We start from the raw sequence: 72,089 nt of genomic DNA on the forward strand, positions 1-72,089 counted from the left end.
CCTTCAAGGAATAACATAAGCCACCAGCCATTCACATTTTATGTCAAACTGCTCCAATTAAACAATCATCTCACCACCCAATAATCTACTACAAGAACCTGCTTAAACAAACCTCCCCTTAAAAAGGGGTAAAATATTTTTCCATATACAATAAGTTACAAAACATAATATATAAATATTATAACTTATTATACATTTAAATACACATCTAGATTCATACCTTTACGTTTTAAAGTATTATCCCCACCCCTAGAAATAAAAGGTGTAGCCAACACACTAAAGAAGAAACTAACATCAGAATCCCTATGTGCATTAATAAAATGTTCAGCTACTGGGCTATCCAAATTCTTATTTCTAATATGTCCCAGATGTTAGCTAGTTATTGTATATGGAAATATATTTTACCCATTTTAAGAGTAGGTTTCAACAGGTTCTTGTAGTAGATTATTGGGTGATGAGATGATTGTTTAACTGGAGCAGTTTGACATAAAATGGGAATGGCTGGTGGCTTATGCTATTCCTTGAAGGCTGTTTGCCGAGGTAACAGAAGCACCATTAAAAATCACTGGATAGTTTGTTAAAAACTCCTTGAGGCCATCCAGAATTAATTTCCATAGTCTTAATAAACATCTCACATCCTAATATTCCCCTTGGTGACAGCTGTGGCTGCTGGATTCCTGAATTCCTGGTATCAGTCAGTCAAATCTGGAGACCCTCCTCCACATTGCATGTAAGGCCTCGCACACTACTGTTGTCCACTAGCACATTCCATGGCTACTGTGACAGGAAAGAAATATACACTTTTCAGACATAGCTTCTTGCTACCACTTCAGCTAATGAGGTTTGAATAGAGCTCATTCAGGTTTGACATTCTTGGCAACCCCATATTATATAGAATAAGGTCTTCTGAAGGTGGGCATTGGACTCATCCCTTACAAAAAGTATCAACTAGACTTTCTGTGTATTGTGTGAACTTAGAAAAGGCATATGATTGCATAACTTGAAATGTCTTGTGGAAGGTTATACAATAGGGGGTCCCAGAGTCACAAATGCATGCCATTCAGTACTTCTGTTTATGGTGCAAGAGTTGTTTCTGCATTCTTAGTGTCAGGTGAAATACATTCAATGTGGAAGTAGGACTATGTCAAGAGTGCACCTTCTCTTCTCTTTTCTATTTCATTGTTATGGTGAACACTCAAATCGACCATATGAGGTTTACATCTCTGTTACTTGCTGATGATGTTGTTCAAATAGTCTCAAATGAACATGATCTCCAGCATGCAAAGGAATGATTCAGTGCAGAATGTAAAGTCAATGGCATGAAAATAAACACTTCTGAATTAGCAATCATGATTCTGGAAATGAGTGGATTTCTCTTTGCAGGTGAAGGGGGCTTGTCTCTTTGGTAGAGGAGTTTTAAGTATCCTGGGGAATTTTCATAAGTAAAAGTAGGAAGGATTGGATTGGACGGATGCAGTAGCAAGAGGACTGCTGATGTGGAGATGAAGCAAAAAATTAGTCTTAGGATGAAGCTCTCCATTTATTGCTCAACCTTATCCCCATTCTTAACTGCTTGTGATGAAGATAATAAAGTCATCAACACAATGCAGAAATGTGTTTCCTTTAAGCCACTTCTGTAGCACAGTGAGATACATGCTTGATTATGACTCAGGCATCCTGGGTTTGATTAGCAGTTTGTCACTAGAGGAGCTGGTGAGGGAAGACAGAGCAAGAGAGAAATGATGATGATTGCCTCCTTCCATAACTCAGGGTAAGGTAGAGAGCTTGATTCTAAGACGAAGCCTCCTTCTTAGATCCCAAGTCCAGGAGGAAACTACCTTCTTAGAATCACCAGTGAAAACTGCAGATCAGGCAGATTCACTTTCTGCAAGGGAGCCAGATCCAGCTAAGAAGTTACTTTTCTTGAGGAAGTGGGTGACATGCCCTCAGTAGGGCCTACTAAACACCCAGACCTCAATTATCAATAAATAGAGGGAATCATAGCAAATATAAATAAATAAAGACATCTGGTTCCATTGCAAAATGGCAGTCTCTCTGTTAGACCAAGGAGTTTAAAAAACCAATAGGATCTTGGAGTACCCTCACTGTTCTTTCCGGTTACCAAGTATCTGTTGAAGCAATCTGGCCACTTCTTAAGGCTACTGCCTGAATGTCTCCCATGGGAGGATGCACTCCCAAAGAAAAATAATTCTAATTCTCAGCTTGCCTGGGAATGGCTGGAGATTCTCCATGATGATCCAAACATTGTCACCAAGGATAGGCAAGTCATGTCTGCTCTACTCAGCCTGCTAAGTCAAAGTATGATTAAAGTTTGTGAAATTAGTATTGCTTCAATCTTTGATGTTAGCCAAAAGTGCTCTTTGGAGCACCCACAATGTGCCCAGAAATTACTCCTGCAATTCATGCAGAGCTGTATGTATCAGTAGCACATCTAATTTTTTTATGAGACCCATTGCTCCTACTACTGTTGGAAACTATCTGGGTATCCTTCTTTCACATTGCCCTCATTTCTGCCTGAAAATCCTGGTATTTTATGACTTTGTGTCTGTACGTAAGTCAGTATAATCGCTGGGTGCAGCAAGTTCAATAATCAATGATACTTGTGTCTTCTTTTCCTGGACTACTATATCTGGTTTTCTCACATCTGTTTTTGAACTGTTGGTAATAGGCGATCCCATGTGATATAAACTTCATTATTCTCTATAATGCTTTTGTGGCTAATGTTTCCAATGCTTCTCAGCTACTTCAGTATTGCAATGTTTGCACAGTCCCCAGTGCAAACATCTTGCCATGTTATTATGCCCTTCAGTATACAGGCCCTCTGCCATTAGTGTGTCACACCCAGCAACAAGATGAGTGACTGTTTCCAGTTCTGTTTTACTACTGAATCCCTCACTAGGACAAGTAGTTTAGAAGATGGATGGTTGGATGGACACAGGATTAGGCACTGTGCATTCTGGCAATCACTTAATTTCCATTAACCAGCTAGGAGAAGAAAGGCACAAGGATTATGAATACTATATTTTCAAAATGTATAAAGTCTCCCTTTGCCACAGTATAAAACTTTATGGATGAGACTCTGAAAACATGATGAGCTAATCAGCTTATTTACAAAGCACTGATTAATGTAATTTCATATGAATTTAATGTTTATTGTTATTCCACCTTCATAGCTCATGTATGGAGAAAAATGTTATTCTAGCCAACTAAATGCTATGGTTATCTGTTTTATTGGTTTCCTAAACAAGATTGTGTAATACTAACAGTTTGAGATTAAGCCCCCCCCCCCTTTTTATGATAGGGTGGAATGTCTAAATTTAATTTGAATATACAGGCTAATTGGCAAGTATGTGGACATACTCATGGCATGCTTTATGTATGACCTGGTACCATTTGTTTATTTCTGGCATTTTTTAACAGAACCCCCCCCCCACACACACACACACACACACACACACACACACACACACACACACACACACACACACACACACACACACACACACACACACACACACACACACACACACACACACACACACACACTGTATTGTTGCAGCACTGGGTGTTTCTTGTACTAAATTAGGATGAAGTATTTTATTCATACTCTGCTGCTTCTTTTCCCTTTTATGTTATACAGTGCAGTGCAATGTACAGGGACAGCTCACATCTCGCATTCCAGAAAATTTTCTGAAAAATCAACTTAAAAAGAATAAGATACACAAATGGAAATATTTTGTGAACAATAAAAGCTATCAAAAATGTACAAATAGCAATGTTATCGGTAGGAAGTCTTCTTTACAGTGATAATAGTCAGTTCATTCAGAGTCTTTCCATAAATACTATAATAGATTATAATGCACATAAGCACAAAATTATATTTTTTGCTAACCTTTCATAAAAAAATTGTCATATGTTGGAAACTGTACAACATTGACGTATATTGTTAGAACAATTTAATAACCAGATATTAGCTTTCACAATATGAGAGGAAATGCATGCTTATTGAGTTATTTACAGACAGAAACATGAAATTATATTTATAATGTTAATTAAACAATTAAACATAAGACTAAATATCTCTCAAGATGTGCAACTTACAGTGCAAATAACCAAAATAAAGAGATGTGAAGTGAGTGAACAACACGTCACCAAAAACACAATCAAAGCTCACTCTGGAAACTCCAAATGCAAATATCAAATATAGTTTTCTTCAACATCTAATGTTTCACCTGATGTCATGCAACAGTTTGTAAGTCACTTGCTTTTTTGAAGTATTAAGTACATATGGAAATATTGCTTATTTTCACAATCACTAACAAACAACTAGCAATATCTCGGGTGCAGTGTGATATAAATGGACATTGATAAGTAATTTTTCTGTTACTCCTCACTAACATATAGAACTGTCAGTTATGAAATAATGAACATAAATAAGAAAATATGAATGTTTGTTTGTGTCTTTCGGCTATTCCTGGTTAGGAGTCGCCACAGCGGAACTCTGGTCCGCTAATGATTGGCAGTGGATTTTTACGTGTTGAGTTTCCAGCCCTGATGCACAACCTTCAATGAAGGTATGCCCATTCACGCATGTCTCCATGCAGAAGACACTCTAGCTGAGAATCGAACTGGACAGCGTTTTACTGTGAGGCGACACAGCTACCGCAGCACCACCACTGCAGTTCAAATAAGAAAATATGAATAATAAGTGAAAAACTGTAATTAATTTCTCTATAGCAGGACATCCTAGATTAATAGTCTTAATGTAATTTTGTTAATTTACTTAATTAAAGAAGTCAGACCTAGTAAAAGGTCTGGACACCATAAGGAGCTATGCATCTGAACTGGAACAATAAAAAATGTGTTATAGGCTTGAATAAGTTAATCATTGGCCTGGCATTTTTAGCACAAAGGATTAAGGCTATAAATTGCTACCAAGCTGGATTCTGTAGTCTAGGGTTTGATTGCTTCAGTCTCATGTCTCCATATGCTTGCTGTGAGATTATGAACAAATCACTTAACCAGACAGTACTTCTGTGCTGCCTCTAAAAAGACTTTTGGTGGGTTTATCTACATGTTGTTGTTGTTGTGTCTTTCGGCTTTTCCCGGTTAGGGGTCACCACAGCGGAACTCCGGTCCACTAATGATTGGCAGTAGATTTTTATGTGCTGGCTTGCCGGGCCTAAAGCACAACCTTCAATAAAGGAACGCCCATTCATGCATGTCGCCACACAGAAAACGTTCTAACTGAGAATCGAACGGGCAAGTCTAACTGTGAGGCGACAACGCTACTGCAGCATAACAGTTTAAAATGGTGTACTGCTGCCTAAAAATGCACTGTACTGTCTGTTCTTGTTCCATTCAGATAATACACACATCCCAATTCACTACCAGTAGCCTTGTCCCTCCCCTGTACACACATCAGCTGCCTTTGTTCTGTCTGTACACTGCTGTGATCTTTGTCAGTAACCTTGTACACAGCACTGAGATGCTACCCCCCCCCCCACACACACACACACACACACACACACACACAGACACACACACACACACACCAAATGCACATGAGCTATTGTGTATGGATTCAGAAAACTCATTTATTCTATGAATGATAGCATTTCAAACACTCAGGAAATTATCAACTGATTCAAACTGCATAATTATACCAAAATATATGCTGGGCTAGATACAAGGACCATAGCAATTATAAAAAATATATACTATATTCTTGCTATTAATTCTTGCTGTTAATATTTAACTATGGAATAATAGCCAATGGGTGGTCACTGACTATGATGCAACAGTGTGCTTCTTACAATTCTAGGAAATAGCAACCACCTTCTAAGTTTTTGCTAGTAAGGAATATTTCCTTTAAACACATGCACAGTCCACGTTTGTGCATCTCGGATATTTATTCAGTCTTTTAAGATTTAAGATAGTTCATTCTACTTTGACTTCTTAGAACCAGGATGTTCTGGTGTAGGATGATTTTCCCTTTAGATGCTTTTACAAATCCTTTATTACCCAGAAAAGTGCCAAATTCTGCATTTCTGTCATTAAAGAGCTTTTTAGCACTTAATCAGAAAGCTTTTGTTTTCTGCAGAAGCTTATATTTTGTGTATTTTTATGTATTTGTTTAGTTCTTCTATTGTCGGCAAACTGCCAATACTGCATTTGAACTTTATGGCTTACAGGAAATAAGCTAGAAGTCCATATCAGTGTTTAGTCTACTGCTCACTTTAATCCCTTTGCCTATTTGCATTTCCTTATTCATTTGCAAGATGTAATTCTATTGTTACAGATGTGCTTTATAGATTTGTATTTTAATAGTCTGTTTTATTTAATTCCACGGATCTTCCTAGCTTCAGCTGTTGTATTTTACATCCTGTTCCCCTCCCTTAAGTAGAGTTTGAAAAAAAAAGCCCTGTGTCAGTATGCCTTTCATAGGGACTCATTTTAAAGAAATTATTTATGTTGCTCTGTGCAAACTGACAGTAAAGTTTAGTGGGTTAAAGCAACAGACCACAGACTTTCAACTATATAAACATTTGTACTTAGTAGACCTTAAATGTGTGATAAAACTGAAACAGCTCATAATTACAAAGAATATATCAAAATATCATCTCATACTTTTTAGTTTTCTCCTGAACTTCAGCTTCTTTTCTTCCCCTCTCACCCCAGCCCATTTCACCATTTGTAACCACCTCCATATAGCCATTCTCTCATTCAATCTCATGAAAGTTAATAGTGCGGATTTCAGGAGATGCAGAGGAAATGTCTTCATCCAGCTGTTAGGAAGGTCACATTTTATGGTATGTTGACCAGAAATTGTCTCGGGGTACTTCTGAGGAGCATGCCACTAGCTCAGCAGTGTGCTGGGTTACACTTCCATAGGGGTCATCCTCCTACTTTGAAACCTTGCCTTTCTGCATTGAGCTCTTCAATTTTTTCCATGTCCTTTAGCCTTTTCTCTACCTTCCCCATTATAGCCAACTCTCCACTGTCAAAAATCACTGCTCAAACCTGGGTTACTGGTGCCCTGGCACATTCTGGATAGCTAAACATCAGCATATACGGAAAAAGCAATAGGGAAGAAGTCACTATTTAAAGCAATGGAAAAAATACCTCTGCACTATTTCCATTTCAGCAGTGAATGTTTTTGACTTGTGAGGATTAAAAAAAAAACTTACAAAACTAGCATTTTACCTTCACAAGTACCACTGTGTGTAAACGGTGACCATTAACCTCAGTGGTATTATAAGGAAAGCATGAGGTGTTCCCATAAACATTAATGGATCTAACAGACGCACCACTGTGCATGCAGAAAGATACATCGATTAAAGTCTATGAATGCACCTCATGCTATCCCTAAGGTGCTGTCACAAAGTGATGATCTAAATTTATTTGGGCCATGCTTAAATAAACAAGCTTACAAAGCTTTTTCAAAAGATGTAAGGAATGACATCAGATGCTGCAATGCACATCTGAACGTCAGCAAATTACTTTAAAATTATCCTTCATGTGGGATTGTATCGGTACCCTCTTAACATAGTTTGCTTTTCTCTGGATCTGGTTATGCATCACTGAAGCCTCTGAGGAAATATCAGAATTTGTGGCACAGGTTTTGAAACAGAAGCACAGTAGTGCTGTTTAGAACAGAAATATATTTTGTTACTATAAGGAACTGAACAGAGAAAGACAATATCCAGTAAAATCTACATTGATGATTTATGCCCCCTGAGGACCAATGTCATGGTAGATATCAACATCATTTAAATATGCCCTCACATCACATTATACGAATGACTGCACATGTAAAAATGTGGGATAAACAGGACCTTTGCACATTATTAGCCACTTGCTCAGCATGACTACATATTTTTATATGCTAGTCTCCTGGTCTACATCTCCAGTGTTTTGTATTAACTTTTACACTTTCTCACTTGCTTTGTGATTTTCGTTGCCCAGTCATTATTTTTGTAGCCAGCAGCATTTCCAGTTTTACTTGTATCTTGTTATCCCTTTGTCTAATATCTATTTATTTTGTCTAAACTCATTGAAACCACTAACAGTAACAATCCAACCCCTCCCTTTGCCTTCTTACATCCACAGTGACTTTAGCAGCTCTTTTTTCTCTGTTTTTATAGTTATGTGGATGTTATACACTTTGTATTCATAAATAATAATTTGGGGGTTATATACATTTTCCAGAGATAGAATTTAATTTTACAGACTTTAACCTGGATATATGGATGTTAAACATCTTGCATAACTAGATTAGAAGCATTATACATATTGATATAATATGAATTTTGTAAAAAAAAAAAAAAAGACAACTTTCAGACTACAACATCAGCTATATTTTCATAATCCATATTCTGAAATGCTTACAAAGCTGAGCTAAGTTGTTATCTCTATAATCAGAAAAAGGTCTGTATTCTTAAACTGTGCTAGCTACATTTGGACAATAATTATGCAGCATATTGTGTACTTCTCAAAACATAAGTAATATTTCTGTAATTGTCACTGTCTGCATATAAGAAATGTAATAACTTGCTGTATTATCTGGGATAAATTTTATCTAATCATGAGAAAGAAAGATAGATGCATAGCCTCTAAGAATAATCTTTTAGGTTACAGGTTTAGAAACAACAGTGGATAAAATTCCACTTTGATCAAAATGTGGCCATAGTGACCCAAAAATCTTGTGGAGTTACCCATATGCTATTCAAATGCATGTCTACTAAAATGGGGAAGTTCAGAGCCAGATTAAGCCTAGGGGGTTGAGGGAGGGGGGCAGAGCACCAAAGTCATGTGATCAAAAGCCTAGCCATTCAACTCATTTTACCAGTAATCACATGACCACTAAGCAAGCAATAATGCCTGACAGGGTGTGTGTTAATGTGTAATTAACTCCCACCCAGGGATGTTATGAGGCACGACACCACAGGCAGAGCGCCAAACCTCTGGAAGGGCATTAATTACACATTAGCACATACCCTGGAGTGAATTATTGTACTTAGAGAATGGGCTGTCTATAGAACTGATGTGTTTTACTTACTTATTTATTTTTTAAGTACTATATTATTTATATATATATATATATATATATATATATATATATATATATATATGTATATATATATTTTTTTTTTATGTAAAATAGTTCATCTGCCTTATGTTTCAAACTTGTTGTAGTATATGCTAATTGAGTTGCAAGAAACATTTTATATCCAAACTATAACACTTTAAAAAATGTCCAGGTGTTTATTTTATTTGGTTCCTTTCTCCTAAAACATTTAGTTGGTTGCCATTTATTAGAGACTGATGTCTCTAAATGATTACATAGATTTGAGTTCATTCTAACATAAATCCTGCTATTTAAGCAACTTTTATAAGAACAATAATTAAAATCTGTTCCTATTTTGAGCCTTTCTTCTCCCTTTGTTTTATTTATCCATATTTCTTTAGCTAAAAGGTTGAGAGTTATGTAAACCTTTTTACTACTATTGCCGCTGGTCAATCTCTCTTATTAAGGCACACATACACACACCTCTGCTTCAAAAAATGCAAGCTGACACAAATCCTAATGTTGAAGTAATGTTGTGACTTTATAACAGGATTATATAAAAATATGTTGTTATTTTGAAGCAAGAGGTGGAAAGGTATGCAGACCTCTTAACAGCTGCTGCCAGGGATCGCTCTCACTGTTCAATCTCGCTCACACAAACACAGTCCCTTCTGCTTTCATACACACATACAGATATACACTTTGTTATTTTTAATTTTCTTTTCCTTTTTACTTTACACTCGCTAAACAGAAAAAGTGCTGCTTAGCAAGTGTGAAATAATGGTTCAATCAATCTCACTGTTCAGTCTCTCATACACACATGTACAGTCTCTTCTGCTTTCACACACACACACACACACACACACACACACACACACACACACACGCACACAGTCTCTTCTGCTTTCATGCACACATTCACTCACACATGCAGACAGAAACATAAACACACTCATACACATACATACACTTTTACCTGTTTATTTATTTATCTTTTCCACTCCCTAAACAGCAAAAGCACTGCTTAGCAAGTGTAAAATAACAGCTCAATCAATCCTGCTTTCACTCACGTGCACACATGCACTTACAAACAGCCACACACACACACAGACACACACACATACACACACACACATTTTTCTTTTAATTTTCTTTTTTCTTTTTTTTACATTTTACACTCACTAAACAGCAGAATAGCTGTGGTGGTGGTGCTGCGGTAGCGTTGTCACCTCACAATAAGACATTGTCCTGTTCTATTATCAGCTAGAGTGTCTTCTGTGTGGAGACATGCGTGACTGGGCGTTCCTTCATTGAAGGTTGTGCATCAGGGCTGGCAACTCAGCATGTAAAAATATACTGCCAATCATTAGCAGACCGGAGTTCCACTGTGGTGACCCCTAACCGGGAAAAAGCCGAAAGAAACAACAACAACACTCACTAAACAGCAGAAGTGCTGCTTAGCAAACATGAAATAATGGCGGCTGTTAGTTTTTTTCTGTTAAAGCTCCATGTTCACGGCAGACTCATTTTTCAGCAGGCATTACTTGTATATTAATACCCTGCTGGAGAACGTTCGTTCTCCAATCAGGATGTGATCCACAGATTGCCCATTCTCTTAATGCTTGTATCATGTAAGCTTATAACAAATAAACATATTATTTACATAAAGCATATAGTGGAACATTCTGCAGAGTTGCAAAATCAATAAACAATTAAACCAAAAGAAAGAAACATAACAAGGTCTTAAAACAACAAGGCTGCAGTCAACTCCATCAAAAAGGACCTCATTAAAATAAAAAAAAAGAAGCAAGCCTGTGCCAATGGCATAGAGGAATAAAGCCCTGCCTACAGCCCAGATAACCTGAGTTCAAATAGTGGTTCAAATAGTGACTTGGGTGCTTGACAGCTCAGGCAGAAAGAATAGGTATGCCTATCAAAGGGAGGAAGAGGCATGCATGCAAGCGCACACACACACACACACACACACACACACACACACACACACACACACACACATGCACAGGCACATGCGCACACACACACACACTCAAAGCACACTAATGAGGGTTGATATCCCTAGTTATAACCAGGAAATAACCGCACATTGCTTCCTGAGGATAGTTAGGGTGTCCTGGTAATTTCAGCTATTTGCAGAAATGAGGGCAGTTCATTGAAAGCCATTGCACGCCACACTCTCAGGGTGTTAATGGCCATGCAGTGGGTGGGAGAAAAAAGGAAAAAGCATTCCATTGACAGCAGTATGATGCTACTCCAGGATGCCTCATTCATAATGAAAGTTGCCTTCAGAATGTTTGGCAATAATGAGATCTTCTACAATCACATCCAAAAACTGAAGAGAAAGAAACAAAAATGAAACATACTTTAACATGGTGTTATCACCATAACAGAGCAAGCAGATATAGTTAACACAGTAGCATACACATTTAGATTAAATTTCAGGCTGTCGTGGAGATGACTGCATATTTGTAAGCACTTTCCTCAACTCCACTGGCTAACTCAGATGGCACATTAATTAGAAATGCCCTTGTCTTCTATGTAAATATGTAGCATTGTTGTATTTGCTCCCCAGTTTTATTTATTATTGGTGCTCAAGAATTAAAGTTTGGCAAAGCAGTAAGAGTCATCGTGTACTATTACCCTACTAAATCTGTCTGTCTTTACTCACCCACCCATCATCCTCCACCCTCATCATTCTGTCACAGTGACATTGTGTAAAAAATAAATTTTTAAATAAAATGTGAATTAGAATTATCTTATCAGAAACATATATGCAGTTATTGGAATTGTCTCAGGCTTCTTTTACCAAAAGAAGAAAATGGAATGGGACTGGATGCAGTGTAACCCCAGCATATTTCTTTAATCTTCTTAACTTGAAATTAAAATTAAATGTTATTCTCCTTGCCTTACTGCCCCCCTCCCCAGTTGTTCTCACCATTCCAGCAGCACAGCTTTCTTTGAAAACAGGCACAGCAGCCAAAGAAGGACTCAGGAGACATTGCTGAAAGTCAGGCTGCCACAAGAGTGCAAATGCAGACTCAAGATCACCACACATTACTTTGATGAAAGGAGAAAACAATTAGAAAGCCAAGCACCAGTCCAGCACCAGCAAAGAGCAGGTAGGTGGCAGCAGAATAGGATGTCCACAAGCGCAGTCCTCAGTATTCAGACCTCACAGCACCACAGCCACAGTACAGGCCATTCACTGCATCATGTAAGTATAGCTGCTGGTGCATGTCAAAACTCTACATATTTGCACTCCATTTGGTGACTTGTGAAAGCTCCAGAAGTATGTGAATGGGGTTTGTTGTGTTTCAGTACAACTTATTAAATGAATGTTGGCACTAGCAGTGCTTGTTATCCATCTGAGTATTTTAAGCCCATACAATTCTGGTAAAATTGATACTATTGTTCAACAATTGGTAATGGAAGCAGTAAGATTCTGAAAAGGGAAGGAATGAAACTGAAAATGGACACTTGCAATACAGGTCTCTCAGAAATGCACGAGGAAAGCACTGTACACTGTCCTGCTGTCTGTTTACAGACTTAGACTGAAACAGAATACCACTTTTAGCCATGCCAGGGGTAAAATGTCATAGTACAATTTGTCCCTGCTAACTGGAATCATACTGCAGTACAACTCTGGCAACTGAGTGCTCACAGTTCAAGAAATAAGTAAAAGTACTCCTAAAAGACACATACAAGTATATCTTTTTTATAGACAAAGCCAAGGATAATCTCCACCTCCCAGCTATAATTCTCTGTCTTGTTTAGTTTATATAGTCACACCTAAGCCATAACTCCTAAAAGTTTGAATCATTTACTAGAGGGACTTCTATTTTAAATTTGTAAATTTAGCATATAATTCTTCATCTTCTCTGGCTCCAATCAATGACTGTACCCATGCCACTAATCACTAACTACTCTGATTTATCTGCTTCTCTCAACTTTTAACTCTTTCCTCAGTTCTCAAGCCATACTTCTCATCCATGTCCTTTCTCCAGTTTTTCTCCTGTAAAGGTATTACTGCATTTACATGAATCCTTGGTACTGTAAAAAGCTTTGCACTGTTGGACAACAGAAGATTTTTAGCCTTTGCAAAAGATGTATAACTATATTTTGTGTATTTGTGTCATCTTTAAAAAACTCTGCAAATCTTTTGCTTATAATTTTGTGCCTTCTGCATCTGTGTTTCTTCTGAAAAGGGGCCGGAGACCATCATACCTACCTGGTCAACTAAGAACAAAAGAATGAATGAATTAATGAATGATTACATGAATCAACAAATTGAATGAATGAATGAATGAATGAGTAAATCAATAAATAAATGTGGACTGGGATTGTGTTTCATGGAAAATAAAATGCTTCTGTGTACATCAAAGTTTGGGGAATATATACATTGAACATGTGTAAGAATAAGCATGCCTGTTCCGTTTAAAAAAAAAAAAAGAAAAATGAGTGGACTGCCATCCTGCAAACACCATTGTCTATATTTTACTTTCTGTTCATTCAAGTTTCATTGTGTACAGGGAAGGGAGAATTGTGTTGGGTAACTGAGTTAAAATGCATATTTTCTAACCATATGTAGACATTTGCAAAGGATGACAGCTGTGTCAGCCACAAGCAGCTTAGACTTAAAGAGTGAGAGAGTGAGTCAGAGAGAGGGAGAGACAGAGATGTATGGTATCACAATTCATTTATATTTTGATTTTTGATGGTGATAAGCATATGTCTCAACCTGTCAAGAGACCAATGTGGAATACAGACCACAGCAATGTGCAATTAACTGTCAAAATGGGTAACACTGTATTTTCTCACTGTGCAAAACAATATGCTATCGTATGGTACATGTATTAGATTAAAATTTAATGCATTATTGGAAGTGGAAAGGGCACATTTAAAACTGTAGAAATATATTTGTTTGGAAAGGAATTTCTGGAAGAATAACAGTCAAATACAGGAGACAAAAGAATGTTCTCATTTTGTGCTGTAGATGTAAAACTACACTCTATATAATATATTCATAAAAAAGTATCTAGACAGATATTGGTCCTGGCAGTTGCTAGTATAACTTCACTAAGCCCCCCCCACACACACACACACATACACACACATTAATGACTGATCCTAGATCTATAGGAAATAATATTGACTTACATTTGATAGTATAAGGGGCCAAAGTCATAAAAGTACAAAGACAAACTAAATTGTAAAGTAGAAATTTAAGTTTAAAATTCTGAAATTTCACTATCTCCAAATCTGAATTATGCATGCTGAAACATGAGTAAGCGTATAAACTCTAAAAGCTCTACCTTGAATGATAATCATGGAATCGTATGTAGAAATACTGCATTGATATATGTAAGCACCAGATTGCTAAAATCTTTTTGTGAGAAAATATAATTGGTGAGGCATTATTAGATCCCACATTTGGAAAAAACACTGCTAAAATATACAAAACTAAGGATTTTGCATTTAAGAGCAACGTCTCCACAGGTAAAAATTAGAGATTATAAATGATATCTCTTAACATGATTCAGAAAACTATATGGTTTACATTCCCTTGGTTGAAAGTTTTTTTTGTCAAAATTCAAGTGATCACAAATCAGCTTTCTTTCTATGCGAGGTTACAGTACAGTGGGAATCTGAAAATGTACCTTTTTCCCACTTTAGGATGTGATGTAATACGGCTTGCCCCCTGCAAATCTTTACTTACGTTTTACATTTTTTCCTTAAGCTTGGGATTGAGCATTTGAGCTTTATCACTTGTTTATTTATTCATTTAATTGAGGAACATATACCCATAAGAATATGTTTATAACTGAGTAATTCCCCCTTTCAGTATTTGTAAACAATTATGCTGTTTTATGAAAAAGTCCTGCAAATGTATTTTCTTAAATCACATTAAAGTTTAGCAACTGCTAGTGGAATGTGGTATGATAACAGAAATATTTTCTTGTTTAGCAATTAAATTTTGGTAAATATAGCTACCAGAATTATATTTCTTGCTGAATAGGTCACTGAAGGTTCCATTTTAAATACAACTTTGAGTACTACTGCCAAAGTTAACAGAAGGAATGTCAGGATAAATAGTTGCCTCGAGTTAAAAGTGTGACTTTTTTGTAGAGTACAAAGCAAATATGCTATAATGCTCTCTGCTAGACCAGTGTGCATGAGTTGCTGAATAAAAGGTGATTTTCTGTGATGGTGTCCTTTAGGTGCTGGGAAACTTCTTCATATGTGAGGAGGTGCTACTTTAGGAGACTGAAATGTATCCTTTTCTTGTAAGGAATAGCCAGAAGTAAGTCTTCAGAGGCAGCCACACCTAGTTATTTAGCCTTGACATCTTCTGGTTATTTCTCACATTTAAATCAGGCATGTCATATCATTATTACATCTATGACAGAGCCTGGGTATAGCATCCACAGAACTGTATGTAAAGGTTAGAGCACAGAAAACAATGAAACATAATTTTTAACCAGTGACATCAGACATCATGAATCTGTCATGATTTCCTGTGTATGTATTCTGTTTATCTGTCTTTTTAAATAGATGAAATGAGGTTAATGCAGGTAAGCAGGATACTGTTTTAAACATCTTTATTAAACATGACAATTTTTAAGATGTGACATAGGTTCATAGGTTGGTACTAGGCTATCAGCCCTAGGGCCTATACAAGCCAAGCCATAACAATTCCCTGGATATTTCTATTTTTTATAGATACATTTATTTTCTACATTCATTTATTTTTTACATTCTTTTTTTTATAGATACATATACAGTCAGGAGTTTTGACAATATGACTAAATTTACTGCATGGAACAGCTTATGCTGACATCATACACTATTTCAAGGAAAATAATGCAGCTCTGAGCTAACAGAACTAATTTTGAATAAGTCATGCTGAAGGGGTAGATCTCATGCTGTACAGAGAGGAACACATGACAAGAGCCACAGATTAAATCTGGCTAGTAAAAGAAACATGTGCCAAGGAAAATCTGAGATAACGCATAGTCTGTGCCAGTGGCATAGACTTATAAAGCCCCAACTATGGCCCAAGTGATTCATTTTCTAACAGTGGCTTGGGCAGTTGATGGCACAGGCAAGGAGGATTGGTGTGCCCATCAGGGGGAAGGTGCACATGTTCAGGAGACATTTACATGATTAGCTTTCCAGGTTGAGATCAGGGAAACAACCATGCAGTACTACCTGTAGGTGGGCTAGGTGTCCAGCTTATGACAGTCCTTTATGGAAGTGAGAGGTGCTGAAGTCCAAATGTCCAGTGGATGACTCACTGCGTGTGTTACTGGCTGGACAAGAGGAGAGAAAGTAGTACAGAATCCCTACTCAGCAGCAATAAGATGCTGCCTCAAGTGACCTGATCTCTTCGCCAGCTCAGAACATGGGTTGCAGTTAGTTTGGAGGATACTAGTCAGGGTTAGTAGGCCCAATGGATGAGTAAAGGCTCTGGGAGTAGCTAATGATCATGTGCATGGAGGCAAAATGAGAATAAAAAGTAGGGAACACATGACAAGAATCACATAAAATGATATTCTAAACTATGAAACTGTTTTATGGAAATGAAATGATACCACCTGAGCTTTTGATATTTATTTATTTGGCATTTGTTTACTAGGATAGTCTGACTGGGTCACAAAACCCATTTTCAGTGGAGGTCCGGGGAGAAAAACTCCACATACAGATATATTAGACAATGTAAAAACATAACCCATGAACAGAATAAAAACTTTGCAATGTAACAGCTAATTCAAACTTTACGTACTCCACAAACAGATTAAAACTTCACAATGTATAGTTAATTAAAATGTTGCAACATACTCATGTATTAAGATTCATTACAGTAGATTTACTAAAAGATAATGAGAAATTAACAAGCAGTATACTTGGGAACACATGAACATGGCACTCAATTAAAATACAGTGAACTTCATGAGAGTTGGAGATTCAGAAATAAAATTTCAGGTTAGCAGAACAGAGTGGATGGGGTTAGTCTAGGTTTGTCTTACATAGTAGTAAACATCATGTTCATCTGAAATGTGATCAAGCCCACTGTAAATCATACACAAGAACAGATATCTGTTATACCATCAGAATACATACCTCATTTTATATATATATATATATATATATATATATATATATATATATATATGGATCTATGTTGCTACATGAAAAGTGCGTTAAATCAAAACATACTACAGCAAACTCACTTTCGCGAAAGTGCATTTTAGTGAAAATGCACTTTCGCAAAAAAAAAAAAACAACAAAAAACCTACAAAAATAAAACACTGCTCAAGTTTATATGCACCCCCCCACATTAATATTCTCACACCGAGCTCTCACTACAGTGGGGAAAAGGGAATATTCCCTTGCCCCACTGTTCCACGATCTAAGCAACAGTTTACTTAGTTGTACAATCAACAGTACATGCTGATGTACAAATAAATCTACACACAAACTGTCTTTTTTTTTTTTTTGAAAGTGCATTTTTGCTAAAATGCACTTTCACAAAAGTGAATTTGCTGTAGTATGTTTCACTTTAACGTACTTTCAATGTAAAGACTAGGACATATATATATATATATATATATATATATATATATATATTTTTTTTTTTTTTTTTTTATTTAAAACAAACTAGAGAAATTGCATCTTTTCTTTCAACAAAAATCAGATACCGCAGCACTAAATGAATCCTGGATCAAAGCAGACACTTCAAACCTTTCCCATCATTTCCCTACTACAGTAACATCTTTCGTGCTTGTGCCAGTAAAAATATGAGAGATTGGACACTCTTCCTTATGTAAAACAGCCTTTAAAGCTTCTCTGACAACACAAAACATCTCCTCCAAGGATGTAGATAGTAACTGACTAACTACAAAATCTTTCCAGCCATGCCCAAGTATAGCAAGTTCAAGCTTTTACGTGATGAAATACTTCAACAAAACAGATCTAGATATGAAGAAATCATAGTAGGGGCTGTAATATTAATCTACTAAGCCCACTTAACGTTCCAGTACTAATACTTAATCTACTGAGGTCACTCAAAGTCTAGTACTAGGTTATATATCTATCTCATCTAGGCCTCACTCGGCTGATAAAAAAGGGTTTATATCATAAACTCAAAAGAGTAAAACATCAAATGACATAACATCGAACTGCTAATATCAAAAAGCTGATAACCGCAAAAGCTTAAAACTTCGAAACCGGAATCTCTGAATAGCAACAGTTGGCCATCTGCTCACCCGTGCAACCTGAAACGTAACCCTAGCAAACAAAACCACACCTCTGTATTCATCACAACACCATGCATTCACCAAATAATACTAAGCTGCAAACATTTATGTGAACTAGTCTAATGTGCACAACTGAAAGTAAATCGTAAACGCAAAAGCAGCAACGCAGCACACAACGAGTCTTCCAGTACAAAACACGAAACACACAAACATTACAAACTTTTTCTTACTTAAATATACCAACTCCGAGATCGCACCACAGTGGAGGTACTAGCGAAGCCACGGAAATGGTCCACCGAATTCTTTCCCTGGGAAAGAAATCTATTCCGCGGCTTTGATAATCTCAATCTTCGATGTTTCAGTTTCAGTGTTGTAACATTCGATGTTTTTACACTTCGATGTTATGATATACACCCGATAAACAAATACCCAGGTCAAACTTCAAATCAGGAAAACATTCTCTTGCTGACCATATAATTAATGTCCTCCAAAACATTTCCAATATTTCCATCCTTCTCCCTTCTATTAGTGACCACTCTGTATATTTTCCTTAAACAATCCATTCAAATATTCTCTTCCTAGGCTAATTACCCCCCCCCCCCTACACACACATAAAAACATCTTAGCCCTCAGAAATGTTCTAATCAAAACTGGCTAATTTCCCATCTCCAATATTTTAGACTCCTCAACATCCTAGTGACTTTCTAATCAACAAACTACTACATTTACAAAATAAACAATTCCGTACATTTTACATCTAAGCAAAACCTCAGGGTCATTAAAGAATTAAAAACACTATTCAATCTCAGAGATGATGCTTGCAGAAAATGGAAAACTTATCCCTCCAGAGAAAGTAGGGAAAGACTCATTATCCTTAGAAACCTAAAAGACTACTAGAAGGTATAATGATGTGCACCTTTATTTGATCTAGTTAAACCATCCTACCAAGTAAGCCAAAACAATTCTGGAACCTAGTTGTTTAGGTTACTGGACAGTGTCCCCATAAAACTAATATATTCCATCCACCACAGGTTACCTCTTCACTACTGTCTTTTTTGAAGAGTCCTTATAGCTCCCCCACCTTATCCACATCCCACTTCCGTCCTACACAAAACTAAGAACTCTCTCCATTCTCCCCTCCATTTTATCTCAGAGCAATTAAAACAAAATATAGTAAGACTCTTATTGAAAAAACATCCTCTGATTTGCTCACTAACTCAGACAGCATAGGTTTATCTCTCTATGCAAAGATCATATTCTGCATCCTCTCCATCTCATATACAACTCCAGCCTAAACAAAAACATCATGACCATCCAATGAAAACAAGCCATTATAAGCCAGTTCCCAAAATCCACCTTCTACAAAAAAAAAAATTAAATCAATTTCTGTGTTCCCCAACATTGAGAAAATATTCAAAAGATTAATGTATGGTCTTCTTTGTAAATACTTGCTATACAACTCTTTCCATATTTTTGGTTTGGAAAAAGTACAATGACTGTATTATATATCTTAATAAATGGCAAACTTCAGAAAGCAGACTAAGGCAAATTAACAGCGGTAATATTCATTAATCTAGCAAATGTTATTGATCTGGCTGAGCACCCCCTGTTCAGTAAGTCACTAACTAATGTCAGAATAAGCAGTAAAGCCCTTCATTTCTTTAAGGACTTCCTTCTCAACAGAAACTTTGAAGTACATATTTTGTCAAAATCAGCACAGCTCCCCTAAATGAGAGTGTCCCTCAGGGCTCAATCATCACTCCAATCCTCTTGCCCCTGTTTATAAATAGACTGCCAGCTGACCTATGCACATCATCTAATGTGCAGATGACACAGTAGTCTACAGTTCTAGACTCTCACACTTCTACAACAACATCTGCAGTAACTCTTCTTCTAACAGATGACAAATTACTTCTAGACACCAAAAAAAAAAAATGAAAACAATGACTTTTCAGAACCCAAGCACAAATTAGCCAAAGTCACCAACAACTGAATACATTCTACAACTATAATCCCTCCCTGAAAACATCAAAGTAACTAATTTTCCGCAGATTTCAGATTCTCCCTTACAAAATTTCTATTCAAAGAAGTATTCTGCAAACGCTGTCAAAACATCAATATAATTTAATCCTTCGAATCACTCTACATCTCTTTTTCACTCCTTGCCATAAAAACATGACTAACATTAGCACACGGCAAAATGAGCAACTTTTCCCACCTTCCATTGACCCCCCAAAACCCCATATAGTCCCTACACAACTCTTCTGTCAATATAGCTAATAACAACCTTTACCACCTTCATTCAGCCCTCTTCTCATGGTCTTAATATGTTATTTTAAAACACATATATGATAGCAATGCATATTCAGTTTTGTATCAGACTGATTGTTTGTAAAACTTTGTTGTAGTCTGTTCATTTTTTCATCCAAAGTGAATGATTGTAAGCCTTGTGCTGGATCCTATTGTACAAGAGCAATGCTTGTTTAACTTTATATCCAAAATGAATATTTGTGACCCTGTCATCGAAAGTGAATATTTGTTAAGTCTTGTAAGACTGCAATGTCTGTTCAGCCTTGCACCCAAACTAAATATGCGTAAGCCTTCTACTGCAACTAACTGCACCAAAATGTGTCTGCATTATATCTTGGGATAAGCCTTAAAATTATCCACCAGAGTCAGTGCCCTAACCCATTAAAAATTTAAAAATATGATAGAATAATAGTTTTAGATTAGTGTACAGTTTTAGATTGGTGTACAAACAAACTGAGTAGGTTATACCACAGATTAGATTATAAATTATTTTACTTTCCCATTTGAAATTTTGAGTGAATCACTTCATCCCCATGTGTAATGGCTATGTTACAGCTTATATACATACTTTATCTCATATCTGCTTGTCTACCAGAGTCTGAGTCATGATTTCAAATATAACTCACCTTGTTTTGCAAAGTGTCATGAATATGAGCTAAAATGATCTCTGATAACTGATTATATAATTGTCCTGACTGCTAAAGAATGTCAGATATAAGCCTTTTCTCTAACTGTATCTATCAACGTCACTTCAAAATGAAAAATATGAGTAGGCAACAAGGTACTGGAGGTTGAAGTAGATGATGAAACTGAATTAAAAGGATAAGCTTTTAAGCTGCAAGAAATGTAATCTATCTTTGTTATGTCAGTTTGTTAAATATGCAGACCTGTGAGTTGGTGCCTAATTATTAGGATATAACAGTTACAATTGATAATATCCTGAAAAGTATTAACTATAGATGGAATTCTGAACTTGGATTCTGGAAAAGGTAATAATTCTGCACAATTTCTAATACGGCAAGATAACTCTTTAGTTGGCCATTCTGGCAGCTCTTCTGCATTATTGACAATTTCAGCAAAAGTAATGATGCATTGTAGCTAGAAATCTGTGATCCATGAATGAAACAGCACATGGTTTAAAGAGGTAGGAGAAGGAATAGATAGATTAGAGGGTGGAAATTGCAAGGGCATTGTACAGATGAGGGTATAAAAGAGAAGTTAAGAGTTTAGAATATTAGGAGTGATGTGAGTAGCTGTTAAAATATAGTTGTGAATTCTTATTCAGAAGATGCAACACCATATCCAAGAAGAGGATGTATTAGTTTTTTAGTTTTTCTAAGTGGGCGTCAGAAACATTCCCCTCCTAGGTCTGGAGGAATTGAGTTTCAAAGTTTAGCTACATGGCAGTGGTAAAGAAAGGTACCAGTGTTTGATACAATGCTGAGAATTTGATTTTCATAGGTTAATAGGTTCATAGGTTTATACTAGGTTAACAATGACCTTGGTCTTTAGAAGCCTAGCCATGCAACCCAACCCAGTTTTGTCCTCAGGCACCTTGGATGCCTATATGGTAGGTATGTTAATAAGGAGGTAACTAATTGTTATGTGTAGGGGGATATGCTAGCTGGGAGCTATTTCCTTACTGTAAGCCTCGGTCCATCAGAGTCATGACAGCAATTTCCCATCCAACGATTATAGTTTTGTTTGAATAGGGTCAGGGATGAGCTCTACTTCACATAGCTGGGGAGCTTATTCCATAGCGTGTACATCCTTTGAGACACATATTGGTCTCTCTAGCATGTTCTGTTTATGTTGCAGGCAAACTTCAGGTCCTTGGATATAGTGTTTCTGATGCTGTTTCTTTTGCAGATGTGCAAGAGATCCATCAGAGCTGGATCTGAGAATACCTTATATGCCAGGCATAGATCACCTCTCAGTAACCTGTAGGAGACTGAGAATAGAGATAGGGCCTTAAGGAAATCTGTGTAGGACAGGGGTTCTCCTGATGAGGAGCCTTTGAGGTCATTCCAACTGTAGCAAGTGCCTGGTTAGGTACATCCAAAGGGGGCATTTTACTCAATGATAAGACTTATAAGGGTTGAATAGAGTGGCACTATAACTTCCTTTGACTTGGATACCATAGCCTTGCTTATGAATTTGGTGACATAGAATGATTTTTGTGCTATCTTGGTTATATGTTGGTCAAAAGCCAGACTGCTGTCTACATATATTTTTAGATCCCTAACTATTGGGTCAACTCTTACGGGTGTTTATCAATTGAATAATTAGCTTACGTAGATGATTTCCCATAAGGTACTATAATGCATTTATTTGCGTTAATTTTAATCTGTGGTTTTGAAATCAGTCAATTGTTTGTGCTAGAATGTCTTGTAGAATGTTGGTATCATGGGTGTAAGCTACCATAGCTTCTAATTTATAGTCATCTGAGAACCTGGTGAGCCAGAGGCCTTTGACATTAGCCTTGACTTCCAAGAAGTAGATGCCAAACAGGAGCGGACCCAACATGGAGCTCCAGGGTACTTCCCTGGTGACCAGTCTGCTGGTGGAGGTGGCCAGCAATCTAGAGAGTTATGCAGGGATTTATGCCTGGTTCTGAGAGTTTATTAACAATACCTGAGTGGGGTATTTTATTGAATGCCTTGGCCAGGTCAAGATAGGCAGTATGCATTGTTTTCCCTGCATCCCTAGCCTTGTTGTCCCTCTCTAAGAAGTCTACCAGGTTGAATAGGCAAGACCATCCCTTAACAAAGCCAGAATGGAAGAGGTCCAGTGTCTGTAGGTTGCCAATATTCTTGTTGATCATTTTCATGATAATTCATTCCATGGCTTTGTGTATTAGACATATCAGATTGACATGTCTGTAGTTCCCGGGGTTGGTTGATGGCTCACCCTTATGAAGAGGGGTGACCATTGCAGCCCTTCATTCATCTGTCACATAACTTATTTTGAGGATGTTAGGTCATGTTTTAAGCCATTTAGGAGGCAACCAGGGATACTGTCAGAGCCAATTGAAACAGTGTTTTTGGCCTTAGTGAACACCACCAGAACCTGCTCCCTGTTGACAGTTGGGGGGATATGATAGAATGGATTTCATAGGGGGTAGTGGAGGGAGTGAAGTTAGAGCTAAATTTATCAGCCAGTAGATTCACTATTATCACCCAGGTCAGTAAAGCTTGTGCCATTTACCACCAGTTCTGCACACTGCTGAGTGTTATATTTAAGGTTTCAGTCATGGCTGAAGAAGTCATTATGATTGTGCTTAGCCTGCAAGGATAACCTGACCTCATAACTGGCCTTATCAGGCATTATTAGCCCTTTTAGTTTCTTGTTTAGCTAAATCAGAGAGTCCTTGTCTCTCTCTACAGCTCAAATGGCTTAGTGGTTAAGTGCTTTGGCTTTGACTATGACAATTATTTTTTCTGATTTTGGTCATGACTCTTTTCTGTTGTTATGTGCCCAAAGGTAAGGACTCCACCAGTTGGGTTTGTTTTTTTTTTCCAAACATCGTTATTAAATTTTCACATATGACAAAGGCAATCTTACATTTATGTAAATGAAAAACATACAAAATAATACCACTTTAGTTGCAAACAGTTTGCAAAACAGAAACAATTGAAGCAACTGTAGTTGCAAACATTATACATCACTTACAAACCATCCAGTCATTGTCAGTTAAGCATTATATGGCTCATTCAAATCCTGTAACACACAAAAAGACCCCCTGCACGAAGGCAAATGCACGGCTCAAAAAACCAATGTATGAGATCAAAAAAAGTGTAGAGCCAGCATACAGTGACCTGAAAAAAAGGTTTATTTTAAATATATATAAATAAAACAGCAAAACAGGTTAACTCAATGGATAGATCAGAACTTCTTACTTTTAGAGACCATTCAGCAATATCATCACAACCCATAAGGTTTATAATGACCTATGCTAGAAATTCTGACAGTCTAATTCAAAGTGTGCATAGACACTGGAATATTCTGCAATGTGATTATGAGCTTGCAAGTATTATTCCAGATAGATGTTTATTTTCATTCAGGAAAGGGAAAAATCTCAGTTTTTTTTCAATCATTATAAACATGGAAATACCTTGAACAACTCACAACTCTTACAAACAACGTTGATGGGAGAACCATTGTATGGCTGTTTTCCTTGTGGTCATTGTACCAACTGTCAATATGTATGTAAATCCAAGCAATTTTCTAGCAGGAATTGCATCTTCAGTTTATGATCTTCATTTCTTTGCAAACTGCAGTAGTGATTGGTTGATATATTTGGCAACATGCAATTGTGGCTCTTTTTATGTGGGACAAACTTCCCGCCCATTAAGATTACGTATATCTGAACATATTAGTAATATCAAGAATAAAAGAGCTCATAATGCACTATATAAACATCATATGACACACACTACTGCTAAATTTTCTTTTATGGTTATTGACAGTATACAAGGGAATCGTTCCAATAAGACAGGTTGGCATTCCATTTTAAATGCCAAAGAAAAGAAATGGATTATCAGACTAGGTGGATTGTTTCCCCCTGGGCTTAATGAACAATTTTAGATATCCACCAATGAGCTATGAGAAGCATATATTTAAACAGCATTGTTTTTCTGTTTGCTTTACACTGAAGAAGGCTGTGATATTGTCCGTCTGAAAACGGTCTGTTTTGCTGTTTTATTTATATATATTTAAAATAAACCTTTTTTTCAGGTCACTGTATGCTGGCTCTACACTTTTTTTGATCTCATTCAAATCCTACCTCTTAAAACTCGTTCCTGTTCTGCATTTATTGTTCCCACAATTCCCATTTTTTCCTATGTAGTTTGCTCCTTCCCTTTTCTAAAGATTCCAATTCTAGTTGTTTTATCTCTGTTACCGTATTCACTACTTTTAGTAAAGTTGGTCTAGACTTTGATTTCCATTTTCTATCAATTGCTTTTTTTGGCAGCCGCCATTTTTGGTGTTAGATCTGGGCTTACTTCTGGTAGGTAAGGCAGGCTCAGTGCAGCCATTTACATGTTTGTACGAAATTTCTCTAAATAATTCTGCATAGGTAGCTCTGTTTTGGGGATTTGAGGAAGCTCTGAATTTTGACAAACTGTTGCTTAATGTGATGTAGTTTGCTTTAGAAGAGATCTTAACTGTTAAGGGTTTAGTTGGGTTCTCCTGGTTGATTTTTATTTTGGGGGAGATTGCTTTATGGTCTGACCTCAACACTGAGGATATGATATGTGGTGGGGATGGAAAACTCTCCCATGTTGGTGAGTATGAGGTCCAATATGCTTGATCTTCTGGTTGAAGTGCACACTATCTGATCCAGGGCATTTGTGTTGAAAAACTCCAGGAAATGTTGTGCCAGTGAGTTAGAGGCAGTGTACATTTCCCAGTCCATAGAGGGGTAGTTAATGTCTTCCATGTATAGGGTATTTGGATGGATGGTGAGTGCCTCTAGTAGGTCTAGATAAGAGTTTGGAGTCTCATGGGTCATAGAGGGTGACCTGCAGCTGGTCAGGACATAAGAAACCTTGTCTATGGAGACTTGGGCATGGATAAACTCCAAAGCAATCCTGTTTAACCAAGCTGGAGTTCTATTTGTTTGTAATGTAGTTTGAGATACCGCTACCTTTATTACCTGTCTGTGCTGCTGTTGGTCTAAATGTGTAGAAGGAACTGTAGCCTTGCATGGCAGGAATACCTTCTGTGGTTTTAAATCAAGTCTTGGTAACAGCACAGATGTCTACATTCTCCAGAGTGAGGAGAACTTGTAGAAAGTGAAATTTATTAGTTAGGCTCCTAGCATAGAGCAGTAACACCATAAGGTTGCTTTGAGTTTTGTTTTGTTTTTCTGGGTTTTTTTTGCTATGCTAGTTTTGTCATTTTGACATTGCCTAGAAAAGTCTGTAAGGGGATGGATAAAGCTTTAGCCAATATCCAAAAGCCCAGGAAGGAGTGGTCCAGACCATCCTTGATAAAACAACATAGTCTATTAGCCATGTCTTCCCATGCTGATAAATATTGGATTCTCCTGACGTAACATCAGGAACTAAGCCAATTATTAAAATCAATCATTTTCGGTTCATAGTGTGGCTTCATCCTTGGTGAAGGTAGAATGCTGCTCACTGCAAGATACATACCTCTCTATGACACATATGCAGAGAGATCCATAATGTCTCTTTTCATATAGTCCCATGAGGTACGTCTCACGTCATTTACACCAACATTGACTATGACAGAATCAACATGGTACTTGTGGTGCAGTGACTTGAGTGTGTGCATGATATCACTGATTCTGGCTCCAGATTGGCAACTGACCATTTCTTCTCCTTGTCCAGTCTGGTGAGAGGGGCATCTGTGTGTCATACAATAGAATCTCTCATGACAAGAGTACTAGGTAAAGTATTTACTTGCCTTATGGACTTTGGTCTTGGGAGATCATTGGGTACAGGCTTATGTGTGGCGTTATTGTTGCTTTAGTTGTGTGCTTTAGTTATTGCTGCAGAAAGGTGTTGCTGTTTGATGGCTTAGGGGGTCTTTCAGGTATGGAAATGTTTTCTTTAAGTGTCTTAAGAAGATCTATGTGTGTGGCAAGCACTATGTGTGAAGGATGTACTGTGTGTGTTCTTGACTACTTTGTTTGTAAGTGATATTTTTGCCTCCAAGAAGTTATGCATGTACATCTCTCGCATACTAAAGTTAGATTCTTTAATAATTAAAAGGTTGACTGAGTTATTGAGACAATTGTTACATTGTCCCAGGATGCTCATATCTACCAAGCTGGCCACAAAGCTATTCAGAAATTGCAAATCCATGTTGTCAAGACTTGTATTAGTGTTGGGCTATTATGGTTTAAGGACTAGGTTTTACAGGGGTCATCTGGGGTTAAGGCTAAATGTTAGGCAGTCCTAAGATCTGATATTAGTACTTTTGATGCACTAACTAGCTGAACTAAGCTTAGTTCCATGCAAAACCTTTCTGTGTTACAGGTTAAATTCCTAAGTACTAGCTTTATAGGTTTGCTACTATACGGGGTACTGCTAACCACCACTGCACAGTGAACAGCTCTGCACAAATGCAACTAATTTATAGCAAACAGAAAATGCTGAAAACGAACTCCTCTAGCCAATAAATGACTATACTTTGACCTCCCTGGAGTGCTTTCTAACTTGAAAAGATCAGGTAAACACCTTCTGCCACAAGATAGATTATCCTAGAACTTTTTAATGTAAAAGCACAGCAAACGTCATTCTAACTGACAATTAAGAGCAAACAACTAAGTCCCTAAAATGCCCTCTGCCTGATGAAACAATTTCACTTTAAGCCTCCCTGTGTGTTTCCCAACATGGACAGACCAGGCCACCTTACTATTCCCACTAGAATAGCAGTGCCAGTCTTGTTAATGTAAAAACACACTTTGGTTAGCTAAAAATGAAAAGGTATCAGAAACAAATCAAATAACTAGCTACAACAAGTAATTGTCACTTTAAGCCCTCTTGTGTGTTTCCCAACTAGGACAGTCAAGGTTACCTTTCTACTGCCAGTAAAATTGCAGGCACACTCTTCTTAACATAAAAAACACATTTTAGTTAGCCAAAAAGTGAAAAGGTATCTGAAACAAATCAAATAACTAGCTACAAAAAGTAAATCTCACTTTAAGCCTCCCTGTGTGCTTTCCAACTCAGACAGACCAGGCTACCATTCTACACTCACTAGAATTGTGGTCCCAGTCTTCTTAATGTAAAAATGCACTTTTGTTAACCAGAAGTGAGAAGGTATCACAAACAAATTAAACAAGTAGTTATAACAACTAATTCCCACTTAAGCCTATCTATCAGTATTCCAATTCAGACAGATCCAGGCTACTTTTCTGATGCCACTAAAATTGTATTCCCAGTCTTCTTAATGTAAAAAGAACTTTAGTTAGCCACAAGTGAAAAGGTACCATGGGCAAATCTAAAAACTAGCTACAAGTAATTACAAGGTGATGCAAAGGCAGAGAAGCCAGCGATGAGGAACATACTTTAAGGCAATTTCAAAGTACACTAACCACCCAAGGGGAGGACTTTCCCAGTTTCTCCTGTCAGTAACCAGTAACATGAGCAGAGGAGATACGACTTCTAGGGCTATACAAAAGATGAGACTGAGAGGAGTTTTCCAGGCCAGATATACAGTAGGAACAGGCAACTCAAAAGCCCCTAAGTTTAAAACTGGTAAAGAGATCTGATTTGTTTAGATGAGGCACATTTGCTGAGCAGGTTTGATGGTGACAGTTTTTTTTTCTAAGACTGTGCAAATGTTACAGGCTGTTATTGTTGCTGAAAAATCACAACATTCTGGAGTTCTAGCAACTAAATTTGTTGTGGAGTGCTAGGCACTGGTGTGTTTTGCTGTGAAGGTCTGTTAATTATTGGACAATGTTGTTGTAGCATTTATTAAATTTATTTAGGAGTATTTTGTGAATGTTAAAGAAAATGGGGAGACATATAGTAGAATCATAAAGACAGTAACAACAGTGTAGGCTGCAATTTAAGAAAGGAAGGTAGTACGGAGTCTACAGTTCATTACACCAGTAAACTGTTGGTGGAAATATGTGAATGATTACACTATTCTAATCAGAAAAATACAGAGTCAACAGCCAAAAAATGAAGAAGAGAGGTCTGTTGCAGCAGTGTTTTCTTATCCTAAGAGGGTACCAAACAGCAAGAAGAGTGGTGTAACAAGAATGCAAATTTCTAGAGAAAGAGGCTGGTAATTCATCTAAGAACTACAAATGGTCAGGTAATAAGTACGTATGTGGTGTGGGAACAAAACATTGACCTCAGTGGGGTGTTATATTAAACATATGCATGCCTTGATTCATTTGGGTAATGAGCATTTTGTGAAATTACATTTTAAAGTTTTGTACTTGTAAAAAGTGTCTAAATGACTATAACAGTAAAGTATTTTGCAATTCATGGAGATATTTTGTGTTTACATTACTAAATTTAATGTAAAAATTGAAATTAACTGTGCAGTTTTGAACTTAAAACAGTATATTTATTAAATTCTGTCAATATGTTTGTGAACTGAAAATATTAGATGAAGGAAATTTATAGGTTAAGCACTTCCATTCCACTAATAACAGGAACTTTATCAGAACAAAATACTTTACATTAATTTCTCATTTAAATAGCAAAAATCAAATAAGTTCAAAGTTCAAGTACAGTATCAAAAAAGTAAAAAAAAAATGTCCAAACTTTTTAAAAAACACAGTACATCTGCTTATACATTAAATAATAAACACTGCAAAGTACAAAAATCCAAAAAACAAAGTCCACAGAGACAGCAGTTCAGAAAGCTTTACTGGATGCAATTACTTGACATAATCCAGTGCCTCGGCCTTCCTTCTCCACTTAATGGATTTACTCCCTTATGGTGAATTTAGACAAATTGCCCGCAACACTTCAGAAGGGAAGTGTAAGGTTACATTTTCGTTAGAGGCAAATGAGAGATTAAAAGACAGGGGATATAAGGAAGAAATTCTAAATCTAGCCCTGGAGAAAACACTTCGGAATAGAAGAAAAGCATTGAAATAAATTATAGTTGCAAGAGAGGTGCTACAGGTTGTGTCGTAGATGGAATGGCCCATATCAATAGTAAGAAAAACTTATACTTTGTCTCTAAGTATTCCCCATTTTCTAAGGTAATGAAAAGGATAATTCTGGAATTGTGGCACATTGTATGAATGAATGAGTTGGACATTTATTCCCTAAATTTGTGAATTTCTCATATGGAAGATATTTGAATTTAAAGGAATTGTTAAATATGGCTTTATTTAATGAGCCCCAAGAGTCAGCAGGATCATTCACTTGTAGGCATTGTAAAGTATGTAGTAGGATTAGGAATATCTCAGCTACAAGCATAAATGGCCAGAAATACACTTGTAAGGGAAGATTCAATTGTAATTCACGTTGGGTGATTTACACTGTGGGGGGTGGATGCAGTAACATCAAATGGTATATAGGACACAACAAGAGGGCTGTGAAAGTGAGAATAACAAAACATTTGGGGGACATCCATAACAAGAATATGAGGAGTCCAGTGGGTGAACATTTTAATGTTATACATGCTGGAAATTATATATATATATATATATATATTTTTTTTTTTTTTTTAGTATATTAGCACAACCAGTTTTGCATGGGGGGTGTCAGCAAAAAGTTGAATGAATTAGAGAATAAACTACTTTTACATTTCAAAACATTGCACACTAATGGTCTCAATCTGGAGGTTAACTTAGTGAATTAAAGTGGTTTTGACATGAAATGTTATTTAAAGGTGTTTAAAGGTTCATCAAATGTGAGATGCCAACTCTGATTTTCTGCAATTTATTAGCATATTTTTTATGTAATTTATTAGTGGAATTTTGTATGTGATTTCATAATATTATGTGTGTGTGTATATATACATACGTATACGTACATATGTATATATATATATATATATATATATATATATATATATATATATATATACACACACACACACACACACACACACAAATATATATATATATATATATATATATATATATATATATATATATATATATATACAGACACACACACACAGAGACATACATAGGTATATATACTTATTTATAAATAATATATATTGTTAATTTATTGTACAATTGTGTATGGGCACTTTAAGAAGGTTAATTATATGTAATTATGGAGGGGTTCACCTCTTATAAATTATGAGCTGCTGAGTAATTCTGTATCCTTTGAAGGCAAAAGGCTGAGGTACCGGATTGTGTCAAGTGGTTGCATCCAGTAAAGCTTTTTGAACCACTGTCTCTGTGGACTTTGTGTTTTTTTGGATATATATTAAATAAACCTAATATCTAGTAAATAGAAAATTAAATAGGTGAAATGTCAAAACTCAGAAAAACACCTATATAAGAAAAATACATAATAATACAGTTCTACTATTTTTTATATAGGTGTTTTTTCTGTGTTTTGATATTTCAGCTATAAAGTTTTCTATTTATTATTAACTAAAGCTGTGAATGAGAATGATGAACATTGAAAAAAGTGAAATGGAATAAAATGAAAATGGTATACTTAATGCGCAAATTCAAAATCAGCATGAAGTGTTACATAATGATGATAATGAAGAGCAGATGCCGTTAAGAGAAGAAGGAGTAAACTCAGTTGGAGACTTATTATGTTAGGTAATATGGACTGTAAAGTATTAATGGAAATCTTCAAAATGTTTAATAAGCTGTTAGGAAATGTATTACATGAGTGAATGTATGATGCAAAAGGCAGACAATCAAAGGATATATTAAATTCTAATATAAAGAATTAGTTCTGGGTCTGTGATCATAACCACTATGTTATGTATTTAAGACATGGACATCAAGAAATTCACCTTGACAGCAAAGTTTGGAAAGTGAATCTTGGCATCCGTGTCAAGAACACGTAACAAAAGGGGTTATGACTGGAGAGACCCTGTCATCATCCTTCCATGTACTATATTAGTTAAAGAAAAAAGTGTATGACTGCTTAATGTTTTACATATTTGAAAGCTGTAACATGCTTACCACTGCCTCACAGAGAATGGCCACCACAGAACACTGTTGGGAAGAACAGCAAGCATTAAAACAAGTTAAACACTCCATTTTGCTAACAAATAAAGGCTGGATGAAAGTGTTTTATGTTTTAAAGTTTTCTGGGGTTACTGCTGCTGTTCTGTGGTATCTGTTTACCTCACTTAATGCTCTAGTACAAGATTAGAGCTGAGCTGTGAGGGGTGCTTAATTAAACATTGTTAAGCACCTTTTTGTTCAGTCGTGAAGGACATGAAAGCCAAACTTTGCATGATGCTGAAAAATGTGTTGTTAAATGACAATAATTCTGATATAGAAGATGTGAATAAAATTAAATTAGTGTGGTAGATAAGGTAGCAAATGAAAAAGTGTGGAAAAAGAAGGAATGTAAAGTCATTAGTAAAGATTTAGAAATTACAACCATGTTGTTTGAAACAAATAAATGCGAATTGATATGTATGGTTTGGTTAATTGTTGGTTAGGAAATAAAATAAGATTTTAAAGAGGTACAAGGTAAGGATGCCATATTAGTAGTTGCACTTTTTTTGTGAATTAAAGAATGCTATTTAAAAAAAGTAAAAGATAGGTAGATAAAAGAAAAGGAGAAACAGTATGAGTTGAAAATTACAAAGCAGAATGATTTCTGCAGGTGATATGATTTTGCTAGGTAAAACATGGGCTGGATTACAGAACTAATCTTATAAGTATAAAGAAATTTTGGGGAAATGGGACTGAATTTAATAAATATAAGGGCAAGGTATTTAGAGAGCAAATGAAGATTGGTGGTAAATATTTTAATGAAGTAAAAATTAAGGTGTTGGATATAGTATATGTTATAAAAGAATGGAAAACTGACAGAGTTAAGGATATTATTAATATATGGAAACTGTCCACGGTATCTTTTTCAAAAATAATATATTTGATTAGAAGTACATTACCAGGCATTCTGACTTATTTTGGAGCAGTACAAAAGTTACCTGAACACAAACAGAGGAAGAATTATTACAAATGGCGTATCTGATCACATGGGAATCCAGACCTAACCATGTCAAGAAAAGAGTATTAGATATTGCCAAATTAAAATGCGGCACTGTATTGTTGAATACAATGTGTTTATATTGTATGTATTGTGTGTCAGAGAAAACATTTAAAAAAGAAAGAGTTTACTAGGATGAATAGTAAAGACACATATGTAGATATGGGATACAATACAGAGAAAGGAAAGAAAAAAGAAGAATAAGAAGAGGTTGAAATAACACAGCATTAGAAGAACATTCTACAATGAAAAATAAAGGTGGTGCAGCTGTGAGAAAAGAGGAATCAATGGAATGAAAATATAATGAAGGTATTTTTAACAAGCTGTATAGCAGGGGCTGTGAGACGAAAGGAGAAAAGTAATAGCAAAAGAAAGAAATTATTTCAGAGCATATTTGTATGGTCAGAGTTTCTTTTAATAAGCTACCAGCAAAAGGTCTACTGAAGTGCAAATGTAATATTAAGTATAAATGTTTAGGTGAAAGATTATACAAAGAAGACTGTTGTTATACTGAACAAACACATAAACATGTTTTAATAAATGTTAAAGAAACAAACTACAGAATTTTGGAGAAGATAACAAGTGTATACAAAATGAAATGCTCAAGAAAAGTACATACAGAGATTGTTTAATATGACGTATATGAGGATGAACAAGAAGAAAATAAATATATATATATATATATATATATAGAGAGAGAGAGAGAGAGAGAGAGCATTATTATGAGTGGATTGTGTTTTTGTGGGAAAAACGATGTCTATGTTTATTATATAACAAAAGTTTAAAAGAAGTTATAAAAAGATCAAAAAATTGATGTGATAAGGATAGGTAGATAAGAAAGGTAAGCAAGTTTAATGCACATGTATAAATGGTACATTGTATAACCTTTACATAAATACATAAACAAGATGAATGTTTTTACAATAAAAACTATACTTTTTTCAACAAATGTTGTGGGATCATTTTCATCCATCTGTCATACTGGCAACTCAGGCAGATGAGACCTCAGATCAACATTTCATGCAAAAGATGGCACATGCAGGAGTGCAGCATCCCATGTCTTGCACTGCAGTGTCAGTAGTGGAAAAAGAAACCAACCATCAGATGTGAGTATAGAATCATAGGAAGTCACTATGCTATTGGCCCTGAGGCCCTTAAAAGCCTGGCCAAGAATTTAGCCCATGCTCCAACAAGTCAGCACCCTATGCCACTGTCCAGCAGGGACACAGGTGGAATCCCAGGAGTGTATTTTCTGTTCCCATCCAGTTATCCAGGTTGCGCTTAAAAAAGGTTTAATGAGGTACTCTGCTTTATGTGGAGAGAGAGTCTATTCCACAAAAAGGGGAGTCTCTGGGACACAAATCTGTCCCACTAGCACGTTCTAGTGATGTCACAGACCAGGTTGAGGTTGTGCATGTGGGTTACTCAAGTGGAGCTTGACTTGCAGATATGTAGCAGTCCCATCAGGGTGGGGTCTGAGATTGCTCTGTATGCCAAACAGAGGTCAGCTCTGAGGAGTCTGTAGGAGACTGAGTAGAGGGACAAGGCTTTTAGCCTGTCTGTGTAGGGTAGATGTTTGAGGTCCTGGATTCCCTGGAGTCTCTCCAGCTGCTGCATGTGCTTTGTGAAGTACATACCAAAAGGGGCATTGTACACAATAATGGGTCTTATAAGGGAAGAATAAAGGGATGTTATGACCACCTTGTCCCTGGATGAGATACCCTTACTAATGAGGTGGGCCATGTAGAAAGCTTTCGGTACAATGGAGATAATATGGTGGTCAAAAGTCAGTTTGCTATCAACCTGGGTGCCCAAGTCCCTCATGACTCATGACTGATTGGATGCTTAGTACCTTATAATCAATGTGATAATTTTGGGGGACATCACTCACCCCAAAAGGGATGCTGATGCATTTTTTGGCATTCAGTTTGAGGCCATGTTTCTGGCACCAGTCATTTGTTTGGGTGTGACCCTCTTGGAGGATGTCCACATCAATAGGGGAATTAATGACGGCACCAGTTTGCAGTCATCTGCAAACTTGGTCAGCCATAGCCCACTAGATTTGGCTTGCACCTCCGAGAAATATATCCAAAACAGCCGTGGACCCAAGACTAATCTCTTGGGTACACTCACTTGTTACAGGTTCCCTGGGGTACACTCGCTTGTTATGGGTCTACATCTTGAGGTGGCTTCCCTTATTTTGACTAGGTGGGTTCTTTCAGTTAGCCAGTTTGTTACTGATCTGGTTACATATAGATTGATGCCTAGTTAAGATAGCTCTTTGAGACATGGAATGGAAAGATTTGGGCATGTACCGGCTTAGTGATCTAGCACAAGAACAAGTTGGGTATTTTATGCTTCTGTCTTTTCAATTCCTTAAAGAGAAGTCAGGTTTTTAGAATTAGTTCCTTAGCTATAGCTACTACCTGGGCAGCAGTGCTGACATGCCATCACAACATTTTGGGGCTTGGCATGCCATCCCCAAGCTTATCACACACAGGGTGCACAGCATGATTGGTCTAGCAGAATTTTATGTTAAGATGCTAACTTGCACATAGACTGCCACTGATAGCTACTGTTTTTAATAATAATAATAGTAAATTGCAATCACTATTGGAGGTACCAGGCTAATCATTATAGCTTTTCACAGGGTATGACATTTTGAGTCTGTTAAGGTTTGTGCTCCTGATAAAATTAAAACAAAAGCAGCTGCTTATCTGGTCTATAATATAAAACCTGCTCTCTTCAAAGACTTATTTTCTGCTTAGTCATAAAATCATATTTAACAGAGTGAGCTAGACCACAATGTTCCCATATGGTACCTGTCATCACATTCTTTGCTTTTTGATAAATAAATATGTCTTGCACAAAGAGATTTCTTTACTATACCACCATGCCTTTGGAATACCTTGCCATATGTCACGCACAACTTCAGAAAACACTTTTGAGCTAGAGCTCTTGAAGCTGTGAAACATGACATCATGCCACTTACCAATGACTTCACTGGCAACCACTAATTATATGTCTCCATTTATAGGTTCATAGGTTCATAGGTTCATACTAGGCTATCTGCCCGAGGGCATTTACAAGCCTAGCCCATCGTTTTGTGGCTTATGCCACCCCTTTAGTATGGGGAACTATACCCATTATTTTGCTGTGCCTCTGTCAAGCAGTGACACTGAGGTAATTCCTGGGGTATATCTGCGATCTCCCATCCATTGGTCAAGATTTCTCTTGAACATGGCCAGCGAGGTGCTCTGCCTCACATGTACCGGGATTTTGTTCCACAGCATAGGGAGTCTTTGGGTGATGAATCTATCCCTCCAGCATGTCCTATTAATAGCCGTGTCGAGGTTTAAGTCTCCGCCCTTGTGGCTCTGATGGATCTAGATTTTTTGAGGTGAAGCATATTCATCAAATCTGGGTTTGAAATGGCCTTGTATGTTAGGCAAAGGTCACCTCTGAGCAAGCGGTAAGCAACTGAATAGAGCTGGAGTTCTTTCAGTCGGGCAGCATAGGACAGATTTTTGAGACCCTTTATCCTTTTGGTGAGGAACTTTTGTGGCCTCTCCAGCTGCTGCAAGTGTCGGGTCAGATACATTCCGAATGGGGCATTGTACTCAATCATTGGTTTGATGAGTGATGAGTAAAGGGAGACTATGACCTCCCTTGATCTAGATGAGAATCCCTTCATGATAAGGTGGGCAATGTAGAAGGTCTTCCTAACTACTTTAGCTACATGGGTGTCGAATGACAGACTACTATCAACCTGGGTCCCAAGGTCCCTGATAACTTCTTCTGTGGTCAGTGGATTGCCACCTATTTGGTAGCTAGGGGTAACCTTGTTTTTCCCGAAGGGTATGACTATGCATTTTTTGGCATTTAACTTTAGTCCGTGGCTCTGGCACCAGTTATCCGTTTCTGTGAGACCTTTCTGAAGGATATCTGTGTCAGATGTGTTTTCTACTATGGCGCCCAGTTTGCAGTCATCTGCAAACTTTGTCAGCCATAACCCTCCTGTGTTTGCTTGTACTTCGGAAAAGTAGATGCCAAACAAGAGTGGGCCCAGGACTGAGCCCTGTGGGACACCACTTGTGACAGGCTTTGAGTCTGACATGGCGCCAGCAACTCTGACCCTGTGGGTTCTGTCACTCAGCCAGTTTGCAACCCATCTTGTGATGTATGGGTTAACATTTAAGCTGATGAGTTTTTCAATGATACCCGAGTGGGGTATTGTATCGAAGGCCTTAGCCAGATCGAGGTAGGCTGTATGGACTGCCTTTCCCTCATCAATGGCTTTGGTGACTATTTCGAAAAAGTCAACCAAGTTTAAAAGGCATGATCTGCCTTTGACAAAGCCAAACTGGGTTGGATCCAAAGTCTGCAAATTCCCTATGTTTTTATTTATGAGGTCCATTATGATCCTCTCCATGGCTTTGCAGATAAGGCTTGTCAAGCTAATGGGCCGGTAATTTCCAGGGTCGGTGGAGGCACCGCCTTTGTGCAGTGGGACCACAGTTGCAGTGCGCCACTCCCTGGGTACGTATCCTGAGGTAAGACTTTGATTAAACAGCTGTCCTAGCTGTGGGTTTAATTCCTCATTGACCAAAAATTAACTCCTAAGAGTTAAAAACCACAAAAGAAACACAAGTAGGTGAGATCAACAAACCACAGAAGCCAAGGTGTAATCCAAAAAATCGTCGTTTACTGAAAACTTGTTAGCGCTTTCGTGTAATGGTATCCAAACACTTCTTCAGACAAGTTTTTTTCATTTGTAACCTCCATTTAAATATACATCTCTATTAACACATTTATTCAATCAATAAAAACAATTAAACCAATTTCTCAATTAGTTAGATACTGCCCTAATAAAAAGTAATACTATGTTAGAAATACATTTTAAAACCAGTGCTATTACTTCATTATTTTATTTAGATTAAATTAAAAACCTAGGTTGAAATTACATTTAATTGGTACCATGAAAATGTACCTTACTGCTTAAACAGCCATGTTCTCATTTTCTAACCATTGCAAGTCAACTTATGTTGTTACTTTTGTTGTTTAATTCCTTTTATACAAGAATTATTTGTGAAAATTAAAATAAAAATAAGAGTATTAATGGAAATGAAAATAAAAATGAAAATAAAAATAAAAATAAAAATAAATCCCTGAATGGGTAACTAAATGAATACATAAATAAATAAATAGCTAATATCCCAACTTACATTAATAATGTGTATTATACATGTGTTTATTTCATCTTAAAAGGGCTTTTTGCTTTAACAAACATTTTATTGAACATGTTTCATTGATCCCAGGGTGGACATGGGCATTTGTTTTTAGTTGCCAAAGCAACTCACATTCTTCTAGCTTTAAATGCCATGGGCCTCCTCAGGGATTTATTCTTACTTTCTGCACAACATTGAACAAAAAACTGTGATTAGTGTTTTCTGAAATGTGTTTTGCAAGAGCATTAGACATGGTTCGCTTAGAAATCGCATAAGTGTGTTCGTAAATACGTTGTTTTAAGTGCCTTTCAGTTTTTCCAAAGTAGAATGCAGAGCATGCTGTGCATGTAGCCAGGTATACTACTCCTTGAGTAAGACAATTACATTTTTCATTTATATAGTATTTTGTACCTCTAATAGAAAATGTCGATCCAGTTTTTATATATTTACAGTAACTACAATGACCACACTTAAACATACCTTTATTAACTTTATATGTTCTAGTGGGGACTTCAAACATTGTTTTCAGGGATGGAGCCTTTCTAAAGATTACTATGGGATTTTGTCCTATATTAGTATGAGGGTTTTGGCCTAATTTTAGGAGTTCCCAGTTATTATCTAGGATACGTCTAAATTCTACACTATTCTAAATAAAATAATGAAGTAATAGCACTGGTTTTAAAATGTATTTCTAACATAGTATTACTCTCCGTTGCTTATTTTAAAGCTGTCTCGCTATGTTAAACCCATTTAACATAGCGAGACAGTGTTTTAAAAAAACGAGTTATACTAATGGAAAAAAGTCCGGGCGACCGGACCTTTTTCCATTAGTATAACTCGATTTACAACGGGCACACTGGCCAATCAGCGTGCACGTTTTGGGGGGATCATGGTATAATGGTAAATAATAAAATCCTTAGACACACTGAAGAACACAGGGAAATTGCAATATCCTGTGCAATTTAGAAGGGTAAAAGGATTTGGCAATGTTGAAGATCAAACAGAAAAAAGTATCTTCTTTTTTAAAGAGATGTGATGGGCTTCACACACTTGTTGGTGTTGGTAGAATGCTAGCATGGGAGTACAGAGGAGGAATGAAATGAGGCAAATTGGTTTATAGAACAGTGATGAGGGAATTACTGGGATTCTAGGGAGATAAGGCAGGGAGAATGGACAACCTATATTCCAAAGTACTATATAAGTTGCCACTAATGATTTGAAAACCACTGGTAGAGACACTATGGGCTTTCCTTAGAAGTAGCTACAGGCTGGCAACTATAGCTTCTTTGCATGAAAGTGGATCTAGGAGCCTGTCAGTTATTATACTGGTACTATTTCCACACCAGAAAATAGTGTGAGTTTACTCTTGTTTATCAACTCTGTAATTGTATGAAGAACTGGAGCTTTTCTCCCTGGACCTCTGCTGTAAAGGGTTGTTTTTAAGGCCCAGTCAAGCTATTCGGGTAAAAGAACATCAATAAATAAATGAAAACAATTCAACAGGTCAGACTCACTAAGTTCCTGTATGGTGATTCTTCTGCAGAAAGCTAGTTGCATGCCATCACACAGCAGGTCTTGGCAGTCCAGCTTGATCTAGATCTATGACTGTGTTACTAATGACAGAATAACCAAGGAAGGTCAATCACTCCAAAGTCCATATGATTATACACAGAGGATAGTGTGGTCATGGAGCACACTGTCAGTTGCAATGGTACAGTACAGATTAATCAATATATTAAAGTAATACTTAGACGTGGAATAAATGGAATGAACAGCAGTGCTAGCTGATGAATTACAAAGAGACTAACTGTAGTACTCTGGCAGACGACTACATGAGTCACAGCTGTTTCATCTGTAGCTTTATATACTTACATGTGTTCTAATTTAATTTAGTTGGTTACATACATTCTCTTATGTAACTGCAAAATGATTCTGAGAAAGCATGCAGGTATATATAGACACATGCATACACATATATACATATAGATAGACAGATAGATAGATAAATAATTATATGACAGAATATTGAAGAGTACAGCCATCAAAGCACAATACACAGATTCCAAAACTTTGAAAACAAACTAACCCAAAAAGTTCATATATCAAGTGAACAAAAAATGAAAGCAAACAGTTGCATTTTCCCATTGATTAACCCTAGCCATAATCACTTCAAACAAAATTTGTCTGAATAACAACAACCTTCTGTGACAACCCACCACTGCCAACCAGTAATCAAGGAGCCTTAATCCTCACCACTGGCAACAGTGGGTACCATTGACTGGGAGGTTTACAGGTACACACACACACACACACACACACACACACACACACACACACACACACACACACACACACAGTATTTACAGATGCAGCTCTTTACATCAAGTGCAATTTCCATTAAGAGCATACAGAGAACACAGAGACCACAGTCATTATCTGGAGTGGATTTCTCCCTCTTCCTCCAGATCCCCAATAACACTTCCCACTGGCACAGGTATAAAGTTGAGATCTCAGCTGAGTGACCAAGCTAAGACCTCCAGCACCCTCTCTGTCCAGCCAGTGCTTCATGTCCATTCCCAAGTAGCTCACACACACACACACACACACACACACACACACACACACACACACACACACAAACTTTGAGGTTTAATTTACACACACACACACACACACACACACACACACACACACACCTGGGAAAGGCTGGCATAGGTTTACTAGCTATGCCCCCTTTTGCCCAGAATATAAGGTAGTTTTCACTGCCACCAGTCACTCCTGCCAGCTACCTTAAGGCCCTTAACAAATTAATATTAATGCTAATACACCACCTCACCAGTCCTGGCTTCAAGGGTCCAGTCTGTCTGGGCCCCCCCCCCCCACCAAGGCTATGAGACCCACATGCCTGCTTCCAAGCCTGACTGCATATAACTGCATGCACACAAGGTACTGCATTATCAAAATCATTCCCTATCAGGACATCTGCAGGGATAACCTCAAACACACCTACTTGCTTGCTTCCTTTTTCACGTTCCCAGTCAAAGTGAACCCTAGCCAAAGATATGTGGAATGGGGTTCCTCCTAAAGCTCTGATTGGAGTGGACTGCCTAAGCAAGTAGTGCTCCTCTTTAACCACTGCAGGCTTCACAATGGTTAGGTCAGAGAATGTGTCTCTCTTAGCAGTGGCCTGTTTCCCATCTACTAAGATATGATATAACCTTTTGTGGTAGTTTGGTATCCTTGTTGTCTCCAGACAACTAACTGGTAGCATTCTGTTATTCCCACTTGCTGGCTCCCCCACCTTTTGTTCCCCACCTTGCCTCAGTGAACATTTATATGCTATATGGCCCCACTGGTTACTTTTACAACATTTACCCCTTGATCCTGGCTGTGTACCTGAACTAGTGGCTTCCACTGTTACTGGCGGACTCTGTTGTGATGATTTAGGCTGTCCACCATGGGTTCTCTTAAACCTATGTGCAGCACTGGGTATCCCTTTCTGGTGCAGTGATGCCACGCTTGCTAGGTATAGGACCCCTTTTCCACAACTCATCTGCAGTGTTGCATTCTCTATCTGCCAACCAGATTCTCATGCCCTCAGGCAAAGTGCTGAGGGCTTGCTCCCTCACAAAAAGGTCTGCCAGCTTTCAAAAGTGGTGGGTTGACACCCACTCACCCACCTATGAAAATAAGTGCTTAACTCAGCAATATAATCACACACACTTTCATCTGCCTTGTGTTTATGCTCACAAAACATTTTTCTATAAGTTTCAGATACTAACTTAAACCATTCCAATAAACAATTGTTAACTGTATTATAATTTAAGAAATCAGCATCAGATAATTTAGAAACAGCAGTTACAGCTTTACCATGGAGTAAGGGGGTCAGGAACCATACCCAGAGCCCTTTGTCAACATTATACTGTTTACGTACCCTTTAAACATATGAATAAAACTATCAGAATCTCCCACTGTAAGTTGTGGAAGAAATTTACTGACCTTTACTGCTTCTGGGGTTTGGTTATTCCCTTCCCCGTTACCTCCATGACCCTGTCAAACAGTCAACATCTCCTTTTCATGTTGCCTCTGCCTCTCATTTTCTTTAGCCTCCAAAAGTCTCGTTTTCTCATTTTCTTGGGCCTCCAAATGCAGGGCATTTCTCGTTTTTTCAGCCCCAAAACACCGGAGTCTCTCTCTGCTGATTCTGTTTCCAAACATTAGGCCTCCAGTTCAAGTCTCTTTACCTCCAGATGGATTTTTAAGTCCTCTGAGGAAAAGTTGAACTGTATATTTTCTGAGAGCTATACATCCCCAATGCCAGTCTGGCTGTCTTCCTGGTTGCTGGTCTGTGATGCAGCTGTGACTAAGGCCACAATCATTTCTATTTTAGTCAGGTTGGCATGCACCAGTCCTTTGGTTAGCAACGTCTCAGCCAACTGGCTCCTTATCAACTTGCCATAATCCTCTGCTGACATCATTGCCTGCTCTCCCTGACTAACTAAGCTAACAAAAAATAAATAAAACTATTGTGATATGAAACTCTGAATGTCTACTGTGTGGATGCTTGATAGTACAAACACCTTCTTTAGTGACAACTGTTTACAGGCTACAGGAGTTCAATATCCACACCACTGAATCCCAATATGTGATGTGGTGATCCCACCACTGTCAGCCAATTAATATGTCATGTAGATATGCCACCACTGCCACCAATTAATATGTGATGACCCACCACTGCCACCAGTAATCAAAGATCCTCAATCCTCACCACTGACAACAGTGGGGGCCATTCACTGGGAGGTTAACAGGTACACACACGGTATTTCCAAATGCTGCTCTCTGCATCAAGTGCAATGTGTCTTAAGAGCATACAGAGACCACAGTCAGTCCAGGGCTGGTTTCTCTCTCTTCCTCCAGATCTCCAATAAGACTTCTCACTGGCACAGCTATAGAGTTGAGCTCTAAGCTGAGTGACCAAGCCAAGACTTCCAGCACCCTCTCTGTCCAACCAGTGATGCGTGTCCCTGCCCAAGTAGCTGACACACACACTCTTTGAGGTTTGATTTATATACACATACACACACACCCACACACACACACACACACACACACACACACACACACACACACACACACACGCACACACATGAGAAAGGCTGGCACAGGTTTACTAGCTATGCCCCCTTCTGCTCAAACTATAATGTAGTTTTCACTGCCAGCTACCTTAAGGCCCAAACTTACTGTGTAATATTAATATTAATAGAAATGGCAGTTTGACCAAGAGCAAGGCTATCAGGAGTGGCCCACACAGTGTCACCAAATAAATATGCAAGTACTCTCAAAACTTAAACATCTCTACACAGATCAGCCACAATGAAAGGCTTAAACAGATTTAATAATAAATAAAAGAACAAGGCAACACTAAATATATATTCACAATGACATCAGAGTTCAAGATCACAGGAAATATTAAAAATAACATTGCAGTACATTTTCACACAAATAAAGAATAACAGCTAAACTAAGCTATATGCCTGACTGTATCTAAGAGAATTATGCTACTCCCTAGTAACTTACAATTAGAGCAAGGTGGATATGGTAAATGGTTCTTATTGTTGTCGTTGTTGTTGTCAGGTCTAAGACAGACTGCAGAATATTCTGTCTCACTGAGAGACTTCTCAAAATAATATCTAAAATACTACTGCTGGGATAGCTTACAGAATGACATAATTTCTCATCATCTGTCTTCTAGTTCTCATGCAAATGACAGTATTTAGCATCTGCCTATAAAAATACATAAAAAGGGCTTTTGCTCAGATCTTTGGCAGATGCTGGAAGTCCTAAAACAATTCTATTCTTCTGTTGCTTCATGCTTCCAGACTAGTAATTAGTTCACCCTAAAGACAATACAGAAAGTATCCTAGTACAGACTTTGTGCCTCTAGCTGCATTGAAAATTTGAGAGATAGCCTCTTTATGGCATAGTCTATAAAGTGATTTAATTTCAAATATTTTTTCTAAACTTTACTGGAATGAGGTTAACCCTTTGTATTCTGATTTCCACTATTAAAATATATACATTTAAACAGTTATAATAGTGCGGCACACTGTGGTTACATCTTAAACACAGCACTTTACAAATATCTTTTTAACACAAACATCTGTACAGAGCAGTTTGATATACATGTGACATGCAGTTCTAATACATAATAATAAGCACCTTATATAAATTAGTTTGATATTCACAAATGACATACAATTATTTACAAAATTACAGCTAGCTGTGCGGGCAGTCCCTCCTTTCATCACAAATTCATAAAACTATTTACATACATTGCTCATTTTTTTTCAATTAAAATCTATACAATGAAAACAGAATGGAACAGTTTACAGAGCCTCATCTCACCTTACTAATGAGTGCTGACCCTAACTTTACCCCATCCTTAACTGTTCACATTAACTTATGAAAACTTCCTTCCCTAACAGTACTACTGTACAAGATACTATGACATACAATCATACACACACACACACACACACACACACACACACACACACACACACACACACACACACACACACACACACAGAACACCAAGCATGCACAACATTAGACTTATCCCCTAACCTAGCACTTACTCAAATCTTAACCTGAAACACACACACACACACACAAACACACACACACACAGAACACCAAGCATGCACAACATTAGACTTATCCCCTAACCTAGCACTTACTCAAATCTTAACCTGAAACACACACACACACACACACACACACACACACAAATAAACCTATCCCCTTACCTATTATTTACTCTAACACCAAACAAAAAACTTGTACACATGCAACACAATCTATCCCCTTACCTAGCCCATACCCAAACCTTAATCCACAAAAACTCTCCCACACTCCCAATGCCACTTACCTGAATCAAAACAGTTCAACATTCGTCATGCAAATAAAACCACAATCAGCATTCTTGTGATTTGTGATATTTACCCGTCTGAACACACAGTTGGACAAACTGCCATCCCATGCACAATATCCAAATATACACACACATACACACACACGCACACAAACACACACACAAACACACACACACACACACACACACACACACACACACACACACACACACACACACACATATATGTTGCCAATACCCATATACATATATATATATATATATATATACATATGTGTGTGTATGTATGTATGTATATATATATATATATATATATATATATATATATGGATCTAAGTTGTATCAACAAAATTAAGTTTCTTCGAAAAGTAATTTCACGTTCCTGTTTTTCCAAAAGTGCATTTATTTGAAAATGCACTTTCGCGAAAAAACAGAACAACGAAGCCCTTAAAAAATCAATAGTAAACACATTTACCCCTGCACCCCCCATGTGGGGGACTGCACCCCACACCCCACTACTAATATATTCTAACTCCAAGATCGCACTACAGTGGGAAAAGGGAATATTCCCTTATCCCCGCTGTGCCATGTTCTACAAGAACAACCTTGGTTGGGTTTCATTGATGTATTTTTTCATGAAACTGCATTTTTGAATAAATGCACTTTCAGAAAAAAAGGGGTCGCCAAATTAAAACGTAATTTAGATGGGTCGTGGTAGACCTATATATATATATATATATATATATATATATATATATATATATATATATATGGATCCCTATCATATGATAGAAGCCTCATTTGGCTGAATCGCATTTGACTGAGACCAAAAGACTGCAATTTCAAAACACTGAAAAGTCACTTGACTGAAACCCATAAGATTGAAACCCATAATAAAATTTCAACATACTAAATTTTAAACTGGACCATGTAAAAGCAGACTAGGTGGGGTCTATGCCCCCACACCTCCCAATGTGGGGGGCTATGCCTCCCACACACCCCTAACCATATATACTAACTTCAGGATTGCACTACAGTGGGGAAAAGGGCATAGTAGTGGCATCATGTAGAATACTGCAAGGTAAGTGAAAGGTATATACTCTTTTTTACATGCATAAATAAACAAGACATAATTTTAAATAACAGTTAAACATAACTTTCATTGAACCTCTACTTGTGTGACTCTATTTTAAATGATATTCTGTGGTTGCAGCACTTCAGGAAGTAAAGCCTTTACATCCCAGAGCACTGGATTTAATGGATACTGTTTAAAATAAGTTTGCAGAGTACTATACAATGTTGCATTTCAATGGATTAATTGTGGTATCTCATAGCTCCATTTACTGATAACTGCTAAAAAAACTTGCCCATATGGCATACTCCTTTACATATAGGTGTGATGATGGTGAGTTGCTTTACTGGCTTATCTGCTTGCTTGCGATGAGTGACATATGAGCAGTACAGTAGTTATACTAACAAAACAAAAAATAAGTGAATTGGTATTGATTCTACTTTGTCTGTATACAATGATGATGACAACTACAAAAAGAGGAACTAAGTAATAGGAAAAAGTGATGAGTAACAAAAACAAAAAAAGAGGGAAAACAGAAACTCAGTAAATAAAGGAAAATGACTACGGCATGGTGGTGGAAAATTTATGTCAGAGGCGTGAGATGCATGTTTAGTAAAAGAAACAGCTGAAGATGTGAGTACCTGGAAAATACAAGAAAATGAGATAAGTAAAACGGCTTGTACAGGAAAATGTAGACCAAATCATTTTATCATCTGATTTGAGTGGAAAAGCAACAAATACAAGGTATGGAAAAGGCTACATCATCCATTTCACTTTTGATGTCATGTCCGTAAATGTGATGATTACTATAAATGTACATAGAGGTATGTTCATTAATATTCATCAAATGACATGCAAGTGATCTCACTAATATACATCAGATTATGTCACTGGTGCTACACTGATATGCTTATTAATATTCATTAAATGATGGCAATGCTTTTTATCTCTGTCAGCAAAAAAAATTACATTTTTATTTGCTCATTTACTGTTGTAATGAATACTGAAACAATGTGCTGCACCATGCAAGGCAGCAGTTTCAGTGCAGCAACAGGTAACACACTTGCCTTTGGTGCAGAAGGCTGCAGGTTCTATTTCCCACACCAGGTAGGATTGCAGACATTGCAGTGCAGCATAAAGGGGCTGATGCACTCCTTAGTGTGTCGTCCTTCTGATGAGATGTTAATCGTCAGCTCGAGTTACTGGAAGCTCAGGTGGATGCAGAAGATCCCATGGGACCTATCCAAATGAGCAGGGAAAAGTTCCCCATTGCCCTGGCCAAATTTCATCAAGTAGTATAAATACCACTTTGGGTCTCCCATGAAAAGATGCTACTATTCTAGTGGAACTAACATGGTCAACAAATCATAAGTAAAAAATAAATAAATAAACACAAAAAACATATAAATCATTCATTAAGACATTCCAGGTAAACATATAACTAACAGACTGAAGAGAACATACAAGCCAGAAGTGTCTGCCTCATGTTACTTCCTTAGTTGTCTGAAGCAAGACCTGCCCAAATTTAATTAAATAAATACATGCTGAGTGCTGACCTTTGCCCAGCACAGATTTTTAATTAACTCTCAATGTAATGCTTGCTGTAACCGCAGGATGTTTTATGTAATAGAAGAGTAGTTTCACTGACACTTTTACTGCAACATACTAGATGGTGTTCCCCTTGTTTTCTAGCTCATTAAGAAGTAACAAAGTGCTTCACCATACAGGAATCAGCTCCTATGATATAGGACTTTTTAGCCTTCTTCAAGTGAAAAGTATTCTTGATTCATTCATATTGTTATAAATTAATCCACTATGTTTTAATATGAAGATATTTTAATTGAAAAATGAGCAACATAGTTTTATGAAGTTTGTTGCCAAAAGTGTGATTTTTCGAATTGGTCAATATGCATGTATCTGTATAAATTGCAAAGCAACAATCACTGGGATTCAGAAAGGACTACTGTAACTAAGAAGCCTTAACGCCAGTGTTTTTTCCCTTGTGATAACAGTTAAATCTACCCTTTATGATGTAAGCTTTATTATGGATATAGAACACTTTTGCAACTTTAATATGCCTACAGTAATGGCAACGTCCACACTTGTCCATCCCCCAAGTGTTCGACTGTAGTGTTGAATGCCTCTCTAACATACCCTTTAGGTTGCATTCCTTTTTGAATGTAATATGAGGTCTACACCCTAGCAGATTAAAGATGGTGTTATCCTCCATTACTAATGCCCAGTTCTTGACTAAAATGTCGCTCAACATAATGGCATCCATAGTGAAAAGGGTTAGAAAACTAATATTAAAGTTTCCACCCATAACAACTTCTCCCAAAGAGTTAATTTGAGAGTCATATTGGATTATTTCCATGTGCTCATTAACTAGATGTCCTTTCCAAAGGCTAGGTTTAAAATGTCCTAACCCTCTTTTCCTACTAACTTCAAGCATCAGTTGGTCTATTAGTTCCTCCGGGTATCATCTTTTAATAAACATACTTTTCAGTCTATTACATTCGTCATTAAGTCTATATCAGAGTATACCATTTTAGCTGCTCTGACCAACTTCCCCTTCATTACCACCCTCTTTTGATGAAATGGGTGCTACTCTGAAAATGTTGGAAGGAAATGGAATAGGTAGATTTTCTATTTTCCTAAACATTGAGGATTGAGGAAAATAGTAGTTATGCCGATGGCATGCCCACATCTGCGCACACTGGCCAGTGGGGTATGCACGTACAGTGTCATCTGTCTAGGAGTGAGTATGTGTTTGAATGGATGTCTAAATGCACACGCACGTGTGTGTGTCTATATAGGAGTGCGCGTGTGTGTGTGTGTGTGTGTGTGTGTGTGTGTGTGTGTGTGTGTGTGTGTGTGTGTGTGTGTCTATACAGAAGTGTATATGTGTTTGTATGGGTGTTTGTGTGTGTGTGTGTGTGTGTGTGTGTGTGTGTGTGTATGTGTGTGTGTGTGTGTGTGTGTGTGTGTGTGTGTGTGTGTGTGTGTGTGTGTGTCTATACAGAAGTGTATATGTGTTTGTATGGGTGTGTGTGTGTGTGTGTGTGTGTGTGTGTGTGTGTGTGTGTGTGTGTGTGTGTGTGTGTGTGTGTGCGCGTGCATGTGCATGTGTGTGTGTGTGTGTGTGTGTGTCAGGAGTTATATGTGTACCTAAAAACTTTATCAACTCAGAATAAGTAAAAGCATGTTTCTCATGCAGCAAAATAATAGAGTAGGTGTGATTTATCAATTCATAATGCAGCTTATAAGGCATTTTTTACTGCTAGATGCCATATGAAGTTGTTGAAATTATAATGAAGAATTCAAATACATGATGATAATAAGTAAATGGCTGAAAGCGGGGCAGAGCTGAACACATAAATAAACAGCTGAACTAGTCTTAAATCAGATGTGTAGAGTCCTTCTAGTTATGCAGTGATGAAGGCAATATCTAGCATTGCATAAATGGTACTTATAACTGGTTAACTGACAAGTACCATTAGAAATTAGTAGCAGTATTCAAACAGTCAAGCAGGTTATAGTGTACACCCATATTAAACTAATAGTAATCACATAGGCAGCAGTTCAAATTAATGCTGAAAACTGACAAACTTCTTCTGGGAGGATAGTCAAGCATAAGTTTAGATTTGCAGTATGTCAGGCCACTCTGCAGCAAGTTTCTAAAATACTTGTTAAGAGATATAAAGCCTCAAGAAAACAGTACAATTGAAACATAGAATGGATATTTAGAACTTTGGTTGCAGTCATTTTTTTTTTTAAATAGGAAAGTTTTGGATGGTCCTTAAAGCAGTAGCAAAGGTAGTAATCACAGCCAGCACAGCAGAGACTGTTTTCAGGAAACCTTTCACCTCAGATGTTGGTCAGCAAGTTTCAGCAGGGGTGTAAATACAAAGGATATAAGCTAGTTTTGATTTCACAGGCAGCAAGCAAATAATTCCAGGAAAATGAAGGGGTGGGAATAAGGATATTCAAGCAGAGTCTTAGGAGACCAGTGTGTGATCATTTGCATCCACAAAGACTGCACCCATTTTAGACAAAGGAAACATATTTAAACAATTTATCAAAGTAAGGTATAACTTGTAATAATGTCTTCACATTAGATGTGAACACCAAATTCCTCAAAGGGATGTTTACACAGAGAGATTATAATAAAAAGTTACTTGAGCTAAAAGCAAGTGATTTAAACAGAATTTATTTTGTTGAAGCTAAAATAAAAAAAAAAATGGAAAAAACGCAGAATAATGACAAATGGTATGTTTTGCAACTATGGGACTTAATTTTACATAAAAAACAAATAAAATTTATAAATACATGAGGACTACTTTGAATCAGCATGCAATGAATGGTATTTGGAATGGGTCTAAAGTACCTATCAACTAAAAAAGTATCTTACAAGTGAAACAATAATATCAACAATTACCAATGCAAATAATAAACACAACAAGACAAAATCCGCAGAGTCCCTCAAAGTTTCGGTAAGCCAAGTGTCACACACTTAGCCAAAAAAAAAAAACAACTGTTTGGGGATTATTTTTGTATGTTTATTCTACTGACAACTCCTGGTGGAAAGTTTCTTACAGTGTTTGGTCAAATAATAAATACAGCAGCTAAATGCCATTATCAAATAGGTTATCGCATGTGAGAGGTATTCAATGCGATCTTATCTAATGGCCTTCAATAAAACTGAAAGTAAACTTCTTAAATTACTCTGAGGTAGCTACAACTATTTTTAAACTACAACTATTTTTAAACTTTGCTCCTACCGACCTGTCTTAACCTTATATCTTAACATAAGTCATACCTACAAATATTACTAGCTATGTTCAAAGCCTAGGTTTTGTTGTCAAGACGTAACAAATTTGTATGCTCTTATGTATACTACATTTTGTTTATTTTATACTTTATTGATTATTGTAATGTGTGCATGACAATTTATTGTTACTCATGGAGCTTTTCTCCCCGGGCCTCTGCTAAAAAAGGACCTGTGTCCAGTCGGATTTTCCCGGTAAACAAATGTTAAATAAATAAATAAAATGATCATTGTACACATGATCTGTTTACATTACTTATGTTCCTGGCCAAGTGAACTAGTGCTGGGATCCATTTTAAGCTGTGGCCTATGGCAAAAGTAGACAGTCATATGACATACCTCTCTAGTACAGGTTTTCACAGAATGTCCAGATTTTTGTCTCATATTTTGGTACATTTTTCATAAAATTGTGGTTTTCTGGCAAATAAGTGGCAACTCATTAAAGTTTCAGTCAGAAAATAAAGAGAGACACTTGAGTTTCAGACTTCATACCCTTCACAAAATTCATGCTGATGTAAAACCTGTTATTTTATCAACTTTCTAAGTTTGTAAGAGCAATATTGAAGAACTGTTCCTATTTTTGGGCCTTTGTCTCACTTTTATTTATGGCTTTGTCCAGATTTCTTGCTCTAAGAGGTTGAGAGGTATGAATTTTATTGCATGAAATGACATTTGTTAAATACTTCTTGTATATGAGAATACACACAAAATATAAAATGAAGTTAATCATAAAATGAGAAGAGAACATATGAAAAAGTAGAAACAGTACATTTAAGCTAAAACATCAAACCTACTATATAAATACAAACTGTTTTATTCCTTGAGATGATCTATTAAAAGCAGTACAAGGAGAATAAAGTAACTGTTACTGTTATGAAGATAGTATGCTCTGATTCTATAAGAAATACTTTTTTACAGTGTACTTTTTGGCATGAAATTTTCATGTTTCCAAACAAGACCCTCATCAAATCTCAGATATGCTTTGATAACCTGTCTATGAAAGTTAGGGCACAGCTTGTCAGAGTCATACATCCACCTTGAGTACATCTGATTTAATATTGATAGTGCAGACACATTTCTCACTTCATAAATAAATGGCACATTCAGCACCTCAGGAGCTAAGGCATTCCAGGGTACACAGTCATCTGTCTTCTCCAGGTTCATAAAACACATGCAGATAGCTTTGGCAAACTTCCCCTTTCATCTCCCATCTGTGCAAAAATAAAGCTGCAAACTGCAATGACGAAGCTAGGACAGAAGCTCCATTGCTCCTCCTCCCATGTAACAGGCCTGACTAATGGATGATGTTTCATTTCTAGTAGCATGGTGTAGGCTTTCCCAAGGAAGCTAAGGAGTGGAACTGCTTCCTAAATGGAACACAGCCTCCTTTCCTCCTTCCTGAAAGTGGAGACCACCACACCAGCTTGAAATTTCACTTATAAGACCCACCATTGTCCCCAGTTAATATGTGATGGACAGGGGCTACAGGTTTTTACTCCTGCAACATTGTCATAAACTTTTTTTTTTGCAATGGAACTAGTCATAGTGGGGTTTGAATCCCTAAATGGTACCCATTGCTACATAAATGGGAATTAACTTTGAGTAAATGGCAAATATATAAAAAATAAAATAAAAAAGAGCATATGGTAAATGTTAACTGCTGTCTTATATGATAGCCAAATCCTGTCGCATTCAAATGAGCTTTATATGGCAGCACTAATCACTGGATCACCAGGATTTCACCTACCTCCGAATGAGTCCAATATTTTTCCATGCAATCTTACCAACAGTAATTAAAACTTGACCAGTTACTCTGCATGCATACTCAAAGAATATTTTTCAAAATGGGGATAAATGACAACACTCTGGCACCAACACCTACTTCTTAAGCTTACAATAATGCTGTAATCTGCTACTGAAAGCTTTGCCCTTAAAATAAACCAAACTTCAAATATTTAAATTACATCAATTAGCTCTGTGAAGTCACCCTTCAAAAGGATGGCACCACACAAATAAAGATTTATTCTTAAATGCATAAACCCTGAGTTAACAATTAAACTATCAGCTACAAAAAATATACAGATAAATAATAAAAAAACTGTGTTTGATATAAATAAGTTAAGATTTTTCCTTTACAAATAAATATGCAAACAGTACACACCTTGCACAAAGAATAGAAAATAAAACTTTCAGACAGAAAATGTTCTGAAAAATGTAATATCTGATATGGATAATTTGTATTTCTGACTAAAATATACACTTTGCTCTTACTGTCTCAGCCTTTAAGACTTAAAAATGTTTGTAGAGCATTTGAGGCAGTACAATACTGCTTGAGCTCTGTCTTCATGGATATACTCAAGCAGGAAGATTACTGGCTGACTTGAATTAATACTCTCTCTATTTATGTAAGTCTCAAGGAGGATTCCTGTGGTTGTTGTTTTTCAAATTCAGGAAGACACTTTCTTGTTTCCAAAGTTTTGTGTCCAAGGGGGAGAGGTAAGATTTAGTACAACTGATCCTAACAATATTCTATACATTAACTTAGAAACCTACACTACCTTAAATAAATATGCACAAAGATTCCTGCACTTCATTAATGCAAGCTCCCTGGAAAAAAATGATTATAACTCTAAGTTGGGGTTCAAAAATATTGAACCTGGTTCTCATCAATATTGCCATCTTATATTCAGCACCTACAGTTACCATGTCATTGGATAAAATCTGACCACCGTTCAGCAGCATTCACAATGAAGGTACAACTTGACTTACCACAAAACCTTTCTGTCTTTTGCAAATACTCTATGACAAACCTAATCCAGCTAACAACTGGCCTGATGAAATTTAAGCACTCTCATCTTTTTGACCACATCTCGTATAATGCCACATATATGGATAATTTCTATGTCCAGCTCAGAGCATGTATTAAGGCATCTTTCCGCATAAGACATGAATACAATATATACAATACCACCCCCCATCTCCAATTACCTCTGAGCAGGTCCTGAATGTTCTCCCCAAGGTCAAAATCACTTGCTCAATGAATCCTGATAACGAACCAAACTTCCTTCTTGTCAGCATCAGACACCATCTAGAAGTTATGTTACTAATTCAACCTCAACGTCTCCACTGCATTTGGAGCAGAGAAACTGAGAAATGCAGTAGTCATTCCACTCCACATGATGGAATCCATTACTTATCCAGGACACTAAACTCTAGATTTACAAGCCCTCACCAAGCTTATCCACAAATGTAAGGCATCATTGTGGGATTCATTAATAAGGACATAGGCAGTCTACAATCCCTGAATCCAAGCCAGTCTGGCTTTGTTAAAGGCAGAGCCTGCCTCCTGAACCTGGTGGCTTCTTTGAACATGTCAATGATGCATTAGGCTGAGGCAAATCTGTACACACTGCCTACCTGTCCCTAGTTAAGGCATGTGATACTATCATACATTCTGGCATTATCAACAAGCTAATCAAACTAAACATAAAGCTATATGTTAGCCACAGGATTGCAAACTGACAGAACCCACTCCATTAGTGTGGTATGCATGTTCTCTTTAAAAAGAGCTGTGTCCACCAGGTATCGGTCCTATAACCACTTCTCTTTGGTATTTACTTCTCTGATGTTGAGGTTGACATCAGGAGCCAGTGGCTTACCAAGTCTGCAGATGATTAAAAGCTTGGAGCTGTCATTAACACCACATCTGACTTCTAGATTCCTCAAGAAGGACTAAAATATACCAGTAGGTGGTGCCTGGACAATGGCCTAAAACTAAATGCCAGGAAATGCAGCATTGTGGTCTTATGTACTTAGGTACTCCTTTGATTAGCTTGTATCCACTGTTGTTAGGAAGTCCTTTTACCTTGCCAGTCTTATCACCACGTGCACTTCCTTCAGTTCTAAGGAAGTTATTATCCCTCTCTACTACTCCCTCATTAGGCCCATAATAGTGTGTGATGCCCCCTTTGGTAAGTACCTGGTAGGTACCTGTCTAAGCACATGATCAAGCTTTTGAGATTGCAGCATTTTATCACTAAGATAATCAAAGGCATGACTTCCTTGAGCTACACAGACTGTCTTAAAACACTTGACCTCTTTTCCATTTCCTACAGACTCTTGAGAGATGACCTGTGTCTAGTCTACAAAGCTTCATAGGATCCAGTCCTATACAATGCCCTGCACATCCACAAAATTAATATCGCCTTCAACACCAGCTCAACAGATTTTAACTTCCACTGAAACATAAATAGGACATCCTGCCAAGATAGATCTAAAACCCAGAGAATCCCTCTTTGATGGAATAGACTTATTTTGGAAGAAAAACAAAGTAACTCCTTGACCATCTTTTAGTGTAATATTGATGAATGGAAAGGCAATTGTAAATACACCATGTCTGTCCCTTCAAGCCCTCATTGAAAGGAGCCATAACTAGATATAAATTAGTCATGTTTTTTTCACTGTTTGTACGAAGGAAGGGATAGCTTGTAGAGAAGAAGATTTACTTTGATATATATATATATATATATATATATATATATATATATATATATATATATTGTTGTTTTACCTTTTACTCTCACCGTTTGTTGTTAGAAAGGGATAGGTTTTACAAAGGCAAGTTCTAGCTATCCCAAGGGGAATAGTCAGCTATAAATTCACACAGACTACAGAGAGGACAATCCAGATCTTATCTAAACAATCCTGTCTTGGTTTGTGATTTACTGTGGAGTTGACTGATAAGAGAAGTTTTATTTGAATTTATATTTTATTTTTTACTACTGTTTTTCACTGTTTATAGGAAGGAAGAGGTAGCTGGTAGTCACGAAGCTTTACTTTGATTTATATTTTGTTGTTTTACCTTTAATTTACCCTGTTGGTAGCTAGAAAGGGGTAGGGGCATAGTTAGCTATAAATTCACACAGACTGTAGAGAGGATAATCGTGAGCTTATCTAAACAATCCTGTCTTGTTTTGTGATTTACTGATCTTTACTATTAAAAAGAAGCATGGCTGTAAGCGATAGTGAGCCGAAGCTACTGTGTGCGACATAAAGGAATTACATCTTTTACCTGACTTTTATAACTTGTATGGTCAGAACAACAACTTTACTGCATTTACTTTAGTATTTACTTGTATATTGCTTGTGTGATTTTTCTCATAGAAGCTGATTTAAGTTCTCTTTGAATTCTGTCATTACTGATTTTGATTAGTCTTTTCTTTTAATAATTTTTTATTAGTTTGACGCTGAATATGGATTCTTTAAATGAGTATGCTATTAATGTTTTCCAAATGCAAAAATATCTTGTACGGTGTAATAAATGCTATGCATATTAAAAGGTAACACCTGATAACACTGGTTATCTGTGTTCCTCATGTCAAAAGTTGGATGATTTGCTTACCATTATTAGAAGTAAGTCTAGACATACTGATGATGATTGCACTTGTGCAATCAGCACAGCTTGGAGAACTGTTGTTACATAAATTAATGACTGGACTGGTGAGATAAATAATGTTAGGCAAAAAACAAATAGAACACATTCATGAAAAGATGTCCATCTTTCCTGAAGATCATTCAGCCCCTATGGAACAAGACAAAGCCCCTGGCAACTTTGGAATTCTGGATGCAAGTATTCAGCGATCTGAGGATTCAGAGTGTTTAGAAAGAAAGGAAGAAGTTCATAACAAATAAGGAAGAAAAAGAAACCGATAAATGTCTGTAAAGTAAAGAGAATGCATACTAAAAAGGTACTGCTTTGTTATGTAACACACAGATTACAGGGAATGATAGCATGTTTTTATCTAAAAACCTTCAGTCTACAGAATAAGGGATAATTTTTCCAAAAGAGAAAGTATACAGAACCAACCAATATTGCCAACATCCTGGCAGATAGGTTCAATGCTAACTTTGCAGTAAACAAGGTGGCTAAAAGTAGATAAATGTAATAACAGGTTAGCGCTTTCACATCAACGATGCTTCCTCAGACCATGGTGGTCTGAGGAAACATCATTGATGTGATGGTCTGAGGAAGCATCGTTAATGTGAAGGCACTAACCTGTTATTAAATTTATCTACTTTTAGCCACTTCATTTACTGCATTTTTATTTTATTAGTATATAGTTGTGTAGTAGAGGTTCACAGTGGCATCATTGTTTTTTGGAATAATTATCAGTGCTAACTTTACCTCCCTCTCACCCTCCAAAGGGCCCATCTTAATACCAGAAGAATGCAAAGCCCCTGTAATCACAGATGAACAAGTAAAGACCGCACTCTCGAAAGCCAAGAACACAGCATCCATGGGACCAGACAACATCCCAGGCTGCATACTGCACAAACTGGCACCCCACCTAAGTACCATGTTCAATCATAGCCTCACCTCAGGCTATGTGCCTACTGAATGGCACACAGCAACAGTTATCCCACTCCACAAAGGGGGTGCCACCATGGACCCCAGAAACTATCCCCCCCCATTAGCCTGACGAGCCTGGTCTGCAAGGCCATGGAACGTATCATCTTGGAGCTTATAAACAAAGACATAGGTAACCACCAAACCCTGGACCCCACTCAGTTTGGGTTTGTAAAAGGTAGATCATGTCTACTAAACCTGACCGACTTCTTTGAAGCAGTCACTAGCGACATAGACAAGGGCAAGGTAGTGCACAAAGCCTATCTTGACCTTGCCAAGGCTTTCGATACCATCCCCCACTCAGGAATTATAGATAAACTCATTAAATTAGGCATAAATCCCTATGTCACAAGATGGGTGGCCAATTGGCTCACTGACAGAACCCACACAGTAAAAGTAGCCGACTCCAAGTCTGACTTCAGACCAGTGACGAGTGGAGTACCACAGGATTCAGTCCTGGGTCCTCTCCTGTTCGGCATCTACTTCTCTGAAGTGCAGGCCAACACAGAAGGTCTTTGGCTAACAAAGTTCGCAAATGACTGCAAACATGGAGCCATAACAGAATCATCTAATGATGTAGACATTCTACAAAAGGGACTCACAGAGACAGATGCTTGGTGTCAAAGTCATGGCCTCAAGCTTAATGCCAAGAAGTGCATTGTCATCCCCTTTGGAAAAACTCGGTACACATGAACTACCACATAGGTGGTAGCTCACTAAACACTGAAAGTGTGATAAGAGACCTTCGGGACACAGGTGGACAGTAGTCTATCCTTTGATAACCACATCACCACAGTAGTCAGGAAATCCTTCTACGATGCACACCTCATCACAAAAGGGTTCTCCTCTAGAAAAAAAGAGGTCTTTGTTCCTCTCTACTCATCCCTCATCAGACCCATTATAGAGTACAATGGGCCATTTGGCATGTATCTCACAAGACACCTACAACAATTGGAAAGGCCACAGAAATACCTCACTAAGGGAACTACCATCCTCAAACAGATGCCATACGCAGACCGTCTCAAAAAAATCCAGCTCTACTCCATCGCATATCACCTACTCAGAGGCAATCTCTGGCTAACATACAAAGCTATGTCAAACCCAGAGCTGTTGGACATGCTACACTTAAAGAAATCCCAATATCTCCAAACCATACACTCCAGGGACCTAAACCTTGTCACCACAATAAACAGAACATGCTGGAAGGACAGATTCCTTTCCCAGAGACTTCCCATACTCTGGAACAAACTACCCATTCATGTCAAGCAAAGCTCCTCATTGGCCCTCTTTAAAAAAAATCTTCATGACTGGATGGGAAATAGAATATTCACCCCGGGGATCACTTCTGCAGCACTGCTTGACATGGGCACAGGAAAATAATTTTCTTGGGTGGCAAAAGCCAGGGAACCTTTTTGGCTAAGCTTATATAGGCCCCAGACCCAATAGCCTAGTACCCACCTATGAACCTATGAACCTAGAAAAAGAGGCAAGGGCCAGGTGAAAAAGGAAGAAATCAAAACTGAATGTTGAAGGATTAAAGAACACTACTGTAAGAAAAAAAAACAGAAAAAGACAGATGTTGACTGCATGGCTCAAGCTTTGGATTTACAAAGCCAGGTGGATGAGAATTGTATGCTTGCAAATTTAATATGCAATGAAAACAGTGGGATTAATAAGACTAATGGTAACAATCAGTAGAGTAGATATTATTGTATTAGAAGTTGAAGATTCTTTAGATGTTGTCAGAAAAGATATTTTTATAATTGGAGATTCTATAATTAGAGGAACTGATACCTACATCTGCAGAGAAGATAATGAACATTGAATAGTGTTTTCTTTGCCAGGAGCAAAAATAGAAGATGTGAGACAAGCCATTGAATGCCTTAATGTAAGGAAGTATTGATCTGTTTTTATTTATGTCGGTACAAATGGTCTCATCTGCAAGGACTTTCTGACTGTTATTAGTGAACTTACAGCCCTCTTAGATAGTATAGCGTGTACTGATATTCTAACAAAAAAATCAGGTGGAGGTGTTATGATAGAGATTAAAGATAGCTATGACACCTGTGATTACTACATGTGCAATACCACCAATACTGTAGACTCTGTAACTGTGACAATAAAGACAACCCTGGAACATACAACAATTGTTTTAGTGTATAGACCACTGAAGTCAAGTACTGATGATCTAGAGGAATTCATACATTTCTTGCATGAAACACAGTTGGGAAAAAATAATATTAGCTGGGGACTTATATTTACCAGAAACAGACTGGAATAATATTGATTCATCAACATTTGTAAGGAAATTATTAACAACATATGTTCAGGAACAACAATTGCTTCAGATTATAAAAAAAAAAATACCAGGGAACAGAACATAGTAGATATTGTTTGTGTTCCTAAAGAAATTGCTGTTACTTCAAGTCAAGTTTAACCACCATTGATGTGCAGTGAACATGGTGTTATAAAGGTTAATTTATTGCTAGATAATTCTAGCAAACTGAAATGTAAACCAATGCACAGAAGGTTAATTACAGATTATATGAAAGCAAAACAGTCACTATGTAAAACTAACTGGAGTGAAGCATACAGTGGAAAAACTGCAGAAGGAATGTGGAAAGTTTTGAAAGCGAAGTTGTTTGAGTGCAAAAAGTAAAAACAGAATGTTTAACATCAGGATCTAGGCATACAACATCAGGGGCTATATTTCCATAAAACAAGATACCTGATTAAGGTAAGAGACAAAAAAATATAAAAAAAGAAGATGGGTCAAACTACAGCTTTGAAAACTAAAATAAACAAACTGGACAAACAAACTAAGCATAGTGTGAGACAAGAGCAAGAAAAATGTGAAGAAAATGTATATAAAGACATTGAGCATAATAGGAAACTTTTTATGGATACATAAGATGTGGAATGAATAAAGACGTACAAATTGATAAACTGTGTGCAGATTCTAAAATGTATACTCAGACACAACAGATTATAGATATATTTACAAAATCCTATGCAAAACAGTTTGGCTCCACAAAAGGGGTGATAAGTTGTCCTAGTGACATCCAGGTAACCTCACAACTGTGCACACTGGATCCAAACAAAGCACAGGAGGAGAAAGAATTAGTAATAATGACCTGAGAACACTTCAGCGTGAACTTACAGTACCATTATAACTATTATTTATAGGTCATATAAATATGGTAAAATTCCTTGAGATTGGAGACATGTGCTTATTAAAGCTGTCTTTAAGGGAAATGGGAGTAGGACAAACCCAGAGTAATACAGACTCTTAAGTCTACTTTCATGCTGCGGTAAAATAATAGAGAAGGTGATATTGGATAAGTTATTATCAGAACTGGATGGCACTTGAAACCATATATCAGCATGCATATACTAAAAACAGATCTATTACCACCTGTAACATGATTCTCTATAACAATATAACAACAGTTGTGAATGAAAAATTGTGCTGTGATGTAATTTATATAGATTTAACTTCAGCATTTGACAGGATCGTACACAAAACACTGATCAATAAATTAAAACTACTAGGTATCCATGTACTCTTGATAAGATGGATAGCTGCATGGCTTACAAATAGGAAATGGCAAGTATAATACAGCAATTGGGTTCTGTCGTATGCCCTTACTTGTTTAGATTGTATCTTTCAGACCTAACTTTTTCACCTGAGGTATTCTCAGTCTATATGCAGATGATCTACAATTGGGTAAACTGACTACATGTTTTACAGATAAGGCATGTCTGCAAAAGAACTTGACTAAATTGACTATTTGAGCACAGGAGAATAATATACTGATAAATACGTGAAAAACTATGCATATGAGATTTGGGAGATATAAAGTAAAAGGTGAATATTTAATACAGCACACATTGATTGAAACTGTAGATTCATTTAAGAACCTAGATATATGGGTAGATCCAGCTTTGAGTTTTTCTAATCATATCAACCAATTGGTTAATGATAGTTATAGAACTATAGGTTATATAAAAAGATTTATAAAGTCTAGGAAATCAGAAATGAGCAAGACATTGTTTGTTAGTTACATTAAACCCACCCTGAGCATGGAATAACAATATGGAAACCTTATAAGAAAGCAAGCACGAGTAAAGTGGACAGAGTACAATGGAAATATACCAAGGGCATCCATGGATGTGAAAACTCAAGTTATTATGAAAGACTAAAACATCTGAACTTGTACTACCTCTGGGAATGTTTGGGGTTATCAAAACATAGTACAGAATATTCGGATAAACTATGTAGACGATTCTATAGGAATGAGAAGTGTACTAATTGGTTCTCTGAGAGCAGCTGATGCATGAAACAGACTACCAAATTACTTTAATTTATATTAAAGCAAGTACTAGTTTAGATATTTTTAAGAACAGTCTGGGCAGGTATTATGGGAACTAGTGTTTTAGGTTCATAGGTAGGTACTAGGCTATCGGCGCAAGGGTCTATGTAAGCCTAGCCAACAAGGTTCCCTGGCTTATGCCACCCAAGAAAGTTATTTTCCTGTGCCACTGTCGAGCAGAGACACAGAAGTGATCCCTGGGGTGTATTTCCTATTTCCCTTCCACTCATCTAGACTTTTCTTGAAGAGTGCTAATGAAGAACTTTGCTTGACATAGATGGGTAGCCTGTTCCAGAGTATGGAAAGTCTCTGGGACAGGAATCTATCCCTCCAGCATGTCCTGTTTATTGTGGTGACAAGGTTAGGTTCCTAGAGCATGTAGCTCAGAGGGATTTGGATTTCTTTAGGTGTAGCATGTCCAATAGCACTGGGTTTGACATAGCTTTGTATGTTAGGCAGAGATCACCTCGGAGTAGGCGATATAGTACGGAGTAAAGCTGGAGTTTTTTGAGGCGGTCAGTGTAGGGCATTTGTTTGAGGCCAGTAATCCTCTTTGTGAGGTACTTCTGTGGCCATAGATTAGTACTAGGCTAACTGCCCTTGCGAGCCATTTTAAGCCTAGCTAATTATCCCCTGTGAAATTCAAACCCTGTGCCTTGTGTTTGTAAGGCAAACACCTTAACCATTAGGCCACCCTCCCAATATTGGCAGGCTAGAAGGGCATTAATGCCTGTGCTTGAAATATTTGAATGTACTGTATGTATGTATGACAATGGGAACCTACAATACCAGGTATTCTATTCAGGCTACTACTGGTTCTCTGTATCAACAGCTTAGTATTGTCCTGTAAACATATGAACCAGTCAGCAAGCTGCAGACCAAATAAGGAAATGACCTTTGACCTAGTAATATTAGACTTTGCACAAGTAGACAGAGGTGCATAGTCAAGAAGTAAAGTTTAATTACACTTTTAAACTACAGTTCATTTTCAATAGCAAATGCAATTCTGTACCATTGTTCACATAGTACAATTCACTGAAAAGGCAAAAAAACACAGCTTTTTTGGTTTTATCTTTATACAATTATTACATTTTATTTGATGTATATTAGTACACTTCTCATGTATTTTCCTTTTGAAAAAAAAACAGTAACATCTTTCCAGTTTATTACAGTTCTCCTCACAGTATCTCTCTTAGTCAAAGAAAAGTATGGCTGTCATCATGGCAGCAAGACAATTAAAACACAGAGCACTTTTTCTTATTGCATAGCCTTTTGGCATCAAACTGAAATGGATTAAGCAGCACTTAAATGCTGATGTGATGTCACAATTGTTTTGTGAGAATACCCAGGAGTTCAGTGCTACAGATCCACTGGATGAGTTTCATACAATGATAGTAGAACAATTACCAGAATCCAAACTTTCTAATTAAAAAGGAAACTGGAACTTGTTTTGTCATAAGTATCTAACATTTTCAAAAATGGATACCTATGAAAGTGTCCCATACAACTAGGAAATAATAGTTATCCACATGTCAAGGAACTCCATTGTATGTATCAGGTTAGTAACTCTGTTTAAGTTCTACAGCATAGTTTTAGACATCAAACGAGAAAAACACTAGGAGAATATGAAAATTAACTGTCTGGCTAGTAGTTTTCTGTGGTGGCATGAAGCAAAATGAAGAAGAGTTAGCAGAAGTTGTATAAGATGCCATATGGTTCAAAATATACCACCGCAAGCATCTTAGCACCTCATGAATGGTCCTCATTGCCATGGCACTGCATCTACATTGTTTTGATAAGGCAATTTATGGAGCAATTGTCTTTGATTGCTGTTAGAGATGCTTAGAAGGGGCAGTGGTAATTTGCATCAATTCACCTTCTTCAGAAAACACTGGTGCAATGTTCACAACAAGTAGTCTGAGAGAAGTCATTACAAGACACCACAAGCCACAGCTAGTTCAGAAAAGAACTATGTATGTTTCTCACTAAACCAATATTAGAATATGAGAATCAAGTATTGAACTCAGTAACTGGAGAAGAGACACTTAGAATAGAAAGGATCCAGAAGGCACTTAACAAAAAAGTATGGCATATGTTTGATATGAGAAAAGTCTAAAATAGTAGGGTTTACATATTCTGTATTACATGTACCTGGCAGGAAACTTAATTCTTGTTTGCATGGCTTTTAATAATGACTAACTAATAACTACTGAAAAGAGTTGGGGGAAGTTACCTAATGCCATGACCGACTTTCCCTTAGTAGTATAAATATTCCTTTAGATCTCAACAAAGAATTCATAAATAAAATAAAATAGTGTCTAGCACTGGATTTTGAAGAATGAGGGTTGGTTTTTGAACAGTTGGATTTTATTTCAGTTTGTTGGTGAACTTTAGTAATTCTTACAGGTGCTACATTAACACTTTCTAAGTGCAATTAGCACAGTTTACTAGGAAGTAATTCTTCCAGTGAAGGTAATTAAATATTCATATTGGGAAAGGGCTGATCTGGAATATTTCAGGCAAGTTTAAAACTTGAACACTTGGTGGAATTATTATGGCTCATACTTTGGATACTATAATCATTTTTCTCACTTCTAATCTAGATATGTCAGCCCCTCAAAAATTGAAGTTGGGATAGAAGAGGATTACAACAGAGGTGGAAACTCTTTTTAATGAGTTGCACATATAAATGAATCAGTCGTCATCAATCCTGGCCAGGAAGGAGCAGACAGAATCAAACTCATCATATTTTAGGAAGAGTGAGCTGATAGCTGAGATAAGATGTCAGAAACAGAAGGGAATGAAACAGCTATCAGAGGGTGATCAGAGTTTAAATTTGTCAGTGTTTTCACTGCCATCAGTGTGTACTGAAGGTAATGTTTGTATTGGAGGACATTGGTCTAAAGGCTTTGGGGCACTAACTGAACAAGTATAAATGGAGCAAACAGCTGAGGAATATTTAGTAGAGTTTTTGGAATCTCTTCCAGAGGAGGATAGATTGAGGTTATTTGACATGGTAAGTGATAAAGAGGCTGGGGGTGAGTCCTTAGGATGACATTCACTAAATAAGAACATTAGTGAAGATATTTCCAGTACTTTAGGCATGACTTTAACCCATTTACATTTGCGTGGTAAACAGGTATCAATTAACCACGTCTTTTAGCTCCCACAAAGTCTTCTTTGTCAGTTGCAGCTGTTCTAGATTCAGTCACTCATTTGCTTGAGTCACAAATAATGGTGCATATCCCTAAGTCAATCAAAGGCAAAATATGACAAAGGGAGTACATTAAGGTTTTTGATCTTACTGGCATGGATGGTATTAAGTGACATAAAGAGTTTAAGAGAACTAGATTTGATGGCCTCTCTTGCAGCCCTGGGTAAGAGGTCAGTTATTAGGATAACAGTAAGGAATTGGCATACCTGAACAGCAGGTTGTCTTCTTTATATAGCAGTTATAGTTGAGAAGGTGTCACACCAAGCTCTTAACCTTTTTTCACACTGTTTGATGATTCAGGAGTCACATCATCTGAGTGGTAGTTTAACACAGATGTGGTATGACCAGAAGTTTAAAACATTGAGAGTGACAGATGGATCTCTTTATTGGGAAGACAGGCATCCAGATATGTGATTGAGAGTAATGATAGATAAATCACTCATAATAGGGTATGATGATTGAAGGTCAGACAGTTAAATATAAAGCTTGCTGGGCATTTAACAGTCTTAAATGCACCTGGATTACTTGCTGCTTTACTCATGCATGTTGTGGGAACGGACATCCAGCCATTTGTTGCTGGTCAAAAGTTAGTCAGATATCTGCTAACCTGGGTGTGGCATCAGAGGTCAGGCTAGCTGCTGTCAAGTTTGATCAGCCTCACTTGAGTAGATTTACTTTTCTGTGCTTTTGAGGTTCCACATTCTTTCAGGGCTCCTATCAACATTAGGCCTCAATATTCTATTATTCTGCTATTAATGTCCAAATGTCAGCTTAAGAACTGATGAATTACCCAGACATAGAAGCAGCCAGATTTTTGGTATTTGGCTTTCTTTTTGGATTTTTGATGAACTCAGATGCTTTCTTTTATGATGCTGTTTGTAGGAATCTGAGATCTGTTAAAGGTAATGAAGGAGTTCTGAGGCAACCTATCAACATTGAGGTAGCAGCAGGTAGGACAACAGAGCCATTTGAGACCCCAAAATATGAGGCATTAAGGACATCACCTCTGGAACTTGTGCCTAAAAGAAAGCGAGGTGAATTTAGACTCATACCACTTGTCTTTTCCCTCATAGTTTTTCTGTCAATGATTTCATTTCCAAGGAAGAGTCTCAAGTGTATTATACTTCCTTGAATAAAGCAGTAGGAATTCTTAAGACATTTGAGGATCTGTGGTTGATCAAACTGGACACAGAGTCTAAGTTTCAATTGCTTCTCATCTCCAGAAATGATTGGTTTTGAAGGTTTATTTCATTTTGACACAGCTGTACCAATGAGGTGCCCAATAGCGTAATTCACTTTTGAGAAGTTCAGCACCAGCCTACATTGTTGTTGGCAGAGAATGGTTCTTTTCAATCCATTTGTGTTTTGAGGGTTAGAAATTGATGTAATTTCTTTATCTTATAAACTACCACAAGAGAAGATACAACATATGAGGCAAAGGATAGACAAGTTCTTAAAGACATGCTAGAATATGAGAGATAAGGGAATTTTAGGATTAATTTAATTTTTTCATATTGGGCTGTAACACCAGGCATGACTTTTCTTAGATCCACAGCACATTTGCTGAAAGGCCATCAAAAACATCATTGGGTTAGGGTTACCAAGAGTGGTAACATTGATCTACATTTGTGTTGCCTTTTCTTTTGGTCAGTTACAACTTTGAATCCATTTGGCAGAGCAAATGGGTTTCATAAGAGGCTCTTCACCTTTACACTGATGCTTTTGGTAGTCATGATATGGGCCACAATTTAAAAAAAAGATAACACCTTACTTGAAATAATGCAAGTTTGGGTTGCCAAGCTGGTTTGGGCTGTGAAATTTATAAACAATTTTTTTGTTCTGATATCCAGGGTGTCATTTCAGTTTTATTTAAGATGTCTTCTAAATCCCCAGGGGTGCAGTTAATATTGAGACTGCTAGAGTTGCACAGCATAAGCATCAGTTTGACTTTTACTGACAATTCACTTTTTTAGATTTCAATGCCAGATGCCCAGGAACATTCCACAGCCTTTTCCCAAGGAGTTTGGTTGACTGGAGAGGATGGATGAATGAACTTTTAAGTCATTAATGGGTCAGTGGTATGAGAAAATCATATTCTATGGCAATTTCAAGTTTTTTCACACTTTTTATTCAGCTGTGCCATACTGACTGTGGTTGTTCTCTTTCCCTGATTATGAGTTATGCATTATACAAGAGCTCTTTGATGATGCAATCAAGTCCAGTTGTATTAATTTAACACCTATTAGCTGGTTGGCAAGGATGTTCATGGTGCAAGATCATACCAAGCATTGGATTATTAGCTGGGTTTTGAAAGGTTGGGAAAGGTAGAGGGGTTTAATGGTAAACAGGAGACACCAAACTGGCAGAGTTATGTTAAGATCTATTATTACTGGAATACATAGTTTCTACTCATACTTATTATTTGTAATATTGTATTACTGAGTGTTCTAGAAACTGTTTTAAATTTCAATATATCCTGATTCAGAAGAAAATTATAATGAAATCACTGTAATGACTGGAAATTACATTTAAAAATCACATGCATATTTCCTAGATTTCATCTCATGAAAAAGGATATCATTTTTTGAAGCCCAAAATCAGTGTCCCTGGTCATGGCTTTATACAGGTGCATTTAGGGTTAATGAACTCCTGCAGTCTTTATACTGGGGAGATGTGTCTTTAACCCAAGCAGCAATTATTTGAACAGGTTGGTCAAAAAATAATCAATGTGGGTTTGATAAAGAAACTATTTTGGACAGCAGTAATTGTCCTGCTATATGCCATGTTTAATCAGATTTAACTTTACATCATTCAAGGAGAGGAATGACATAACATGATTTAGTTTTAAGCTACCAGCAGGTCACCCCAATTTCATTGCAATAATTAGATACTATTATTAAAAAAACACCCATAGTACAAGGCCTGCCTACTCAAGTATATAATTCCCACTCATTTTCGATAGGAAGGGCCACAGACATGGCATAGGAGGAGCAGTCTGTCGAACCTACTGAACTGCTCTCAGTCAAGTTTTTATATTTTTTACAGGTTTGAAATAAAAGTTAATTTTGGGACATACATTCCTTACCAGATCAGCTGTAATTAAAAATGGCAATGGCCCTGGGCTTAACCCTGAGGAATATGAAATATTATTGAAAGGTTTCCATAATTTGTAATGGGACCAGTTATGGCCTGTCCTAGGATCTGTTTTTTTTTTTTTTCAAAAGAAGGCATTCTCAAATGCTAATAATACACATCGGGAGCAATGATATTAGATTTGTTTCTAAATGCTTGCTTTTGCCTAAAGTATTAGCAGACTTTATCATCCATTGTCGTTCAGTATGTCGGTGTGAAGGTTATTTGGTCAACCATTGTTCCTAGAATCTGTATGACTGGTGCAAAAAACTCACAGCTCTATAGTTGTCTAGAAGATTCATAAATCACAAGGTAGCAAGAGCAGCTCCACAGTGGAGCTTTGTGGTAACTGAGCAATCCAATCTTGGGGATCACAATCCATTTTCATATTTAAATGATTGGGGTTCATCAGGGGAAGTGAGTTTTGATTTGATTTTCATTTAATGTTTTTTTTACAAGAAACAAATGTTGATTTAAACAAACATTATTTATGTGCAATATGTCATTGTTATCTACATAGCTCACTTTACACTTTATACTTTATTGTGTTTATTTTTAGTATCTTATTTTTGATTTCTATTTCAGTATTTTTAAATTATTATTAATCTTCCTTCTGTAAACTATAATTCTTATGGTACGAACCCGAGTATCGAAATTTCATGCACATGCACTTTTTCCTCTGTGTTGATCTGTATGACAATAAAGTTTACTTTGACTTTGACTTTGATATATACTTTCTCTGTACAGGTTCCATTATTTTGTAGTGGAAGGATTAGTTAAAAAATGACAAAGAAGGAGGCGAAAGACAACAATTGTTGACTTTTGGAACTGGACATTTGAAACTCTGTTGTAGAAAGTTACGGTACTGGCATATATGTTAATCTGGTTTAAACACTGCAAACTGATTTCACATGGCCAGGAAGGAGAAGGAACAGGATGGTCACTGGACTGCCTTTACCCCTTGTATCCCCCTTTCCTGGGTCTTTTGGGCATGTTCAACATAGATGCACCAGTGATGTATAAAGATGTTCAAGAGTGGTTACCAAGGTAGCAAAGAGGACACTGGGTTACACCTCATGGCTTTGATTACTATACTGATTACTTAGTTTTACATGGTCAATCAGCCAACAATTCTGTTCTCAGATCTGATTTACAGTGTGGTCTAACAGAAATAATGTCAAAGGGCACTTTTGGTAATCATCCAAGGTTGAAACAAAACTGGTTTCCTGAAGTTTAGAAATGGGGGTCCATTCCCATCACATTAAAAAAATGAACATTTGAAGAGGTTAAAAAAGACAGAAACCTGGTCATTTATGTCAACAAAGCAAAATGCATGTTATTTAGCAGAACAGCCTTAACAAAGTCTCCACGGGATTTCATACAGCATGCACAGATGGAACTTGGGTGAAAATGTCAGTGAGAAATTGTGACAGCTCCGCAGTGATTCATCCATTTCAGCTGCCCACCATACATAAGCCTAGTCCAGACATTCATATAGACCAGGAATGCAACACTGCAATTTATGTTTAGCGATGGTAAAATAGCAGCATACTGTAGCAGCATAAGTTATGACTTACATGGTATTGTAGGTCCAACAAGCTGTTAGAAAATAAGCAGAACATAAAGATGATACCCTATTGGAGCACAAACTTTCTCTGATAGGGTATCAATATACAAGGAAAACCCAGTAACAAATCCATGGCTTCACCGCAGTGTATTAAGCAGCCTTGAAACATGGACTAAAAAATGCCTACTATCTTGTTAAATTTGCTAAACTTGTACATCTAGTGATTTTTAAATAAAAAAAGAAAAAAATAATAAAAATGAAACTCAGATAAGAAAAGTAACTGCTCTGATACAAGGATCTTTTGTTTTTCTTTCCCCCTTGCTATCAGTGGCTTTTAAAAACAAATTGAGCAAGTGTGGAGAAAATAAATAAATAAATAAATAAATAAAACATCAAAAATTCAGTGAACTACAGCAAGGAAGTAAAAGGATTTGTGTGTGTATAAGTGTGCGAGTTTGTCTGTGGCTCTGCATGTATGTGTATATGTAGGCACATACATGTACATTATTAAATACTTATATAATGAACATTTGGATGTAAAATTCCTCTAACATAAATTACATATCCTACAGCAACTCAGAAATATTAGGCAGATGAATTTCAAATCAAAATTAAAAAAAATGCATATACCAATAATAAAACAAATACAAAACAATTCAGCAAAATACAATATTTTATCCATTTTGTAGGAGCAATAATGTCCTCCAGGGTGAGGAATTACAGTGAAGTGATGGACCTTCTATGGGTGTGGTGGCATTCCAATTGCAATGTCAGGCCTCACAACACCTCTGGATAGTCTATTATTTGCTCTGTAATGCCAACGCTGTTGGGTATTATTGCTTGCATAAATACCTGGACTACAGCTTGTTGGAACTACATTACCATGTAAGTCATAACTTATTATGCTACAATATGCTGCTATTTTACCATCTCTAAACAAAAACTGCAGTGTTGCATTCCTGGTCTGTTAGAATGTCTGGACTAGATACAGGGAGCTACTCTCCCATGATATAGCAATAACTGACCCTGTTTCAGGTATGACTCAGAAAAGTAAAATTGTGGGGCGTGGCCAAGGATGAACACAGGATAGCAGCAGATTTCTTCAGCTCCACCAATTTCATTACATTGACAGGAATTCATTACTTAAAAAATAATTTTTGAAGTAATTTTCTTTCTAAATATGTTTGTTTTATATAGTTCTTGAACTATATCTAAAAAAGAAAGGAAATCTTAACAATATTCCTGTCAGAAATTACTTTGGAAATTTTCCTGTCAGTTTATCAGTCTGAAATGAGTTCGAGTAAGACAAATTCTCAAGACTCCAGCATCAAGAAAGAACTTCAGTCTCTGATAATTATAGTCCAGCAACTTACTGCTAAGATGGAAAAAATGGATACTAAAATGGACACTTTCATAGAAAAAACTACAAAACAAATAGACTTGTTACATATGGACCTGCAACAACAGAAGATCCAGATGACAGGCATAGAAGAAGCTGTGAATGACATGGAAAATAGAATACAAGAAGAGGAAATCAACATTGAGTTTCTGCTGAAACAAAATACACATTTACAAACAAAGCTGGATGACCTGGAAAATAGATCTAGGCGCAATAACATTAGGATTTTTGGACTGCCAGAAAATATTGAAGGTAACAATATTACTTCTTTTTTAACAACATGGCTCCCTAAAACTTTAGATTTACCAGAAGCATTCTCTTTTCGTATCAAAAGAGCACATAAATCTATAGCTAATACTAACTCAAACAAAAACTATCCTAGATCAGTTATAGTTAGATTTCTATCATCTTTTGATAAAGAGATGATTTTTAAATCTGCTTGGGCTAAAGCTCCTGTTAAGATTAATGAAACAACTGTGCATTTTGACAATGACTATTCTTCCATGGTATTAGCTAAAAGAAAAGTTTTTCTGCCACTAATAAGGGAGCTTTAAAAAGCACAGTTTAAAACATACCTTCTGTTTCCTGCCAAGCTTAAAATCTTCCT

Source organism: Protopterus annectens, chromosome 5.part0 (genome assembly GCF_019279795.1).
Source record: "Protopterus annectens isolate FY-2018-M chromosome 5.part0, PAN1.0, whole genome shotgun sequence".
NCBI lineage: Eukaryota > Metazoa > Chordata > Ceratodontiformes > Protopteridae > Protopterus > Protopterus annectens.